Raw genomic sequence first — 72,089 nt, forward strand, 5'->3', positions numbered from 1 at the left:
CACAAAACAGGCCTCAACAGATATAAAAATATTGAAATTGTCCCATGCATCCTATCAGATCACCATGGACTAAGGCTGATCTTCAATAACAAAATAAATAATAGAAAGCCCACCTTCACGTGGAAACTGAACAACACTCTTCTCAATGATACCTTGGTCAAGGAAGGAATAAAGAAAGAAATTAAGGACTTTTTAGAGTTCAATGAAAATGAAGCCACAACATACCCAAACTTATGGGACGCAATGAAAGCATTTTTAAGAGGAAAACTCATAGCTCTGAGTGCCTCCAAAAGGAAACTAGAGAGAGCACACATTAGCAGCTTGACAACACACCTAAAAGCACTAGAACAAAAGGAAGCAAATTCACCCAAGAGGAGTAGACGGCAGGAAATAATCAAACTCAGGGGTGAAATCAACCAAGTGGAAACAAGAAAAACTATCCAAAGAATCAACCAATCAAGGAGCTGGTTCTTTGAGAAAATCAACAAGATAGATAAACCCTTAGCCAGACTCACTAGAGGGCACAGGGAAAGCATCCTAATTAACAAAATCAGAAATGAAAAAGGAGACATAACAACAGATCCTGAAGACATCCAAAACACCATCAGATCCTTCTACCAAAGGCTATACTCAACAAAACTGGAGAACCTGGATGAAATGGACAAGTTCCTAGACAGATACCAGGTACCAAAGTTGAATCAAGATCAGGTTAATGATCTAAACAGCCCTATATCCCCCAAAGAAATAGAAGCAGTCATTAATAGTCTCCCAACTAAAAAAAGCCCAGGACCAGATGGGTTTAGTGCAGAGTTCTATCAGACCTTCAAAGAAGATCTAATCCCAGTTCTTCACAAACTATTCCACAAAATAGAAACAGAAGGTACTCTACCCAACTCATTCTATGAAGCCACAATTACTCTGATACCTAAACCACAAAAAGACCCAACAAAGATAGAAAACTTCAGACCAATATCCCTTATGAATATTGATGCAAAAATCCTCAATAAAGTTCTTGCTAACCGAATCCAAGAACACATCAAAACAATCATCCATCCTGACCAAGTAGGTTTCATCCCAGGGATGCAGGGATGGTTCAATATACGGAAATCCATCAACGTAATCCAGTATATAAACAAACTCAAAGATAAAAACCACATGGTCATCTCCTTAGATGCGGAAAAAGCATTTGACAAGATCCAACACCCATTCATGATAAAAGTCTTGGAAAGATCAGGAATTCAAGGCCCATACCTAAACATGATAAAAGCAATCTACAGCAAACCAGTAGCCAACATCAAAGTAAATGGTGAGAAGCTTGAAGCAATCCCTCTAAAATCAGGGACTAGACAAGGCTGTCCACTTTCTCCATACCTATTCAACATTGTACTTGAAGTCCTAGCCAGAGCAATTCGACAACAAAAGGAGATCAAAGGGATACAAATTGGAAAAGAGGAAGTCAAAATATCACTTTTTGCAGACGATATGATAGTATATATAAGTGACCCTAAAAATTCCACCAGAGAACTCCTAAGCCTGATAAACAGCTTCGGTGAAGTAGCTGGATATAAAATTAACTCAAACAAATCAATGGCCTTTCTCTACACAAAGAATAAACAGGCTGAGAAAGAAATTAGGGAAACAACACCCTTCTCAATAGTCACAAATAATATAAAATATCTTGGCGTGACTCTAACTAAGGAAGTGAAAGATCTGTATAATAAAAACTTCAAGTCTCTGAAGAAAGAAATTATAGAAGATCTCAGAAGATGGAAAGATCTCCCATGCTCATGGATTGGCAGGATCAACATTGTAAAAATGGCTATCTTGCCAAAAGCAATCTACAGATTCAATGCAATCCCCATCAAAATTCCAAATCAATTCTTCAACGAATTAGAAAGTGCAATCTGCAAATTCATCTGGAATAACAAAAAACCTAGGATAGCAAAAACTCTTCTCAAGGATAAAAGAACCTCTGGTGGAATCACCATGCCGGACCTAAAGCTCTACTACAGAGCAATTGTGATAAAAACTGCATGGTACTGGTATAGTGACAGACAAATAGACCAATGGAATAGAATTGAAGACCCAGAAATGAACCCACACACCTATGGTCACTTGATCTTCGACAAGGGAGCTAAAAACATCCAGTGGAAGAAAGACAGCATTTTCAACAAATGGTGCTGGCACAACTGGTTGTTAACATGTAGAAGAATGCGAATCGATCCATTCCTATCTCCTTGTACTAAGGTCAAGTCTAAGTGGATCAAGGAACTTCACATAAAACCAGAGACACTGAAACTTATAGAGGAGAAAGTGGGGAAAAGCCTTGAAGATATGGGCACAGGGGAAAAATTCCTGAATAGAACAGTAATGGCTTGTGCTGTAAGATCGAGAATTGACAAGTGGGACCTCATGAAACTACAAAGCTTCTGCAAGGCTAAAGACACCATCAATAAGACAAAAAAACCACCAACAGATTGGGAAAGGATCTTCACCTATCCTAAATCAGATAAGGGACTAATATCCAATATATATAAAGAACTCAAGAAGGTGGACTCCAGAAAGTCAAATAACCCCATTAAAAAATGGGGCTCAGAACTGAACAAAGAATTCTCACCTGAGGAATACCGAATGGCAGAGAAGCACCTGAAAAAATGTTCAACATCCTTAATCATCAGGGAAATGCAAATCAAAACAACCCTGAGATTCCACCTCACACCAGTCAGAATGGCTAAGATCAAAAATTCAGGTGACAGCAGATGCTGGCGAGGATGTGGAGAAAGAGGAACACTCCTCCATTGTTGGTGGGATTGCAAGCTTGTACAACCACTCTGGAAATCAGTCTGGCGGTTCCTCAGAAAATTGGACATAGTACTACCGGAGGATCCAGCAATACCTCTCCTGGGCATATATCCAGAAGATGTCCCAACCGGTAAAAAGGACACATGCTCCACTATGTTCATAGCAGCCCTATTTATAATAGCCAGAAGCTGGAAAGAACCCAGATGTCCCTCAACAGAGGAATGGATACAGAAATTATGGTACATCTACACAATGGAGTACTACTCAGCTATTAAAAAGAATGAATTTATGAAATTCCTAGCCAAATGGATGGACCTGGAGGGCATCATCTTGAGTGAAGTAACACAATCACAAAAGAACTCACACAATATGTATTCATTGATAAGTGGATATTAGCCCAAAACTTAGGATACCCAAGATATAAGATACAATTTGCTAAACGCATGAAACTCAAGAAGAATGAAGACCAAAGTGTGGACACTGTGCACCTTCTTAGAATTGGGAACAAAACACCCAGGGAAGGAGCTACAGAGACAAAGTTCGTAGCTGTGATGAAAGGATGGACCATTTAGAGACTGCTGTATCCAGGGATCCGTCCCATAATCAGCTTCTAAACGCTGACACCATTGCATACACTAGCAAGATCTTGCTGAAAGGACCCAAATATAGCTGTCTCTTGTGAGACGATGCCGGGGCCTAGCAAACACAGGAGTGGATGTTCACAGTCAGCTATTGGATGTATCACAGGGCTCCCAATGGAGAAGCTAGAGAAAGTACCCAAGGAGCTAAAGGGATCTGCAACCCTATTGTTGGAACAACATGATGTACTAACCGGAACCCTGGAGCTCTTGTCTCTAGCTGCATATGTATCGAAAGATGGCCTAGTCGGCCATCAATGGAAAGAGAGGCCCATTGGACTTGCAAACTTTATATGCCCCAATATAGGGGAATGCCAGGGCCAAAAGAATGGGAATGGGTGGGTAGGGAAGTGGGGGGCGCTATGGGGGACTTTTGGGATAGTATTGGAAATGTAATTGAGGAAATTATGTAATAAAAATATTAAAAAAAAAAAAAAAGATATTGCATGGGTAGGCAAGAATTCTACTATTCAGCTTTATGTATAGCTGTTCTATCTTCTAAACTTCATGTTTTCCAAAGAAAATAATGCGTGATGACTAACTTTGGTTTATCCAATCCTAAAATGAGCATTAGCCACTGCAAGGTTTTTCATTGTCATCCAGCATTTGTGATGACAGAAAATAGAAAGTGTAAATTATCAGTGTTCTGAGTGTCAGTGTAAAGAAGGGAGAAGTAGGGAGGAAAATCACACACACACACACACACACACACACACACACACACACACACAGAGTGAGTGAGTGAGAGAGAGAGAGAGAGAGAGAGAGGAATGAGAAAAGGAGGAATGAATTTTATATCAATTGCTGACTCCTCTTCTGAGTCTGGTCTCCAATACATCCTCAGTTGTGCTGTGAAAATGATCCACTGCATATGCAGGAATCTCATTATTTACTGATCAACACCACAAGAATGAAAATAAAAAAAAAAAAGAGTGGACTGTGCCTATGAGCTACACAGTCTTTGCCACACATTGAAATGAGGAAGGCAGGAGCTGAAGTGAGTAATCAGCCTCTGATAAGGGTGTTCTGAAACTCACTGTGAATGGTAGGTAGGAAGCAGAGCTATACTGTCCGCAGAGGCTTCTTCAGTGGAAGAGATGCCCAATCCTGAAGGCAATACCTCACTCCCAGCTTTCCTGGGCACTTGACCCCTGAACTGAGCTACATGGTCATAGGATGCTGTGGAAAACTCTGCCATGTGAACCATTTGCATATTATGATGAAATATGCATCACCCAAACAAACATAAACACCCTGATGTTGACATACAGAAAGACATGCACAGCAGACAAATTACACAAAGACACACATAGAAGAATGGACACATACATGCATATTAATATCCTGTTATTCAGAACAGTTTTTTCAGTTTATGTTACATATGCTACTTAAAATGAGCAATATCATGATTATGTATAATATATTGTGATTATATAGGTTTGCCCCCAGTAACTTCTCTCTTCTTCCTCTCATTCCTAATAACCCACTGGCCTCTCCTTTTCTCATGCCTTTTCCCCTTCCTACCCTTTTTTTATTTCTATCTTTCCTCTGTTCTTTATCATATTGGGTTTAATATCTATTCTTTGGTAATTATGCAACCTATTCTGCCCATATGCATTGTCTAAGATGAAGAAGCCCAATTAGAGGTGAGAGGGCAGAAATATGTCTGCTCATGAGGACACCAACTCTCAACTCCTTCATCTATATGCTAAATTTTATCCTAGTGATTCAAATCCCAGAGAAGTTTTAGAAATGAAATGAATTATGAGACTTATCTCTTGTTTGAGACAATCATGGTTCTAACATTTGACATGAAGTACTGATGTTTCAAATACAATCTTTATAAATCAAGAGGAGGAATATGTTTTTGAAATGTTTTTATTTGAATCAAGATCTCATATATAGTAAATAAGAATTCTACCATTGGGCTAACTAGTTCAACCTATGGGCTAACTAGTAGCACTAAGGGTTAAAGTTTTAATTACTTTCTTTTAAATTAAGTGTATATGATTATATGTGGATAGGATGGAGTCAAAGGCAGGGCATGAAGTCCACTGGACTTATACTTCATTTTGAGCTGACCTCTATTTAGGGTTTACAATCTCAAGGTTCCTTTGCTTCTTCATGATCTGATGCTGGTAATGACAAAGAATCACTTGCCCTTTGTTTTGGTCTGCATATTGATAATGTAAGAGCTCACCTCAAACTGAAAAACAATGTGATGTATATTTAAAAATATCACTGTGGTTCAAGTCCTTGCCACAGAAGAACTCTTACATGGGATATAATCTCTGACCTTAGGTCTCCATGACTACAAAAGGAGCTGAGTGTGGCATGGAACCAGTATTCTCTCCATGGAGGAGTTCACTGGGAATATGATCACCGAGGCTCACTGGACAATTAGTTTAGCCAGTGGTGTGATATACAACTAATTTAACCTGTCTTAAAAATGTGTAGATTTTTAGAGAAAGTTATCACATGTCAAAATGTACACAAGTATGCCTACATACACACACAAAGTCAAAGAGTGGACAAAGAAAGAGTGAGACAGAGGTTGAGAAGGGGGGAAAAAAAGCAAAGCAGAGAAAATGGATAATGCATCAGTAGGACAGAGTATAATATGTTAATGAAAATATATATCAATGCAAAGTAGATTTTTCAAATAAAAACTTGGGTACTTCAAGGATTACTAAATATTATACCTATAGAGAGAATCTTTAAGTGTGATATGGGTAGGCAGCACAAACACAGAGGAGTACATCCCTCTATGCCTCTTTCAACAGGCTCTTGTGTGACTCAGAAGTCTCTGAGGTCTCAACACTCCCTTCTTGTCCTGATCATTCTTCAAGGATTGTTGTGTCTGAGCTCACACTAACATCCATTCACTGTATATCCTACACATTTATACATGGTTGTGTCCTCAGTCTGCAAATTTCCAGGTAGAGGTTGTTCTTGGCATTGTCTCTGGTGATGGTGAATTGGCTTTTCATGGCTTCAGCACAGTTGATGGAACTATCTCTATTAATGTATGCTGACCACTGAAGACCCTTCCCTAGAGCCTGGAGGACCCTGCTTATATAGTAATCACTGGATGTGAATCCAGAGGTTTAACATGAGAGTTTCAGGGACTTTTAGGCATCACTATGCCTTCCGTAGACTTGACCAGTTCTACCTCACCCGGACCACCTGAAAACACAGAGTATTCTGGGTAGAAATCTATCATAGAAGTCCAGCATCTTCCTATCCTGGTCATAGAAATATGAGGCAGCTCTTCCCAATGAAATCCTTTCTCAACAACAACAAGGAGAATCCAGATGAGCCCCAAGTCTATGGTGAATGGTCTGTGTTCACTGCTGATCAATGAATGTGAGGATCTGGGAATCCAGGACTTGGCTCCTCTGCCAGAGATTCAGGGGCCAGGGCAATATTATTTTCATGGGTACAAAAAATAAGTCTTATTTGCAACTCTTCCTGCTATAGCATACTCTGAAATTGGACCCTTGAGAGAAGGCAGTGCTCTGAGAAGATATAATATATCAAAGACAACGATGACAGTTACAAATATTAAAACAGTAAAGTACCTCTGTATATACTTTTTTATTGTTAAGAATTACCACACATCATCTAGTTCCTCTCTCTGCATATGCAAAGAACATGCTGTCTTTTTATAATGTTATGTCCCCTCAGTATAATATGAAAATAAAAGCAGGTCACATAGTTGTGTTTCCATACAGGAGCTCAGTCTTTCCCCATCTGTGGTCTGGACATGGCTTTTCCTTGATGTGGATTGGAAACATTAGCAACATCACTTTCCTGTGATAGGGAAACTTAGGACATTTCTGAACTTTATCCATTTCGGAGGGATGCTTTCCTCAGCTCATCAGGGTTTGTAAATGAGGCATACTTTGTTACCATCTGATTATTGAGCAGAGATTACTATGAAGGCATATTTACAGGAAACCCATTTGTGTGCATCCTCCAGTTCTTTCTGTGATTCCCCATTAACTCCACCATTTTCTTCTCTTTATTCACTATGCACCTCATGACTATTTTTTTTCTTTTACTCTTGTGTTTTTTTTTTTTCAAGTCTAGTTTCATTCCTCTAGTATTATATACTGAGAATAAGTTAGGCACTCAATTAATTTTTGTAAGAAGACACGATATCTTGCTATCAACATAGCATTTTCAGTAGACTTGGGATTCCCCCCCCCACCAGTTCTCATGCTTCCCTTCTTCTCATCACTTTCTCTCACCACACCACAATTTTCTTGTTAAAGCACCAGCATTTCCCTGGCCACACACATGGGTGCGTTTTTTCCTTCCCAATCTACATTATGTATTTGACACAGAGATTTTTTTTTTCAGTTTTGTTCATGTGTTATGTAGGCTCAGAGAACACTGAGAAAGAGGAGGTAGAGAGACCATGAGAGGTGGATCATGGGGAGGAGTGTAGTTAAATACTGACTTCTGTACATGACCTGCTATCACAGTGATGGATTTACAATCCAGGACAGAATCATCATGTTCTGCCTAGCAGCTGCAATGGTTCACGCATGCACAGCAGGCACTTTTGCATTTACTAACACAAAACCTGCATGAGACTCAGAGAAGAACAAAGGCAGAGTGTGTGACCTTGGTAGCCAATTAGATGGTGACAGCCATGTGGAGATGAGCATATATGGGGAGAGGTGTTATGAGCAGAAGTTATAAAGTTATTCTTTTCTATAACAAAAAATGAGTCTGCTTTGACTTCTTATTTGGCTCTCAGAATCTGTCATTGATTTTGTGTCTTCTTACCCACTACCCCTAAAGACCAACTCAGGGAGCCTAAGGCTAAAACAACATCTGGGACTTGAACAGGGGTAAGAGTGACCAGAATGTACTCTGATATGATTCCAATGCTTCTATTGTTCTATGAGCCCTGGTTTTTGTCATGTGCCGACCACCTTGGCCTTTCCTTTGTTCTTCTTTCCTTCATATCCTTCCAGCATTGCGGTGTGGTCTAAGTGACCCCCCCTCCTTTTGGCTGAATCTTGGTAAGTTGGCCCCTTTCTGTTCTATGTTATAAGACTCCCTTTGGTGAATGAGAGGGCTCCTTTGTTATTTTTTGTCTGTCTGTGTATGTCAGTTCTTGTAGGGGTCATGTTTTTGGATTTGGTTCATGTCTTCTCCACATAAGAACTGACACACCAGGAAACAGCAGAACCAAGAATTGGCACCCAATGTCCCTTTCCCATCTGAAGACATTTTGTGGGCATAGGGCCACAGCCTAAAGAATTGTAGAACTTCCCCTATAAGTACAAGACATTTGGATCCCACACATAGCCTGTCTTGTTTGTGATAGTTTTGCTTGTCTATCCAAATTCAACCTGTTTTGCTGGCAGAGATATGGGGAACCTACACTTTTAAAAATATATTTTATTGGGTATTTTCCACATTTACATTTCCAATACTATCCCAAAAGTCCCACATACCCTCCACGCCCCACTCCCCTACCCACCCTCTCCCACTTTTTGGCCCTGGTGTTCCCCTGTACTGGGGCATATACAGTTTGCAAGTCCGATGGGCATCTCTTTCCAGTGATGGCCAACTAGGCCATCTTTTGATACATATGCAGCTAGAGTCAAGAGCTCCGGGGTACTGGTTAGTTCATAATTTTGCTCCACCAATAGGGTTGCAGATCCATTTAGCTCCTTGGGTACTTTCTCTAGCTCCTCCATTGAGGGCCCTGTGATCCATCCAATAGCTGACTGTGAGCATCCACTTATGGGTTTGTTAGGCCCCGGTATAGTCTCACAAGAGACAGCTATATCTGGGTCCTTTCAGCAAAATCTTGCTAGTGTATGCAATGGTGTCAGTGTTTGGAGGCTGATTATGGGATGGATCCCTGGATATGGCAGTACACTTTTATGTGAAGGAACCCAAAATATGGTTTGGTTAGGATTCCTAAAGACTAAACTGTCAGACCTTGAAGGACTTTGGAAAGTGGCTCAAATTCTGATCCCCCTTGGATCTCACCCAAGAACATGTTGCACCCCAATTTGTGTATAATAGTGCTCTTCTTCAATAGCAAGTGAAAAGAGGAACTGAGGTGTTACTTCCTGTTTCTTGTTTGTCCAGATTCATCAGGCTATCATAGCAAGTCTTAAATCTTCCTCCCTTAGTAAATGGTCACAGCACACAGTAAACTTTGACAGGAACAGGCCAGTACTGTCCTCTCCATTGTGACAGCACTACTGTCCCAAAGGAGGGCAAGCACCTGCTACACCCTCCTGAGGAGGAGGAGGATTCATATCCACACCCCGTCACAATACCCACTTTGTGCCAACACTACTAAAGTCAGCTTTCTCATACTGCTTGCTCTCTCCCCCCGATTGTTACTCCCCCAATACTGGTGGTGCAAGATGCTGGAAACCAGAGATGGGGAACACCTGCCCACCCCTCCCCTGTCATACTCTTGACCTTTGACATGGTGGGAGACCCTTAATAATCTCCCAATCCTGGCATATCAAGTCTCTCCAGAATTGGACACATCTTCTCCCACTGAGGCCAGGCAAGGCAATTCTGTTGGGAAATGTATTCTACAGACATGCAATAACTTTAAGGACAACACCTGCTCCAGTTGTTCGGGAATCCACAGAGAGTCTATCCCCTTTAAGGCCTTCAATCCTTCAGCCAACTCTTCTATAAGAGACCCTGAGGTACACCCAATGTTTGACTTTGGGCCTCTCCATGTGTTTCAGATACCCAGGAGGGGAATCTCTTTTGTTCTCGGCAGATCTTGAACACAGGATCTCAACTTTCATAACATCATATAGTGATGCACTTCCTCCATCAAGGCTACACAGACTACAAAAAGACCATACTTCCAGAGAGTGTCACTTCCTATAGGCCAAACACATTCAAACCACCACAAACCTCAATAACCCATTTCAAATGTTCTTGGTCAAAGTGAAGTCCTTAAGAATTAGGAAATTAAACTGGGCGGTGGTGGTGAATGCCTTTAATCCCAGCACTGGGGAGGTAGAGGCTGGTGGATTTCTGAGTTTGAGGCCAGCCTGGTCTACAGAGTGAGTTCCAGGACAGCCAGGGCTACACAGAGAAACCCTGTCTCGAAAAAACCAAACTAAAAAAGAATTAGGAATTTATATGTTGGTTCATACACCCCCCCAGACATATATATATTCCACCGACTTCCTGTTCATTGTATTTCACCAAAGACTGATCCTCAGCTGGGTCCTGTGTAACATGATCCTGGACGCTCTTTCTTTAGCCTTGTGTGGAGCTGTTCATCTTACTATTGTGTGTTCAGATCCAGGATTCTAGTAATCTCATCAATCTGGCTTCCAAATCTTCCTCATGTGGCTTCTCTGAATAACACTTCTCTAGCTCAAATGTGAGACACTAGGTTCTTTCAGTCAGTATCAACATCTGGGCTCTGGTCACAGTTTTTTCAAATTAAGCATCACCCGTGCTACTGGTGTTTATTTGAACCATGGTAACAATGCCATTCTATGCACGTTTAGACTTCAGTCCACATATTCTATTCTGACACATTAAATAGAAAGAATTTTAAAGTTTACCTCATGACCTTTTAATTTCCAGCAACTGCTTAAGAAGTAAACTACTTGTAATCATAATCATGTTTTAATTTTGAGTTAGATTGTGATAGATTCACAAAGCATGAATCTTCTTGGAATTCAGCTTTTTTCTCTGCATGCAATTTAGGGGTCATACTTTAAGATCTAATATTTCAGACTATTAACCTTTGCCACCAAATTATCTTAAAGTGTCGATGTTAATTAACACCGTTTTTTGTTTATTTTTCGAGACAGGGTTTCTTTGGGTAGCCCTGGATGACCTGGAAATCACTCTGTAGATCAGGCTGGTCTCAAACTCAGAAATTCACCTTCCTCTGCCTCCCATGTGCGGGGATTAAAAGCATGTGCCAGGATGCCTGGCTTAATTAACACTTTTTAGAGAGCCAATAAATTCATAAAAGAAAACCATCTCCTCATGTTTATATACATATACTATATGTATATAAACATAATTTGATGTTTATTTGTTTATTATCTCTGAATTCAGGACCAACATCATTGTTAGTTTTTAGTACAGAAAATTCTACAGAAAAAAAGATTTTATGAGTAAGACACAGAGTAAAGAACTGTCTTGATAAATTGGGAAATAGTGAAGATGTGGAGAGTACTCTCTATATGGAAGCAACACTTGACAGAATTGTCCTGTCAGATGGAGAATGCCCTAATCATCTTGCCAGAGTTTTCATCCCAGCAATGCTCTGGGGACACTTTCTACAGTAATCATCAAATGAGGCCTTGATTAGGCCATGGTGGTTTCTTTGCACAGATGAATTAAAGTCCTATTGCACAGGCCTATTAATGGCACACGGGATTCTGACTCATTATATTGTTTCTATGAAGAGAGTCTGAAGACTGTGATAACTGTATCCTGAATGACTATCTTAAAGATTGTCATGCAGTAAACTGCGCTGAGCAGTGAGACTGGAGCAAAGCAAGAAACAGAGGCTGGGGTCCTTTGGGTCACCTGTGCATCACGGACTCCTGCCTCAACTTGAAGTACCTCACTGATGATGAAACAAAAATGCTTAGAGTCATTCAAATCTGTGACCTTCCTGCATTAGCCAGACTTCCATTACTCAACATCCTCCACCCTTTCCTCCATTTACCTCCAAGGACACATATTTTTTGTAAAGAATGCAGACATTTTATATAGTTTTCTTTTTTGGAAGATCCTATAAACTGTTAACTTCATATGATTATTGAAAATGAGAACAATATTCTATTGGTGGGCATGAAGTAACAAGGACAACAGTCAGATAAAGGCTCTAAGTCTGGAACATCATCAAAATGTCTACATAGAAGAGTTGCAGGGGAACCAGTGGCCTTACTGGGGGGTTACCACTGCTGTGATGAAGCTCTATGGCAAAGCAACTTGGGCTGAAAATGTTTATTTGGCCAACCTTCTGTATTGCTGTTCATTTGAAAAAAAATAAAGACAAGAACTTATTCAGGGTAGGCAATTACAGGCAAAGTCTGATGCACAGGATAAGCATACAAAGTGGAGAAGGTGTTCCAAACATGTGTGCTATTAATTGAAGCCACAGAAAAGATGTGAGATTAATGTGGGCTGGAACTACAGTGTTACATCCCAGTGATCCTGACCACTGTATTTCTGAATTGTTGCACACAGTTTTCATATCTGGATGACAACATATTTGACCTAGTGTTTTCAAGACTATGTAAAACACTCTGGTACAATTTGGCAAAAGGTGATCTCAGAGTGTGGCCACTGCAGGAGCATCCTTCCTTATCAGATACATGTTTCTATCCTTGGCTAGGCCTCCATGGGTGTATGCACAGAACATTATGAGACAATAAAAACATTCTGTATTTAGCTCCTCACAGAGCTGAAAGCACGTAAGTCAGACTCTTGGCGTACTCACTTAGGTTTAGTATATAATTTTAAAGGCTCTTATGAGATGAGACCATGTTGAGGCTTCCTATGTATGCTTATAGGAAATTTTGAAAAGTGATCCCTATTGGAGTGAGGTGACCACTGGAAAATAACAGTGAATCAAACATTTGTGAAGAACTAACATCCTAGCACTCCTTTGGGCAGTGAAAGGAATTAAAGGGGACATATTCAAGGAAGTGAGATGGGGCCTTGGTGATGTTTTATATATTGTAGACAGGTCAGCCTTATTGCTGTATCTCTTATGGAAATTCAGGGATTTAATTATGTGACTCCCCTCTTCATTTGCTTTAGTTCTACAGTCTTCCACCCTGTGCTCCATGGTTCCCAAGTCTCCTTTTTCTGTATAAGCACATCTATTTTACAAATGTACAGAAATTATGAGAACTTTGGTGTTTGGTTCTGAGAAGACATCAATTACCAAAAAAAAAATTCTTAGAAATTATTAATCAAGTTGTGTTGGAAATAGAGATGAAATAGAAAAATTGTCAGTCTCAGGGATCATCAGTCTCTCTGGACCACAGTTTCCAGTTATCCATTCATTCACTAGTGCAGTTGTGGCTGTGGAGTTCTAGTGGGTGTTAAAGACTCATCTTCCTTGCAGAAACAGTGTCCTCACATAGGTGGATGGACCTGATGATGGCAGATCAGGACAGAGAATGTAGAATAATTCTGTAGAACACCTGTGATGGTTCCCAGTAGTATCTTGTAGCTCTCGACCATCTTGGTGAACCCAGGAAAACAGAGACTATTCCTTTTATTTCTCCAGAACTCACAGGAAACCAATGTATTGCAGTTTCAGCTATGCCATTACCACAAGCAACACATCTCCAGGGTAATCTGACAAACTTAGACCTTTTCTCAGGACACATTGTGGTTTGATTGAATGGCCATTATCATCTGGCATCTAATACCTTCATACTCTTCTTGTTTTGTTTTGTTTTGTTTTGTTTTGTTTTTTGAGACAGGGTTTCTCTGTATAGCCCTGGGTGTCCTGGAGCTCACTTTGTAGTCCAGGCTGGCCTCAAACTCAGAAATCCTCCTGCCTCTGCCTCCCAATTGCTGGGATTAAAGGCTTGCGTCACCATGCCCGGCCCTCCTACTCTTTTATATAGTATCTGGTTCATCCAGGGTGGTATGGCCATAGATCCTCCTATTCTTTTGTAGCACCAACACCATCCATTTATTCCCAGAATGCCTTTGTGAAATATTGTTATATTTAGGTTCTAAGTGCCACAGCTGATTTCTTTTGATAAGGAACAACTCAGAATAAGCTAACTATCTGTTATGCCATATCTCTCAGACATCAGTGTTAAAGAAAAATTTTTAGAAACTTGGGGGAAGCAAAGGGGATTAATGTGTTAAAAGGAAAAATGATTTGTCCTATTAAATTATTGGGGAACTATATCTACCAAGTCATAACATGTACAGAGATAGAAAAAGCCGATGTTACCCTTTGAGTGGTTTTGGAGCAGTTTGCAGCAAAATGAAGCTCACTGAGTGTCAGTAGCTACATTGGCCTCATGTCTCAGTTCTGAGGCTTTACACACATTTTGTCAACAGCATCATAGGTGAGTCAGTGCTGAGCTGTTGTATATGATTTGTGTGAGGATGATGGAGAGACTGGAAGTCATTTGGTTCATGGGTCACAGGCCCTGCCTGATTTCTTCTTGAGTCCCACATCATGCTCTATGAAGGAAATCTTACTGAGTGTCAGCCCTGACTCTAGGGTTCCAGAGTCTCAAGGGTTCTTTGGTTCTTTGGGATGTGATCCTGGTCCTCAGAGAGATTCACTTCTGCCTCGTGTCATGGTCTGAGTTTTGTTCAAGCCAGAGTTTATCTTACATTTAAGTCATTTTTAGTGGGGCTGTATATATAGCTCTGTGCTTCAAGTTCTTATCACACCATGAGGATCTGTGTTTAATATCCATAACTAAAGATGGGGTAGTTTTGGTAGTCAATCAATAAGCCCACCTATTAGATGTAGAAACAGTGTGATGATTGGGACTCTTTGGCCAACCGCTCCAGCAAGATACTGATATCCAAGCCCAGTGATGGACTTTATCTCAAAGTCATTGTGTACACTGATAGAAGAAGATATCTTCTTTTAATACACACACACACACACACACACACACACACACACACACACACATACACACACACAATCGGAGACAAACTGACAGAGAGAGATACAATAGTAGATAGACAGAGAGAAAGAGACAGAAACAGAACAATAAAGAGACAAATAAACACATACAGGTCTACAGAAAGACACAGAAAGATGGGCTGGAGGATGGAGACAATTGTGAAGGCTGTAACTCTCTGTCATTCACAGCTCTGTGTGCTCTCCATGCCCCCTGCTGGTCTTGGGTGCTCTGCAGGAGATTTTAGTTTGAGCTCACAGTAACATTCACTCACTGTGTCTCTTGCACAGTAATACAAGGCCATATCCTCAGACTTCAGATTGCTCATTTGCAGGTACAGGGCGTTCTTGGCATTGTCTCTGGAGATGGTGAATCGCCCCTTTACAGTGTCTGGATAGTAGGTGCTATCACCACCATAACTAATGGATGCAACCCACTCCAGCCTCTTCTCCGGAGTCTGGCGAACCCAAGACATGTAATAGTCACTGAAAGTGAATCCAGAGGCTGCACAGGAGAGTTTCAGGGACTGTCCAGGCTTCACTAAGCCTCCCCCAGACTCCACCAGCTTCACTTCACACTGGACACCTGCAAACAGAGAATACTGGTTGAAAAACTGTCACTAACAAAACAAACAACAATTTTTCTCTGTCTCATGTGCATACAACAGATGTCATCTCTTCTCAATAAATTACCTTTTAAAATTAGGACAAGGAAAATCAAGCTGAGCCCAAAGTTCATGGTGAGGGGTCCGTGTTCAGTGCTCATCAGTGAATGTGACAAACTGGGAATCAAATCTAGGACTGGCCTCCTCTGTCAGAGCTGCAGGGTTAGGGCTGAGGTGTTTTTCATGGGCAGAGAGAAGACTTATTTGCATGTCTTCCTGCTATATCATGCTCTGGAGTTGGACCTAGTCTGAAGTCACTGATGATACCAGATATAAGGCATCAAAAAACAGATTTCAGTTACAGCATTTGAAACATACTGTAGTTTCATTTTCTTCCTTTTGGTTAGGGATTCACCAAACTTTTTTTTATAGTTTCACTCTGTGAATGTTCACAGAACAAGCTTTGTTTCCATACTGTCATGATTCCTTAGTGTAAATGTGTAATTAAATAGAACCACACAAAACTGTATTTCTAGATATGACCTCAGTGTTGCCAAAGGCTGTGCACAATATGGCTTTTCAGTAATATGGGTTTTGTAGAGGGTCACACCTATGAGCTCTTCGTAGCAGAACTCATTCTCTGTGATGGAGCACTCAGAATTTTCTGAATTTTACTTATTTGTGATAGAATGTCCTCGGGGTTTAGAGATTCTTTATATCTGAAGAATTTCAGGTCCCCTTCTGTCTGAGACTCAGGGTTTGCAGTGGAAACATATTTCTTTTTGTAGCAAACTTTCTTGTTTTGCATCCCAAAGTTCTCCCTTTTCTTCCTTTTTTAGTCCCCCTTCAACCTTTTTTTTGCCATTTTATACCAGGTAACAATCAAATATACTTCCAAAGAGGTTGTAAGAGTTTGCACTCCCACAAGCCATGGGGAGACTTTTCCTTCTCTGAATCTTTGCCAGCACAAGCCATCACTTGAGGTTTTGATCTTAACCATTGTGACAGATATTAGATATAATCTCAGGGTATTTTGATTTGCATTGTCCTAATTGCTATGAGTATTGACAATTTTGAAGGTAAGTTGGGGGACTCCATCCAACACCTTAGGGCCTTCTGCATCTATTGGAAGTGATCTCTTCAGGGTCTATCTACCACTTTTAGACATGAAGGCTAAGATTATCATCTGGGAAGCCTCTCACATCCCAGGTGTGTTGGACTTTCCAGAGGTTCCCCCTACCTCCCACCTCCATTCAGCTGAATACTTACATTCATTAACCTGGACCTCTGGGTTGCTTTCCAGTGTTCACCCATACCTGATCCTTTCTCCCTTCCTCTCCCATTTCCACCAAATGTCTCTCTCTCCCTCTGCCTCCCTGATTATTTTGTCCATCCTTATATATTGGATTGAAGAATTCAAACGTGGGCTTTCCATCTGATTAAAGTCCTTATGGTCTGTGGGTTTTATCATTAGTATTCTATACTTTTAGTCTAATATCCAACTACCAGTGAGTACATCCCATGCAGGTCATTTTGGGTGTGTTACCTCACTCAGGATTATACTTTTTCATTTGATCCGTTTGCCAGAAAACTTTATGATGTTCTCACTTTTTAATTGCTGAGTAGAATACCATTGTGTAAAGGAACCCACATTTTCTATATACAATTTTTGTTTGAGGCACATCAGGATTGTATCCATCTTTTGGCTATTAACAATAAGGCTGCTATGGACATAGTGGCACATATCTCCTAGTGGTATGGTGGAGCACATTTTATGTGTATTCCCAGGAGTGGTATGGCTGTATCTTCAGGTAGAACTATTTACAATTTTCAGATGAACTGCCAGATTGATTTCCAGAATGGCTGCACCATTTTGTAATCTCACCAGCAATGGAAAAGTGTCCACATCCTCACCAACATGTGCTGTCATTTGAAATTTTATCTTCACCATTCTGATTGGTATAAAGTAGAATCTCAGGGTAGTTTTGTTTTGCATTTCTCTGGTCACTACAAATATTGAATGTTTCTTTAAGTGATTCATAGTCATTGGTGAGTCCTCTGTTGAGAATTCTCTGGTTAGCTCTGTAGTCCATTTTTAATTGAGTTATTTGCTTTTATGGAGGATAACTTCTTGAGTTCTTTATATACTTTGGATATTAGCCTTCAATGGGATTTAGGGATAGTGAAGTTTTTTTCCAATCTGTAGGTTGCCATTTGTTTTATTGTCTATGCCCTTTGCCTTACAGAAGTTTTTCAGTTTCATGAGATCCTATCTACCAATTTATGATCCTAGAGCCTGAGCCTTTGTGGTTCTGTTAAGGAAATTGAATCCTGTATCAATGAGTTCAAAATTATTCTCCACTTTTTGTTCAGTTAGATGTAGTTAATCCAGTATTAGGTTGAAGTCTGCCATTCACTTTGATTTGAATTTCATGCAGGATGATAGATATGAATCTATTTGCATTTCGATCAGCACAATTTGTTAGGGCATGCATTCTTTTTATTATGATTATTATTATGATTATTGGGTTCTTTGTCAAAAATCAAGTGTCCATAAGTGTGTGGTATTATTTCAGTGTATTCAATTCAAATCCATTGATCATCATATCTGTTTCTATACAAATACCATGCAGTTTTAATAACTATTGCCCTACAGTACAGCTTGAGGTAGGGGATGGTGAACTCTCCTGAATTTTTTTCATTGTTCAGGATTGTTTTAGCTACCATCAGTTTCTTGTTTTTCTGTATGAAGTTGAGATTTGCTTTTTCCAGAATGTAATAAATTGGGTTGGATATTTAATGGGAATTGCACTGAATTTGTAGATTGATTTGTTAATTTTGGTATTTTCACTATGTTAATTCTACCTATCCATGAGCATTAGAGTTCTTTGCATCTTCTGAGTTCTTTGATTTTTTCCTTCAGGGACTTGAAGCTCTTGTCACACACATCTTTCACTTGCTAGCTTAGAGTCACACCAAGCTATTTCATTTTATTTTTGGATATTGTGAAGAATGTGATTTTCCTAATTTCTTTCTCGGCCACTTTATCTTTTCTATAAAGGACAGCTCCTGAATTCTATGAAGTAATTTTGTTTCTAGCCACTTTGCTGAAGGTACTTATCAGCTTTCAGAGTTCTCTGGAAGTATTTTGAGGTCACTCATGTATAGTATCCTATCATCTACCAATTACAATTCTTTGAATTTTTCTTTCTAATTTGTATCCTCCGATCTCCTCGAGTTGTCTTACAGCCCTAGCTAGACCTTTAAGTACATTTTTATTGAATAAATAGGATGAGATTGGGCAACTCTGTCTTTGACTTTAGTGGAATTGCTTTAAGTTTTTTTCTATTTAATTCAGTGTTAGCTATTGACTTGCTGCCATTATGTGCATTGTTTTACTATGCTTAGGCATGTCCCTTTGAATCCCTGATCTCTCCAAGGCTATTTTTACCCTCTTCTCTCTCTTCCTCTTGGTTTGTTTCTTTACTTCCTTCATCTCTCTCTTTATCTTTATCTCTCTTCCTTTCTTTCTGTCCCAAATATTGCCTCTATCCAGTTGTCCCCTTTCAGGGCCCTTCTGCCCATCTCCACCCCTTCACCTCTGAGATAGTGGGACGCACCTGGGTGTTGCTGCATGCTGATATATCATGTCTCTGAAATCTTAGGCTCATCTTCACCTACTGAAGGACAAGGCAGACCTCTGCTACTGTGTGCCAAGGGAATCAAACCAGGCCATCTGTGATTTTTGTTTGGTGATCAGTCTCTGAGATCTCCCATAGGTCCAGGTTTATTGACCCTGTTGGTCTTTCTATGGGGTTGCTATCCCTTTGAGGTCTCTCAATTATCCTCCCAACTCTTCTTTAAGGATCCCAATCTCCATCCAATGTTTGGTTCTGGGTGTCTGCATCTGTTTCCATAAGATGCTGTGTAAAGTCTCTCCAAGAATAGTAATGCTAGAGAAATGCCTGTAAGCAAAATTTAAAATTATTAATAATGTCAGTGACTGCTGTATGCCAATTGGATTGGTCTCAAGTATGATACGTTATTGTTTGACCATTCCCTCAGTCTCTGCTCCATTTGTGCCCCTGCATTGCTTTTAGACAAAACTGATTTACAGTCAAAAGTTTTGTGGGTGGATTGGTGTCCTTATCCCTCCACCGTCAGTCTTGCCTGGCTATAGGATGTGGCCTCATCAGATTCATATCTTCACTGTTAGGTAAAATAGTTGAAACCCTTTTCTATACTTCAGAGCTGGGACACCTCACCTTCAGTTCCTAGTATTCTTAGATTAGGTCTTTCATGGTATTTTGGATTTCTTGCATGTATTTGTTAAGGAATTTTTTTGACTTATTCATCAAGTTTCCTGTATGTAGGGATTTCCCCCTAATTAATTGATATGACAATAAAGACGACAAGAAGCCAATTGCTGGACAAAGAGGAGGAGGTGGAGCTTCTGAGTCTGAGGGAGAAAGAGGGGACATGGGAGGAAGAAATGGCCCTTTTATGGTTAGGCTGGGAATGAGAGGAAGCAACATGTAGATGAGTAACTCTTAGATCTGGTGTTAGCTTCTATGTTGGAAAATTTCCATCATAAAATAGTTGATGAGTGTACAGTGATTGATTCTGTGCCCAGCACTTGTGTCATCTGTTGATTTTAAATTAAAATTTTGTGTTGTTTTCCATTATAACTGACTTAGGTGGCCTGACAGAAAGAACAAAGGCTGGGAGGAATTTGTCCAGGCTTTGAAAAGGGAAGATTGAGAAAGGATCAAGCTTCAAGGTAGAAGTTAGCACAATAGTGTACAGACTGGAGAGAGTGCACCCTTAGGGTTCCTGGGGGACCCAGAGATCAATGATCTTGGGCCTCTGGAGAGGCAGAGCCAGCATTTGTGGGAGAGGTGTGGCCTAGGAGAAACATGTAGTCTTGGTCTCTGGCTATGCACCAGGTTATGTACAGACATAAACCAATGATGTAGGCACTTACCCAGTTTGGCATTGATTGGTTTGTTTTTTAAACTACATGATATACCTGTATATATGGATCAGTAATTATGAATTTTGGAAGAGAACTGTCTTCAAATTGGAGATTTTTTTTCAGCAGGAAGTTCAGGGATTCTGAGCATGTCCCCAAAATGTCTCAGCAAGTAAGGGGAATGAATGCAGAAAAGGAATATAATTTATATGGCTCCAGATTGTAGATTTGAAGAATGGGGTGGATTTTTGGCCATACAACTTGTCTGTAGCTTGTTCAATAATTTACATACAACACCAGGGACATTGAGATGGTCCTCTAGTACAGAGAGTTAGAAACCTGTCTATGTTTCTATCTTTCTGTTGTGAAAAGACACCATAGCCAAGTTCAGTCTTATTAAAGAATACAGTTATTAGAGGCAGGCTTAAAGTTTCAGAGGTTCAGTCTATTATTATGGTGGGAAGCATGGCAGCATGCTCGCTGTCTTAGTGTTAGAAGAGTCAATATTCTACAACTTGAATTGAAGGCAGCCAGGAAGAGAAAATCTTTTCACTTGCAGGCAGGAGAGGGCTCTATTCTGCACTGGGTAGAGCTTGAACACAGGACCACAGAGCCTACACCTACGGTGATGTCCTCCCTATAACAAGCCACAATTTTCTCCTAAAATCCCCTAATAGCTTCCCTTTTCATGGACCAAGCATACCCAAACCACCACAAACCTACATAACATGTTGCATATATACTTAGTCAAGGTATATATGTCTTTAAGGATTAGAATCTCTAAATATTGATTCTGAATATGTTAGGTCCTACCCACTTCTTTAAGGTGTCAGCATAGGAGGTGCTATACCACCATGAAAAATTATTCCCACTCCCCCCACCCACTCCAGCCCCTTCTTTGGAGCCTGCAAAACCCATGCCTACCAGTAGTCACTGACATTGAATCCAGAGGCTGCAAAGGACAGTATCATGGACCTTCCAGGCTGCACTAAACCTCCCCTAGACTCCACCAGCTTCACCTCACACTGGGCACCTTCAAACAGAGAATCCTGAGATGGAAACTGTCACTAACAAAACAAAACAAAATAGAGAAACAAAACAATTTTTCTGTTTCTCATGTCAATAGACAGAATCTTATCTTTATGAATTCCCTTTTAAAATAAGGACAATGAAAACCAAGCTAATTCCAAAGTCCATGGTGAGTGGTCTGTGTTCAGTGCTGATTACTCGATATCAGGACCTGGGAATCCAGGTTTGGGCTCCTCTGAGAGCTTCAGGGTCAGGACAGAGCTGGTTTTCATGGGTGCAGAGAAGTAATATTTGTATGGATTCCTGCTGTAGCATGCTCTGGAGTTGGACATGGGCAGAAGAAAGTCCTCATAGCAGATATAAGACATGAAAGACACCGTTTTAAGTTGCAGAGTTGGAAAAATATTTCATATTCACATTTTCTTTGGTTAAGATTTCACCACACTCCATTTAGTTTTCCTGAAAGCATGTGCATAGAACATGGTTTATTTCCATAATGTCATGTGTCCTGGTAAAAATGTGTAATTAAATATCACCACACAAAATTGTGTTTCTAGATAAAAGCTTAGCATTTCCCACCATCTGTGCTACTCATGGCAAATTTTTAACATTGATCAAGAAATGTATTCTTGAATTTTTAACATTTAAATCTGCTACACATACGGACATGGCAGAAGAACTCTCTTTTTGACTACTTCCTGGCATTAAGATTAGCAATTTTTCTAAAATATTTATCTTTAATTATGTGTATATGTGTTTGTGGGAGCAGTGTGGTGCTCACTGAGGACACATTTATAGTGAGTTTCCTGCATGTACATGTGGTTATGAGGTGCACATTGGGGATATCAGGAATTAAATTGGATCCCTCAAAGTTCAATATTCTCTCTTAACCACTGAGCTATTTCTGCAGCACCTGGAGTAACAATGATGACATTCCATCTCATATTTACTGTGGCTCTGTGCTCAAAGGACTGAAAATCACATTAATCAGTGTGAATCTGGAGGACACATTTTCAGGAACAAACAGGCACCATCTTATCAAGTGAAAGAGAAAGCAATGATCTGAGCAAAGGTAAAATTAGGGCAGGCTGATCGCAGCATAGATAGTGTAGAGTGAGAAAACTATTCAGTTAGAAGGAAAGAATTATTTACATAATAATATGTATGTTTATTGGCTATAGATAAAAACAGCATATTTTGTTTTTCATATGTGGAGAGAGATCTTATGAGTTATCATTCATAATGATGACTGTGTCATCATTAAATTGTGGACATGTGTTTGAAATCTTCATGTTAGGTCAGATAAATACAATTAACTTTAAACATAAATTAAATACAGTAAATGGCTGAAAGGTGACTAAAACTACAGTCAGAGAGAAATAATCTATTCCCAAATCCCCCTGGTTTTCCACACATACACAGTTGTCCACTTTGAGGGATTTTTTTTTTTTTGTAGTTATCCACTCAATTATTTGTTTTTATTTGACCCTATGAGATTATAGAATCATTTAACAAATCCTTTCACTGTGTGAAAAAATTTAGTAGAATGACACTGAAGAATGGTCTCTAAACAATCTCTGTGGCTGGAAGAAAAACTCACAACTCTAACATTGAAACATATGCTGATAGACACAGGCCAGAACTTCCTAGATTCCAGAAGAGATCCTGGGAAGTCCCTTTGGGTCCTCAGCGCCCCCTGCTGTTTATGAGCATCCCTTCAGAGAAGTATTTGTGCAGGCTCACACTGGGCTTCCCTCACTGTGTTTCTGGCACAATAGTACATGGCTGTGTCATCAGTTTGCAGACTGTTCATTTTTAAGAAAACTTGGCTCTTGGAGTTGTCCTTGCTGATGCTCAGTCTGGATTTGAGAGCTGAATTATAATTTGTGCTTCCATCAGGCCATATTACTCCCAGCCACTCCAGACCCTTTCCTGGTGGCTGGCGAACCCAGTTTATATCATAGCTGGTTAATGAGAACCCAGAGACAGTGCATGTGATGGACAGGCTCTGTGAGGGCGCCACCAGGCCAGGTTCTGACTCCTTCAGCTGCACCTGGGACAGAATACCTGGGGACAAGAAACATCACCATTAGTCACACATCTCCTAGCTGACATGTCTTAGTCCCTCTTCTGAAACCCTGAAACACTTACAGCTTGGGAATGTCACCAGGCAGAGGAGCAGCACCAGGACAGCCATGCTCTGATGGAGGGGATGAGAAGAGGATGGGGCTTCTCATCTTTGTGTGGGCTTTTATCCTCTGCCTGAGGGTTGCTTTGCATTGGGGAGGATCCTGAGAGGATAAAAGGAAGCAATGAGCAAGGTTTGCAGTTTGCCCTCCTGGTGACAGAAATTTGCCCTGTGCTTGCTGGAGCACCTGGAGAGGAACATAAGGAACGTTTTTCTGGTACTGTCTGGAGTTCACATTGTAGATAAGCAGGAAGTTGTAGGAATTACACTGTGGAGCACTAGGAAGAAACATGGGAACATTTAGTAAATGAGCCCCCATTCATGTAGTGCAGGGAGATCAGTGCCCCATGCCCTATGTGCAGTTTTTATTTGTGTATAATCCAGAAGAGTATTTAGGATGGAATTGGGCTCTTAGTGATCAGACATTCTACTTAAAGAACTATTTGAGACTATTCTCATGGTGTCTGTGGCCAGATCCATTGTTATCTTGTATAGAAAATGGATTGCAAGGAAGACCAACCAAGGCATTTAGTCCATTGATCTCACATGTTTATCTAAAAATACCTAAGAGTCAGATTTGTACCTCATCTCACTAGGCATAGAAGATACTCCTTGCCACTTAGGGACATGGGACTTGGGGACTAGCTTATGCAAGTCTTGATTTATGTCAGTCTATATCTCTATGTAGTTTGCTTTCTTTCTCTCCCCTGAGCCTATATCTCGTAAAACCTCAAATTCCTAAATATGATAATTATGTTGGTGAAGGTTGGTGAAGGATGGGTCACCTGTACATAATAATTCAGAATAAACAGTAACGTGCAGCTAGTCTTGAATCTCATTAGTGGAGTACAAAGTAGGCTGAAGTAGTCTACGTTTTGGCAAGAAGTGTAGCAGAAGGCAGGCATGAATGTGGGTAACCTGTGCTTTGAGGTGTTGACCATTATAGAGAACAGATATTGTAGATCTTTCCTCAGTTCCTTGGTAATAAAAATCCCAGGGAAGAGAAGTACAGGACTGGATCCAACTGTACAGTCAGTCTTCAGAGCCTGTGGGTCTGGGTCTATTACTTGTAATTGGAGTCCTCTGCTTTTGGGTTTCTTTTTTTGTTGTGCATAAACTTTGTTTTCTGATTGACAGTGATAGAGACAGCTCTTAACACTGGGGAATATCCTTCCCATGCAAGTTGTGATGGAATTAGTTTAAGTCCACTTACTCAACCTTAGGAGTATACATATACATACATATACATATACATACATATATATGTATATATATATATATATATATATATATATATATATATATATACCCATAGTGATATATACTCATATATATATATATATATATATATATATATATATATATATATATATGGCTGTGTACTCAGACCTCAGGTTGTTTATTTTCAGGTAAAGTGTTTTTTTGGCATCATCTCTAGAAATGGTGAATTGGCCCTTCATTGCGTCTGGATAGCAGGTGCTATCTCCACCATTAAATATTATTGTTGCAAAAGGATGCACCATCTAGATTTTTCCATATCTGGGGTCCATCCCATAATCATCCTCCAAATGCTGACACCATTGCATACACCAGCAAGATTTTGCTGAAAGTACCTAGATAGAGCTGTCTCTTGTGAGACTATGCCGGGGCCTAGGAAACACAAAAGTGGATGCTCACAGTCAGCTATTGGATGGATCACAGGGCCCCCAATGGAGGAGCTAGAGAAAGTACCCTAGGAGTTAAAGGGATCTGCAATCCTATAGGTGGAACAACATTATGAACTAACCAGTACCCTCTTGGAGCTCGTGTCTCTAGCTGCATATGAATCAGAAAATGGCCTAGTCGGCCATCAGTGGAAACAGAGGCCCATTGGTCATGCAAACTTTATATGCCTCAGTACAGGGGAACGCTAGGGCCAAGAAGTGGGAGTGTGTGGGTGGTGGAGTGGGTGGGGGAGCATGTGGGGGACTTTTGAGATAACATTGGAAATGTAAATGAAATAAATACCCAATTAAAAAAGAGAAAAAATGAAAAATATCATGATTATGTATAATATATTGTGATTATATAGGTTCATCCCCATTAACTTCCCTCTTCTTCCTTTCGTTCCTAATAATCCTTTTGGCCTCGCCTTGTCTCATGTCTCTTTGTTCCTTCTTTCTCTTTTTTCCTGATTTCTATCTTCCCTCTCTTCTTTATCATATTGGGTTTAATATCCATTCTTTGGTGATTATGCAACCTACTCTACCCACAAGCATTGACTAAAATGAAGAAGTCCAAGTAGAGGACGGTGGGCTGGAATATGTCTGCTCATGAGGACACCAACTCTCAACTCCTTCATCTATATGCTTAGTTTTAGTCTACTAATTCAAATCTCAGAAAAGTTTTAGAAATGAAAAGAATTATGAGACTTATGTCTTGTTTGAGACAAAACTTGTCCTAACATTTGACAGGAAGCAGTGATGTTTCAAATACAATCTTTAGAAATCAAGTGGAGGAATATATTTTTGAAATATTTCTATTTGAATTTAGATCTCATTTATAGTACACAAGAACTCAACCATTGGGATAATTAATAGCATTGAGGGAGAAATTTTTAAAAACATTGATTTTAATTATGTGTATAGGATTATATGTGGATAGTGTAGTGCTCATGGAGTCAAAGGCAGGGCACCAAGTCCACCGGACTTATACTTCATTTTGAGCTGACCTCCATTTAGGGTTTACAATCTCAAGGTTCCTTCCCTTCTTCATGATCTGATGCTGGTAATGAAAAAGAATCACATGCCCTTTGTGATGGTCTGCATTTTAATAAGGTAAGGGCTCACTTCAAACTGATAAACAATGTGATGTATATTTAAAAATATCACTGTGGTTCAAGTCCTTGCCACAGAAGAACTCTTACATGGGATATAATCTCTGACATTAGGTCTCCATGACTACAAAAGGAGCTGAGTGTGGCATGAAACCAGTATTCTCTACATGGAGGTGTTTACTGGGAACATGGAGGAGGCTCACTGGACAATTAGTTTAGCCAGTGGTGTGATACACAACTAATAATTAAATGTGTCTTTAAAAATTTGCAGATTTTTAGAGAAAGTTATCACATGTCAAAATGTACACAAGTACACCTCCATACACACACAAAGTGAAGGAGGGAGGAATGGGGACAAAGACAGAGGTAGTGAAGGGGGAGAAAGGGCAAAGCAGATAAAATGGATGATGCAGCAGTAGGACAGAGTATAATATGTTAATGAAAATATATATCACAATGCAAAGTTGATTTTTCAAATAAAAATTTGGATGCTTCAAGGATTACTACACACTATACGTGTCGACAGAATCTTTAAGTGTGATATGGGTAGGCAGCAGAAACAGAGGAGTACATCCCTCTATGCCTCTTTCAACAGGCTCTTGTGTGACTCAGAACTCTCTGAGGTCTCAACTCTCCGTTCTTGTCCTGATCAGTCTTCAGGGATGGTTGTGTCTCAGCTCACATCAACATCCATTCACTGTATATCCTACACATTCATACATGGCTGTGTCCTCAGTCTGCAAATTTCCAGGTAGAGGTTTTCTTGGCATTGTCTCTGGTGACAGTGAATTGGCTTTTCATGGCTTCAGCACAGTTGATGGAAATATCTCTATTAATGTATGCTGACCACTGAAGACCCTTCCCTAGAGCCTGGAGGACCCTGCTTATATAGTAATCACTGGATGTGAATCCAGAGGTTTAACATGAGAGTTTCAGGGACTTTTAGGCATCACTATGCCTTCCCTAGACTTCACCAGTTCTTCCTCACTCTGAACACCTGCAAACACAGAGTATTCTGGGTAGAAATCTATCATAGAAGTCCAGCATCTTCCTATCCTGGTCATAGAAATATGAGGCAGCTCTTCCCAATGAAATCCTTTCTCAACAACAACAAGGAGAATCCAGATGAGCCCCAAGTCCATGGTGAATGGTCTGTGTTCCCTGCTGATCAATGAATGGGAGAATCTGAAAATCCAGGACTTGGGTATGAAAATGCGTCTTATTTGCACCTCTTCTTGCTATATCGTACTCTGAAGTTGGACCCTTGAGAGAAGGCAGTGCTCTGAGAAGATATAATATATCAAAGACAATGAAGACTGTTATAAATATTTAAACAGTAAAATACCTCTGTATATACTTTTTTATTGTTAAGAATTACCACACATCATCTAGTTCCTCTCTCTGCATATGCAAAGAATATGCTGTGTTTCTAAGATGTCATGTGCCCTCAGTATAATGTGAAAACAAAAGCAAGACACATAGTTGTGTTTCCATATGGGAGCTCAGTCTTTCCCAGTCTGTGCTTTGGACATGGCTTCTCCTTGATGTGGATTTTGACAAAGTCTGTGCTTCCTGGAAACAATAGCAACACCACTTTCCTGTGATAGGGATACTTAGGACATTTCTAAACTTTATCCATTTCAGAAAGATGCTTTTCTCAGGTCACCAGGGCTTGTAAATGAGGCATACTTTGTTACTGTCTGATTATTGAGCAGAGATTACTATGAAGACATATTTACAGGAAACCCATTTGTGTGCATCCTCCAGTTCTTTCTGTGATTCCCCATTAACTCCACCATTTTCTTCATTTATTTCACTAGGCACCTCATGACTATTTCTTTTCTTCTATTCGTGTGAGTGTGTGTGTGTGTGTGTGTGTGTGTGTGTGTTTTAATCCTAGGTTCATTCCTCCACTTTTATATACTGAGAATAACGTAGGCACTCAATTAATTTTTGTAACAAGACACAATATCTTGCCATCAACATAGCATTTTCAGTAGAGTTTGGATTTTTTCTCTCAGTTCTCATTCTTCCATTCTTTTCATCACATTCTCTCACCACGCTATATTTTTCTTGTTAAATCGCCAGCATTTACCTGCCCACAGTAATGGGCAGTGTTTTTCCTTCCCAATCCACATTATTTATTTGACACAAGATTTCTTTCGGTTTTGTTCACGTTTCATGTAGGTTCAGAGAACACTAAGAAAGAGGAGGTAGAAAGACCATGAGGGGTGGAGCACAGGGAGGAGTGTAGTTAAATACTGTCTTCTGGACATGACCTGCTATCACAGTGATGGATTTATAATATGTAGGAGAAGCAAGTGAGCATGTTCTGCCTAGCAGCCTGTAATGATTCACGCATGCACAGCAGGCACTATTGCCATTTCTAACACAAAACCTGCCTGAGACTCAGAGAAGAACAGAGACAGTGTGTGACCTTGGCAGCCAATTAGATGGTGGCAGCCATGTGGAGATGAGCATATATGGGCAGAGGTGTTATGGGCAGAAGGTATAAAGGCATTCTTTTCTATAGCAATAAATGAGTCTCCTTTGACTTCTCATCTGGCTCAAAGATCTGTGTCATTGATTTTGTGTCTTCTTACCCACTACCCCTAAAGACCAACTCAGGGAGCCTAAGGCTAGAATAACATCTGGCAATTGAACAGGGGTAAAAGGGACCCCTTGTACCCTGATATGTTTCCAATGCTTCTACTGTTTTATGAGACCTGGTTTTGTCATGTGCCGATCACCTTGATTTGGCCTTTCCTTTGTTCTTCCTTCATTGATATCCTTCCTGCATTGTGGTGTGGTCTAAGTGACTCCCTTTTGGCAGATTCTTGGTAAGTTGGCCACTTTCTGTTCTATGTTATAAGACCCCTGTAGGTGAATGAGAGGGCTCATTTGCTATTCTCTGTCTGTCTGTGTAGGGTTCATGACTTTGAATTTGGTTCATGTCTTCTCCACATAAAAACTGACAGCCCATGAAACAGAAGAACCAAGAATTGGCACCCAATGTCCCTTTCCCATCTGAAGACATCTTGTGGGCATAGGGCCACAGCCTAATGAATTGTAGAACTCCTCTAAGCACAAGACATTTGGATCCCACACATAGTCTGTGTTGTTTGTGATAGTTTTGCCTGTCTGTCAAATTCAACCTGTTTTGTTGGCAGAGATATGGAGGATCTACTCTTTTATGTTAAGGAATCTTAAATATGATTTGGTTAGGAGAGGCCTTTAGGCTCTAAAGGCCTCCTAAAGACTAAAGTGACATTCCTTGAGGGACTTTGGAAGGTGGCTAAAATTCTGGCACCTTGGATCTCACCCAAGAACATGTTGGACTCCAATTTGTGTATAATAGTGCTTTTCTTCAATAGTAACTCAGGTGTTACCTCCTGTCTCTTGTTTGTCCAGATTCATCAGGCTATCATAGCAAGTCTTAAATCTTCCTCCCCTGAGTAAATGGTCACAGCACACAGTAAACCTTGTCAGGAACAGGCCAGTACTGACCTGTCCATTGCCACAGCACTACTGTCCCAAAGGAGGGCAAGCACCTGCTATACCCTCCTGAGGAGGAACAGGATTCACCTCCATGCCGTCACAATACACGCCCTGTGCCAACACTACTAAAGTCAGCTTTCTCATACTGCTTGCCCCCCAAATTGCTACACCTTCCCCTCAATCCTGGTGGTGCAAGATGCTGGAAACCAGAGACGGGGAACATCTGCTTGTCATACTATTGACCTTTCAGATGGTGGGAGACCCTTAATAATCTCCAAATCCTGGCATATTAAGTCTCTTCAGAATTAGACACATCCTCTCCCACTGAGGGCATACAAGGCAATTCTGTTGGGAAATATATTCTACAGACAAGCATCAGCTTTAGGGACAACACCTGCTCCAGTTGTTGGGGAATCCACATAGAGTCTAAACAGCACATCTGCCACATATGTACCAGGTGCCTAGGTCTAACCATTGTGTTCTTTTTGTATGGTGACTCAGCCTTTGGAAGACCCCTAGAGTCTAGGTTAGATGAATCTTTTGGCTTTCCTGTGAAGTTCCTTTCTCCTTTAAGGCCTTCAATCCTTCAGCCAACTCCTTCATAAGAGACCCTGAGATATACCCAATTTTTGGTTTTGGGTCTCTGCAACTGTTTCAGATATCTAGGAGGGGACTCTCTTTTGTTCTTGGCAGAACTTGAACATAGGATCTCAACTTTCACAACACTATATAGTGATGTACTTCCTCCATCAAGGCTATGCATACTACAAAAAGACCATAGTTCCAAAGAGTGCCATTTTCTATAGGCCAAGCATATTCAAACCACCACAAACCTCAATAAACCATTTCAAATGTTCTTGATCAAAAGTGAAGTCTTTAAAAACTAGGAATTTAAGCCGGGCAGTATTGGTGCATGACTTTAACCTCAGCACTTGGGAGGCAGAGCCAGGTGGATTTCTGAGTTCCAGGCCAGCCTGGTCTACAGAGTGAGTTCCAGGACAGCCAGGACTGCAAAGAGAAACCCTGTCTCGAAAAACCAACAAAAAAAGAAAGAAATTTAAATGTTGATTCCTGGATATTTTATCTTTAGCATTGTGTGGAGATGTTCATCTTACTATTGTGTGTTCAGATCCAGGATTCTAGTCATCTTATGAATCTGGCTTCCAAATCTTCCTCATGTTGCTGATCCATTAAGATGGATTCCATATCCAACACTACTTCTCAGAATAACACTTTTCTAACTCAGATGAGAGACACTAGATTCTTTCAGAGTATCAACATCTGGGCTCTAGTCACAGTTTTTTTTTCAAGTTAAGCATCAACTGTGCTACTGGTATTTATTTGAACCATCATGGTAACAATGTCATTCTATGCACATTTAGACTTCAGTCCACATATTCTATTCTGACACATTAAATAGAAAGTATTTTAAAGTTTAGCTTATGTCCTTTTAATTTCCAGCAACTGGTTAAGGTATAAATTACTTGTAATACTAATCATATTTTAATATTGAGATCAGAATGTGATGGATTCACAAGGCATGAATTTCCTTGGAATTCAGCTTATTCTTTGCATGCAATATAGTGGTCATCTTCTCAGATCTACTATTTCAGAGTATTAACCTTTTCCACCTACTTATCTTAAAGTGTAGATGTTAACACTTTTTAGAGAGCCAATATATTCACAACAGAAAACTATCTCCACATGTTTAGGGTATAATTTAATGCTTATTTATATATTATCTCTGAAATAAGGACCAACATCATGGTTAACTTTTAGGACTGAAAATTCTACAGAGAATAGATTTTATGCTTAAGACACAGAGTAAAGAACTGTCTTGATAAATTGGGAATACCGAATATGTGGAGAGTACTCTCTATGGAAGCAACACTTGATAAAATTGTCCTGTCAGATGGAGAATGCCCTAATCATCTTGCCAGAGTTTTCATCCCAGCAATGCTCTGGGGACCCTTTCTACAGTAGTCATCCAATGAGGCCTTGAATAGGCCATGATGGTTTCTTTCCACAGATGAAGTAAACTCCTATTGCACGGGCCTATTAATGGTACACTGGACTCTGACTGATTTACTGTTTCTATGAAGAGAGTCTGAAGACTGTGATAACTGTATCCTGAATGACTATCTTAAAGATTGTCACTCAGTAAACTGTGCTGAGAAGTGAGACTGGAGCAGAGTAAGAAACAGAGGCTGGGGTCCCTTGGGTCACCTGTGCATCAAGGACTCCTACCTCAACTTGAAATTCCGCATTGATGATGAAACAAAAATGCTTAGAGTCATTCAAATCTGTGACCTTCCTGTATTAGCTAGACTTCCATTACTCAATATCCTCCACCCTTTCCTCCATTTATCCCCAAGCACACATATTTTTCTTAAAGGAAGCAGACATTTTATATAGATTTCTGCTTTAAGAAGATCCTATAAACAGGTAACTTCATATGGTTATTGAAATTGAGAACTATATTCTATTGGTGGACATGAACTAACCAGGACAACAGTCAGATAAAAGCTCCAAGTCTGGAACATCATCAAAAGGTCTACATAGAAGAGTTCCAGGGGAACCAGTGGCCTTACTGGGGGTTACTACTGCTGTGTTGGAGCACTATGGCAAAGCAACTTGGGGTGAAAGTGTTTATTTGGTCAACACTTCTGTATTGCTGTTCATTAGAAAAAGAAATCAAGACAGGAACTTATGCAGGGTGGGAAATTACAGGCAAAGACTGATGCATAAGGATAAGCATACAAAGTGGAGATGGTGTTCCAAACATGTGTACAATTTCTTGAAACCACAGAAATGATGTGAGATTAATGATGGCTGGAACTACAGTGTTACATCCCAGTGGTCCTGACCACCATATTTCTGAATTGCTGCACACAGTTTCATATCTGGATCACAACATATTTGACCTAGTATTTTCAAGACCTTGTAGAAAACTTGGGTATAATTTGGCAGGAGGTGATCTCAGAGTGTGTCCACTGCAGGAACTTCCTTCCTTATCAGATACATATTTCTATCCTTGGCTAGGCATCCATGGGTGTGCACAGAACATTATGAGACAATAAAAACATTCTGTATTTAGCTCCTCACAGAACTGAAAGCAAGTAAGTCAGACTCTTGGCATACTCACTTAGGTTGAATATATAATTTTAAAGGCTCTCATGACATGAGACCATGTTGAGGTTTCCTATGTATGCTCATAGGAAATTATGAAATGTGACCTTGTTTGGAGTGAGGTGACCACTGAGAAATAACAGTGAATTAAACATTTGTGAAAAACCCACATCCTAGCACTCCTTTGGTCAGTGAATGAAATTAAAGGGGATATATTCAAGGAAGTGAGATGGGGCCTTGTTAATGTTCTATATGTTGTAGACAGGTCTGCCCTATTGCTGTAGCTCCTATGGAAATTCAGGGATTTAATTGCACATGACTTCTCTCTTCACTTGCTTTAGTTCTTCAAATAATTGAATATATAATTTTAAAGGCTCTCATGACATGAGACCATGTTGAGGTTTCCTATGTATGCTCATAGGAAATTATGAAATGTGACCTTTTTTGGAGTGAGGTGACCACTGAGAAATAACAGTGAATTAAACATTTGTGAAAAACCCACATCCTAGCACTCCTTTGGTCAGTGAATGAAATTAAAAGGGACATATTCAAGGAAGTGAGATGGGGCCTTGTTAATGTTCTATATGTTGTAGACAGGTCTGCCCTATTGCTGTAGCTCCTATGGAAATTCAGGGATTTAATTGCACATGACTTCTCTCTTCATTTGCTTTAGTTCTGCAGTCTTCCACCCTGTGCTCCATGGTTCCCAAGTCTCCTTTTTCTGCATTGCAATACACATAAGCACATCTATTTTACAAATGTACAGAAATTATGAGAACTTTGGTGTTAGGCTCTGAGAAGACATCAATGTTCAAAAAAATCTTAGAAATTATTAATCAAGTTGTGTTGTAAATTGAGATGAAATAAAAAAATTGTCAGTCTCAGGCATCATCAGTCTCTCCTGACCACAGTTTCCAGTTATCCATTCATTCACTAGTGCAGTTGTGGCTGAGGAGTTCTTGTGGGCTTTAAAGCCTTATCTTCCTTGCAGAAACAGTGTCCTCACAAAGGGGGATGGACCTGATGATGGCAGAGCAGGACAGACAATGTAAAATATCTCTGTAAAAGCACCTGTGCTGGTCTCTAGTAGCATCTTCTAGCTCACTGCCAACTTGGTGAACCTAGGAAAACAGAGACTATTCCTTTTCTTCTCCAGAACTATCAGTTAACCAATGTATTGCAGTTCCAGCTATGCCATTATCACAGGCAACACATCTCCAGGACAATCTGACAAACTTAGACCTTTTCTCAGGTTGCATTGTGGTCTGATTGATTGGCCATAACCACCTGGCATCTAATACCCTCCTACTCTTTTTGTTTTGTTTTGTTTTTCCAGACAGGGATTCTCTGTATAGCCCTGGCTGTCCTGGAACTCACTTTGTAGTCCAGCCTGGCCTGGAAGTTAGAAATCTGCCTGCCTCTTCTTCCAGAGTACTGGGACTAAAGGCATGCACCACCATGTCCCACCCTCCTACTCTTTTCGATAGTATCTGGCTCATTCAGGGTGGTATGGGCATAGATCCTCCTATTCTTTGTAGCAACCACATCCATATATTCCCAGAATGCCTTTGTGAAATATTGTTATATTTAGGTTCAAAGTGCCACAACTGATTTCTTTTGATGAGGAACAATTCAGAATAAGCCAAACATCTGTTATGCCACATCTCTCAGACATCAGTGTTAAAGACAAATTTTAGAAGCTTGGGGGAAGGAAAGGGGATTAATGTGTTAAAAGGAAAAATGATTTGTCCTATTAAATTATTGGGGAACTATATCTACCAAGGCATCACTAGTACACAGAGAGAAAATGGAGATGTTACCCTTTGAGTGGTTTTGGAGCAGTTTGCAGCAAAATGAAGCTCACTGAGTGTTGGTAGCTACATTGGCCTCATGTCTCAGTTCTGAGACTTTACACACATTTTGTCACCAGTATCACAGGTGAGTCAGTGCTGAGCTGTTGCATATGGTTTGTGTGAGGATGATGGAGAGACTGAAAGTCATCTGGTTCATAGGTCACAGGTCCTGACTGATTTCTACTGGAATCCCACATCATGCTCTATGAAGGAAATCTTACTGAGTGTCAGCCCTGACTCTAAGGGTTCCACAGTCTCAAGGGTTCTTTGGTTCTTTGGGATGTGATCCTGTTCCTCAGAGAGATTCACTTCTGCCTTGTGTGATACTCTGAGTTTTGTTCAACCCAGAGTTTATCTTATATTTATTTAGTGGGTCTGTATATATAGCTCTGTGCTTCAAGTTCTTAACACATGATGAGGATCTGTGTTTAATATCCATAACTAAAGATGGGGTAGTTTTGGTAGTAAATCAATAAGCCTAGCTATTAGATGTAGAAACAGTGTGATGGTTAGGACTCTTTGGGCAACCATTCTAGCAAGATAGTGATATCCAAGCCCAGTGATGGATTTTATTTCAAAGTCATTGTGTAGACTGATAGAAGAAGATATCTCATTTCAATATGCACACACACACACACACACACACACACACACACACACGCACGATCGGAGACAAAGAGACACAGAGAGATACAATAGTAGACAGAGAGAAAGAGACAGACAGAGCAATAAAGAGACAAATAAACACATACAGAGCTACAGAAAGACATAGTGAAATCATAAATAAATAAGTAATAAATAAATAAATAAACAAATGCAAAACAGATATAAATAAGGAAAATAGAAAGTGGTATAAGCATTCGTACAAGTCAAGGGTTGCTACAACCTATACTTTTTGATGCTATTAATAAAGTTTATTCATAAAGTTCTTACAGAAACATTTACCCCTGGATTAGTGTCACACACATATACATATACTCCGTACACTTTTAAAGAGGATCCCTGTAGAGTTACAAACTATGCACAGAGGAGTCCAGCCCTCTATTACTTCCAAGGGCTCTTTTTATCGATTAGATAATTATTTCATAAAATTAGGACCAATATGTTGTCCCAAACCAGTCCCACTTCCCAGATTTATTCCTACTCCCACCATCCTCTTCACTTTCCCAAGAAACTCAACTTTGTATTGCCCATCCCTGGGGCGTCAAGTCTTTAAAGCTTTAGGCTCATCTTCTCCCACTGAGGCAAGAAAAGGCAGTTCCTTGAGACATGGGTGCCAGGGGTCTCAGACTAGCCTGCATGATTTTTGGTTTGTGGCTTAGTCTCTGGGAGTTCCCAGGCATCCAGGTTAATTGGCACTGTTGGTCTTCCTCTGGGGTTGTTATCCCCTTCAGAGTTTTCATTCCTTCCTCTAACTCTTCTATAGCAGTCTTCAAACTTAATCCAGTTGTACACTGTATTTACAAATGTCTCAGTCAGGTGCTTGTAGAGCCTCTTAGAGGTCAGCCATGCTATGCTCCTGTCTGCAAGCACAATATAGAGTCAGTGACAAATGTCAAGGTTTGGTGCCTGCCTATGAGATAGATCCAATGTTGGATGGTCACAGTTCAGCCATTTCTTCAGTCTCTGGTCCATTTTGTCGTTGAATTACCTTTAGACAGGAACAATTTTGGATCGAATATTTTGACTGTGGGTTGAATGTTGGATCTAATTGTTCAGGCTGTAACTCTTCTGTGAATCAGAGCTCCATGTGCTCTCCACGCCCCCTGCTGGTCCTGGGTGCTCTGCAGGAGGTTTTAGTTTGAACTCACAGTAACATTCACTCACTGTGTCTCTTGCACAGTAATACATGGCCGTGTCCTCAGACTTCAGACTGCTCATTTGCAGGTACAGGGTGTTCTTGGCATTGTCTCTGGAGATGGTGAATCGCCCCTTTACACTGTCTGGATAGTAGGTGCTACCACCACTACTAATGGTTGCGACCCACTCCAGCCTCTTCTCCGGAGTCTGGCGAACCCAAGACATGTAATAGTTACTGAAAGTGAATCCAGAGGCTGCACAGGAGAGTTTCAGGGACCCTCCAGGCTTCACTAAGCCTCCCCCAGACTCCACCAGCTTCACTTCACACTGGACACCTGCAAACAGAGAATACTGGTTGGAAAACTGTCACTTACAAAACAAATAATTTTTCTGTTTCTCATGTGCATACAATAGATGTCATCTCTTCTCAATAATTTACCTTTTAAAGTTAGGACAAGGAAAATCAAGCTGAGCCCGAAGTTCATGGTGAGGGGTCTGTGTTCAGTGCTGATCACTGAATGTGAGGAACTGGGAATCAAATCCAGGACTGGCCTCCTCTGTCAGAGCTGCAGGGTCAGGGCGGAGGTGTTTTTCATGGGCACAGAGAAGACCTATTTGCATGTCTTCCTGCTATATCATGCTCTGGGGTTGGACCTAGGCTGATGCCACTGATGATACCAGATATAAGGCATCAAAAACACAGATTTCAGTTACAGCATTTGAAACATATTGCAGTTTCCTTTTTTTTTTTGTTAAAGATTCACCATACTCTGTTTAGTTTCCCTCTGTGCATGTGCACAGAACAGGTTTTGTTTCCATACTATCAGTTTTCCTTAGTGTAAATGTAATATTAAATAGTACCACACATAACTGTATTTCTAGATATGAGCTCAGGCTTTCCAATGTCTGGGCACAATATGGCTTTTCAATAATATGGGTTTTGTAGAGGATCACACCTATGAGCTGATGGTAGCAGACCTCATTCTCTGTGACAAGAGCACTCGGTATTTTCTGAATTTTACTTATTTGTGATAGAATGTCCTCAGGGTTTAGAGATTCTTTGTACCTAAAGAATTTCAGTTAATCCCAGCACTTGGGAGGCAGAGGCAGGCTAATTTCTGAGGTCCAGGCCAGCCTGGTCTACAGAGTGAGTTCTAGGACAGCCAGAGCTACACTGAGAAACCCTGTCCTAAAAAACAAACAAACAAACAAACAAACAAACAAACAAACAAACAAACAACAACAACAACAAAAGAATTTCATGTCCCCATCTGTCTAAGACTCAGGGTTTGTAATGGAAACATATTTCTATTTGCAGCAAACTTAAGTTTTGCATCCTAAAGTTCTCCTGTTTAGTCCTCCTTCTACCATTTTCTTTTCACCATTTTATACCAGGTAACACATGACTGTCTCTATATTGTGTTAGACTAGTTTTCATTTCCCATCATTATCATAATCTGTATCACCAGGGCTTCTAGTTAAGTTTTAAAATGACCATTTCCTATTTAACCAGGTCTCTTGTTTCCTTCTTCTTCATCTGCTTCCTCTCAGCACACCTCACTCTTGTTTTCACTTCACCAGTGCTCCTTGCTCCACACTTAAGATGTGTCTTCTGCCTAGGGTTCCTATTCTTGTTTCCAAAGCTGTACAACAGAAGCCAGAGCCCTGACTCACATGAATATTCTGCATATGACAGGAACTGGCATATTTTTTTGTCCCCTTTCAAGCCTTTTTTATATTGTCTGACATGACATTTTCCAGTCCCATTTAAATTCCTCCAAGGCTCAGAGAACATCAAACAAGAGGATGTGGAGAAGTACAGGGTGGTCACTGGCAGGTTTTCTATCCTGCAGTCCTTGTGTACACACACACACACACACACACACACACACACACACACACACACACACACCCCTCTGGGATGCATTGACTTGACTTAGAAATGCCATGAAGTTGAGAGAGGTTACTTTGGAGAAGATATGGGTGTGAATTGAAAATGAAAATAGCTTACAAATGTTATCATATTTAATTATATACATGTAGCATATACAATTCCTAAAAAGGAAGAAAAATAATACCTACTGAATGGCTGGGTAATTTAAGTAAATGAATCCTCAGAAAAAGTGCATAAGGATGATTCTGGTAAATATGATATAAATAGTTAGGCTTAGTGCTCCTCTGTAAAAGGAATGACTGATGAATTTCAAATCAGTTGGATACAAAGAGTCTCCCTACAATCTATTCTCAACCCTGTGATCACAAAGCCTGGAAACAATCAATCTTGAACTTAGAAAACAAGAAGCAAGGAGGGTCTGCTTCCATTGGAAAACTTTGGTCAAACTTTTAAAGGTCAGAAGAAAGGCCAGGTGAACTGATTCAGAAAACATAAAGATTGTCAGTATTTGTGCCCCATATAGACTCACATAATCACATGAGGGCATATTGACAAGAACTTTGGGAAGCAATAAATGTTTTCTGTTTTATAGTACAGCAGTTTAATGGGTGTTTGCTCACATGAAAAGTCAGTAGGACACATGCTAGCAAATAGACATTCTTGGATGCCCACAGTACCTCAGTCAATTTGTTTTAACAATCTGAGAGACATAACACCTGCCCCTACTTTAACTCAAGGACAAGTTCCACACTGTTCACACATAGGAGAAGGATCATAGATATGAGCAAGCTTCAAGCACCATTCAGTGAGGGTGCCTTTATGTGTCTTTATGCCCCAGTCTCTCTCACAGGGAACCCAGCAGTGATGTGCAGTGCAATTGTAGAATCAGGAAGTGTACATCGAAATGCAAATATCTATTTTCAAAGAAAATGTCACTTCCTGACATCACTATACATGCAGAGAAGAGATCGCTCACTCATGTGGTCACCATGTGAATTTCTCTGAGATCCTGCACATTATTTGCCAGTGTCATATAGTACCATGTTCATGTTGAAAGGGAACAGGGTCCTCTTTCTCCCCAACTGCATAACATTTCTTTTCATTCTTTTTTCATCAGTTGCTCTCATTTTTTTTTTTTTTTGGTTATGAGGCAACCTATCATGTAGAATTCAATTTCTATTTCTCTGGTTACTCAAGATATTGGCTTTATGCAACATCTTCTGTCCATATACACTGACCTAAAGAAAGGATACAGTCAGAGGATGGAGGCCAGAAAGATGTCTGCCTAAGAGAACATTATTTCTCTCTTTTCTTTTCCCTAATCTCTATGCTATTCTGCAGAATCACATCTCAGACACGTGATCAAAATGAGTGGTTGTTTAGAAGAAAAATGTGTCTGCTGTGTTGGAGCACTTAAGTTTTTCGTATGGAATATAAGCACAGGATATGTCTAAGAGGAGAGAATTTCAAAGGCATTTCAATACAATTTGTTCTGTTCTACTTCAGAGGAGCACCCTCATATGCACTATTTATTTATTTTTTTTGCTTTAAGTTTTATTCATTAATCTTTTTCACTTTACCTCCTGATCATAGCCCTCTCTCTTTACATTTCCAGTCTTACAAATCTCTTCACCAATTGCCCCTTCTTTTCTTCTTAGAGAAGGGGAGTTCCCTTGGGTATGACCACACCTTGGGATATATAATGTCAGAAGGACTAGGCACACCCTCTCTGACTGTGGCTCAACCTGTCAGGACAGGATCCAATGTCAGGGAGCAGAGATTTCGCCAGTCCTCACTCTACTTGTTAGGGGACCCACCAGAGCTCACGATACACATTTGCTACAAATATGTAGGGGTCCTTGTTCTAGCTCCTGCCTGTTCCCTGGTTGAAACTCAGGCTCTGTGAGTTCCCATGGTCCCAGGTTAGTTGACCCTTTGGGTCTTCTTGTGCTGTCTTTGACCCCTATGAACTAATCATCTGTATGCCCTATTTTCCATGAGACTCCCTGGGCTCTGCCTTTTGTTCGGCTGTGTGTCTCTGCATCTGTATATATCATTTTTGGATGAAGACCCTTGGCAGACAACTTTGCTAAGGTTCCTGACTTCCAGCATAGCAGAGTATCAATAATAGTGTCAGAACTGACTCTCACCCATGAGATGGATCTCAAGTTGGGACCTTAAATATTTGGCTGTGTTATCAGTCTCTACTCCATCTTTATCACTGCACATCTTGTAGACAAGAGTGAGTTATTTTTTCACCTCCCTCCTCTGGAAGTCTTGCCAGCCTATAGGAGGTGGCCACTCCACTTCGATATTCCCTCTGTTAGGAATTTCAGATACAGTTATGTCCTTTGACTTTGCATATAATTTTCCATCCCAGACTTCCAGTTAGTCACCAGAATTTCTTCCTGCCTATTTCTATTCTTACTCCTTTCCCACAGCTTACTACCAATTCTATTCAAATTGGAGGGTTTTTGTTTGTTTGTTTGTTTGTTTGTATTGTTTTTTTTTTGACAGCAGGAAGTTCAGGGAATCTGAGCATGTCCCCAAAATGTCTCAGCAAGTAAGGGAAATGAGTGCAGAAAAGGAATCTAATCTGTATGGCTACAGATCAGCAGATTTTAAGAAGTGGGTGGATTTTTGGCCATACAACTTGTCTATAGCATTTGTTCAATAATTACATACAACACCAAGGACATAGAGGTGGTCCTGTAGAGACTTAGAACCTTGTCTATGTTTCTATTTTACTGTTGTTAAAGGACACCATAGCCGAGTTCAGTCTTATTAAAGAATACATTTATTAGAGGCTAGCTTAAAGTTTGGGAGGTTCAGTCTATTGTTATGGTGGGAAGCATGGCAGCATGCTCTCAGTCATAGTGTTATAAGAGTTGATTTTCTACAACTTGAATTGAAGGCAGTCAGGAAGAGAAAGTCTTTCCTCTTGCAGGCAGGAGAGGGCTCTATTCTGCACTGGGTAGAGCTTGAACATAGGACCACAGAGCCTACCCCTACAGTGATGTCCTTCTACAACAAGCCACAGTTCCTCCTAAAATACTCTAATAGTTTTCCTATCCATGGACCAAGCATACTCAAACCACCTCAAACTTCCATAACATCTTTCATATATACTTGGTCAAAAGTGACGTCTTCAAGGATTAGAATCTCTAAATATTGATTCTGAATAAGTTAGGTCCAACCCATTTCTTCAAGGTGTCTGCCTAGGAGGTGCTACCACCACCATGAAAAACTAATGCCACACCCCCACTCCAGGCCCTTCTTTGGAGCCTGGCAAACCCAAGCCAACCAGTAGTCACTGACAGTGCATCTGGAGGCTGCTAAGGAGAGTATCAAGGACATTCCAGGCTACAGTAAGCCTCCCCTAGACTCTACCAGTTTCACCTCACATTGGGCACCTTCAGACAGAGAATTCTGAGGCAAAAACTGTCACCAACAAAACAAAACAAAGTAGAGAAACAAAAAAATTTTCTGTTTCTCATGTGCACACAACAGACAGAATCTTATCTTTATGAATTACCTTTTAAAATTAGGACAAGGAAAGCAAAGCTGAGCCCAGAGTCCATGAGGAGTGGTCGGTATTCAGTGCTGATTCCTGAATGTGAGGACCTGCACAGTCAGGCCTCAGGGACTGTGGGTCTATTAGTTATAGTTGCAGTCTTTACCTGTTGGGATTATTGTTTTTTTTGTTGTTGTTGTTTTGTGCATAATCTTTGTCTTCTGAATGACATTAATAGAAGTAGATCTTAAGGTTAGGGAGACAGCCACCCTGTGCAAGGTTTGATGGATTTAGTGCAAGTTCACTTGCTCCAATTTGGGTATTTATTTATTTATTTATTTATTATTTGTTTTGGAAATTTTATTTTCAATCCAGTGTTTCCCTGAGTAATCCTAGATATTTTGGATCTCTACCAGTCCTGGGATTCTGTAGACTGTCAAGGGCTGTAGGGCAATGGGCTATGCACAGATAGGCTGGTCTCCAGTTGAGTTGAGGTCTGAACCCAAGTAAAACCGGGTGGTGGACGTTCCCACCTACATAGGATGGAAGGTGTTCCCTCATGGCTCTTGGATGTCTGTCTCCTGTTGAAGTTACTGCTCCCACAGCCCCCATAGGAGAAGTTGTATCTAGTAGTCACATACACAATGTTCCAAGCTTGTGAACTTCAGGCCAAACTCTCCTCCACAGTTACCTAGCAACTTCAAGATAACAAGCTCACAATAAAAGGGGATGCTTGTCCCCACTTTGTTCTTCTCTCTCTCTCTCTCTCTCTCTCTCTCTCTCTCTCTCTCTCTCTCTCTCTCTCTCCTTACTCTGTAACCTTTTCTGTTTCTCTCTCTTTCCCCCGTCCCTCCTCTTGGCCATGGCTAGTCTCTCTTTCTCTTTCCACATTCTCTCCTTCTCCCTACCTTTCTACAATAAAGTTCTAAAACCATTGACTGTCTCTGTTCATCAAAGCCTATTGTGCTTGGATGATGGGATTGGCTTTCTCCTAACTGGCTGTGCCTAATCTCCCATCAGAAGACCTTCATATGCTCCAGCCACTGACCAGACTAAGGACTCTTGCCCGTATGGGAGCCTTTCTCCCTCTGCCTTATTCTGGTATATCCAGGGCCAATAGTCTGTCGCCCTGGGGCCCCTGGTACCAGGGGCTACCCCTTGGCCACCCCCCACTGTATGTGGTCAGTGGCTTCACACAGCCAGATGCCCACCCAGGGCCAAGTGGAAAGTGTCTTACACTCCTCCCGTGTCTGCAGCCCAGAGCACATGATTTCTGGCCAGACACAGGCTCTTTCCCTCCCCCCACTTCCCCTACACCCACAGCCCTACAAAGGGCCATGCATGAGGAATAACACACTGCTTCAGAACTCATGGGAGGTGTCCCAGTGGTTAGTACAAACATTTATCTAAGGGATCAATTAGAAGTTTTGGAAAAAAAAAACTTTTAATAGTTAAGCTAGGACTTTTTTTTAAGGTCAAGGAACAAGAACACTTGGGGCACCAACTGATATGACTCTTTTTTTGAAGATGGGCTGGTGAATAAGGTAATGGGTTTTCTAATACCCATTTTAGCACTCAGCTTTCTAATATGACTTAATAAAATGATTGATAAGTAGATGTGAGTTTTGTTTAAGTAGAAATGACTGATTGTTTTTATACAAAAGTATAAATTTGTTATTCTATTAATATTTTTGTTAGATTAATTTTAAGATAAACAATAAAATAATCAATTCGCTCATTGTAACTCTGAATTGCTGCCTGCCAGTAAAAAAAAACTGATTGAAAAAATTACCTTGCTTACCCACACTTTGTGAATCTAAAAAGTTGCTTATTTTGAATATACACCCGTTCTTGGGTTAATTTGTTTTCTTTACCGGCACTACATAATATATTTTCATGTAAATGAATTGGAGAATGTTGTATCTTTTTATAGTCATTCAGTAAAAGAAAAATACAATGTAATCACATTTTAATTTTGGAGATTTTTGGTGGTGTATATATATATGCCATGTGAGAAAAATAATGTTTTTGTCTCTTAGCTCCATCTATCAAATTTGTTTGAATGTATTGTGTGTGTAGGGTTGTTGGAACCAACTCATTAGAAATTGCAGCAACCATCAAATCCATATATTGTTGTTATAAACAATGTAAAGGAATTCCAGGCTGCAAGAGACCCATTGGATGAATTACTCTAATAACTGATCTTAAATCTTTCAACATTTTATATTTTCCAGATTTCCTCACCATAAAAAATACAGGGGAGTTCCATAGGCTTGTAGATTCTTCTGTATACTGAGCCTCCAGCTGTTCTCATATCAGCTGTTAAAGTGCCTGTAATTTCTCCTTAGTTATGGGCCACAGAGATCAGTGTAGGCTTGTTAAGCAATGAATTTAAGGATAAGTCCATTGGTATTTTGGAGTGCCCTCCTTAGGACATCAGAATTCTGCCCTTTAAATAGTAACTGTTGGTTTACTGTATTAGTTCCCCTTCCTCTATTTCACTCTTTGAGGCTTCTTCCCTCCACTATGTTAATGGCTGCCACAGCAGACCAGCCTCCAGTACAAATGTTATCAGTCTCTTCCCATCTTGGGGGTATGAGTCTATAGTTTGAGTAAACCCATGTATTTAAACGTTTTTTCACATAAATCCAGTACATCCCATATGAAATCATGACCTCTTTATGATGCCTTTTTTGCAGATAGCCCTGGGGCTAATCATATTTGATATTAATTCTGTTCTCTTGTGAGGGGTTATGAACAAGGAATGAGAGTCAGCACTCAGGTAATTTCCTATAACCCTCTTCCCACCTTAATTTATAAATAAAGGCCAGAGCCACTGATTGGGGGATGAAGAGGGGAAGGTGCAGCTGAAAGTGTTGGGAGAGAGAGAGAGAGAGAGAGAGGATGACATAGGAGGAGGAGGAAGGAAAGTAGAGCAGAAGCACCTGGCCTGGAGAAACCACAAGTTTAAGGGATCTCTTGTATGGTAGTGGAGTGGTAGATCTGCCCAGTCTAGGGGCAGAGCATGTATTCATATTAATTGAGTTGTATTTTCATTGCCTGGGCTTAATTGTGTTGGAGATTTACTGCAACATGCCTCTGATCTATATATCGCTATAGGATACGATCCTATCTTGTCAAAACTTTGCTTCATCTCATTATCAGGAATATTCTGTATGAACACTTGGAAGGCTAATCGTGATCTTGTAACTCCAGACTGCCCATTCTCTAACTCTGTCATGACTGATGGATTGAGTTTAACCCTTACTTTCATAAGTGTCTCTTTCATCACATTGACCTCCAGCATTTTCAGGTTTTCTCTGACCCAAATGACCCACAGCACTGTTTATTTTCTTCTTTTCTCCTGTACGTGACTCTCACTCTCTTGCTCATTATTTGGGGCTGAGCCATTTCGTTCTTTCTCTTCCTATCTTCCTTCCTTCACAAGGTCTTCCACATCCACCCATAACCTCTCCTGTTGCACATTCAACTCTGCAACCTTTTCAGAAAAGAGAAAATAGAATGAATCCTTTCTTTTACCATTTCAAAATTTTGATTTATTTGTTTCTCAGGCCCTTGGTTTCTCCTCACAAATTTTCCAACTGCTTAGCTATTCTTTCAACCATTGCTAAAAAATACAGAATATACAAAGAAGAAAAATTTAAAAACAAACAAAACAGAAAATCCTCTCTTGAACCAAAACCTGCATATCTCAGCAGTAGTAGGCACCATAAAGTTTTTGCAGGCATTGTGAACAGAAAAAGTCACTGCTTCATGCCATGATGTTTCTCTATGTCTATTTAAATTCTGCCCAGCTCCATGTTGGCTGCCACTTGTAGCCAGTCTCTACTCCTTTGTGTGTTTTTCATTGTCCCTTGCTTTATGTCTTTAATTTCAATTTCTATCACAAGATAGAGGACACAGAGGGTACAGGGAAGAGAGAGGTAGAGATCCCTGAATCTGTTTTGTTTTGCTTGTTTTGTTTTGAATTGTTTCCTGTTTTTGTTTGTTTTTTGATTTTTGTTTTTTGTTTTAGATTTAAAAAAATGCTCATCCAATAGGAAGAACAAAGGTGGAAAAATTTAAAATACAGTTGCATTGGTGATTGTTGAAAACTTATTGCTCCTTTGCAACTCAAAGGCAAAGTATTGTAAAGATGCAAAGGAGAGGACCATACAGTTTACTCGAGTGGTACTCGAGTCTCTAGCTACATATGCACCAGAGAATGGCCTAGTCAGTCATCAATGTGATGAGACACCCTTTGTCCTGTGAAGGTTCTATGCACCACTACAAGGGAATGCCATGGTCAAGAAGTGGAAGTGGGTGAGTTGGAGAGCAGCAGGGAGGGAGGAGGAGATAGGGGATTTTTAAAGGGAAAACTTGGAAAGGGGATAACATTTGAAATGTAAATAAAGAAAATATTCAATAAAAAATGTTTCCTGTTTAACCATGACTACTAACAAACCACAACCACTGTCCTGAATGACCAGCAACAACCAATCCAACCTCTTAGGGCCCTAACATTTCAGTTCCTGAATTCCAAATATCAGAAAATCACAAAATCTATCTGGAGCTGGCTAAATCAAAGCTCTGGTAGAACATGAGAAAATCCCCCATCAGCTGCTGTAGATGGTCTGCAGTAGCCTCTGGTCAACACACCTGGGATTAAAGTGAAGACAAATTCTTCTAACATTTCTGTGTTGTGTAAAGGAATCAATATTTCAAAATTGTTACTACATTGCCAAAACCCACAACTGGCAGAGTTTTACAGAGATTTAAGTGATTGGCCTCATGACATTCATTCATATAGACACAGAATGGCTTGAAAAGCTATACTTGTGCATTTCTTTTAAAATTATTATAACTCTACATATATGTTTCAAAGATTACAATTACAAAGATTTTCATTAGTATATACTCTGTGTAGTGATAAGATGTTGTGAGAAATATTATAAAAGAATGGCAGGCTTCCTAAGCTACTGCCAGTAAACTCTCTGCCCCAGTGCTGTCTCTGGGCCTCTGCCTCTAGATCAGCATAATCAGCAGCTGACTGTGGACATTGGCTGTGTTCCCCACATGATTCAGTTCGCTGTCCCAGTGCCTCCAGTAATCTCTCATGACAGGCCCAGTCCCTATGTCTCTGTCTCTAGCTAGTCCCGGCAGTCAGGCAGGCAGGCAGTGACTGATAGCTGTGTTCCCATTTCCGGTTCACTTCTTTCTGGAGCCGCCAGTTCCTTCTCAGCCATAAAACCACATAGTTGGTGGTTCCACACTCCAGTAACCCAGTAAATCAAAACTAAAAACTCTTAACCAGTCAGATTTATGTATCAATAAATTCTTACTTCACAAGATGCTCACATAATAATCTCTGTGCCGATTGATAACGATACAAGTGGCCCAGCTAGATTAGACTAGTCACCCCAATTGATTATCCCTATAATAACTTATCTAGCTGTGGCCATTCGAAGCTAAGCTGGGTCCAAATCATCCTGTGCATTGTTGATCTCTCTTCCCTTCCCTCTCTTGAGTTGCTTTCTCTCTCTCTGCAACCGTTACCTCCACCTCCCTTTTCCCTGTCCAATCATAGACCACCTGCTGCACTATTTTAAAGTAATTACACAGGGAAAATACTGCCACACTAAGATCCAGTGCTGAAGAGATATCCCAGGTGTATGGAGCCTTTCTCCCTGAGTAAGGATCTCATTTTGACCCTCAGCATTTATTTGCAAAACTGGGTGAGGTGGTTTTTTTAGGTACTCCAAGGAATGAGAAGTGGTGATCAGCGGCTCTCTGGTACTTTCCAACTAATAATTGTATCTGAATGTGTGAGACCCTGTTGCAAAAAGTCAGGTAGAAATCAATCTCATTCAATGTGCAGAATCATCTTGTGGCCTTCACCAGCATGTGCAAGAATACACATCTTCAGGTCTGGTCTCAGCATGTAGCATTTCCATTCATGCAAGCATTGCCCTTTCTCTACCTGGCACTCATGGTTTTTAGTTATTTAGAACTGTTTAATGGGTGCCACAGTCCTTGACTGAACTGGTTGTTATAGAACTCAAACGATGAGCTAATACGACTCCCTCTAGAGTTGTTCCTTCTGCACCACTTTCCATCTATGATTTATACTCTAGGGACTGCCATTTCCTCTGCAGCCATGCAACTGCTTCATTCAGTCTGAGAATGTGCGAAGTCATATTTTCCTGTGTAAAATACCTATAAATGTATTTAATTGTTTATTGGTTTTGGTCCTTGAACTCAAGATATTGTATGGATAGGCAAGGATTCTACTATTCAGCTTTATGTATAGCTCTTCTATCTTCTAAACTTCACCATTTCCAAAGATAATAATGCTTTGATGACTAACTTTGGTTTACCCAATCCTAAAATGTGCATTAGCCACTCCAAGATTTTTCCTTGACATCCAGCATTTGTGACTACAAAAAAAGGAAGTGTAATTATCAGTGTTCTGAGTGTCACTGTAAAGAAGGTAGAAGTAGGGAGGAAAATCAAACAAGAACACACACACACACACACACACAGAGGGTGGGGATAAGAAAAGGAGGAAGCAATTTCATATCAATTGCTGACTCCTCTTCTGAGTTTGGTCTGCACTACATCCTCAGTTGTGCTGTGAAAATGACCCACTGCATATGTAGGAATCTCATTTATAAACTGATCAACACCAGTTGAAAGAAAATAAAAAAAAATAAGAGTGGACTGTGCCCATGAGCAACACAGTCTTCGCCACACATTGAAATGAGGAAGGCAGGAGCTGAAGTGAGTTATCAGCCTCTGATAACAGTGTTCTGAATCTCACAGTGAATGTTAGGTAGGAATGGGAGCTATACTGTCTGCAGAGACTTCTTCAATGGAAGAGATGCCCAACCTTGAAGGCAATACCTCACTCCCAGCTTCCCTGGTCACTTGACCACTGAAATGAGCTATGTGGTCATAGGATGCTGTGGCAAACTCTGCCATATAAACCATTTACATATTATGAGAAAATATGCATCACCCAAACAAACATAAATACCCTGATGTAGACATACAGAAAGACATGCACAGCAGGCAAACTACACAAAGACACAATACAAGGACAGATACATACATGTATATTAATATCCTGTGTTATTCATAACAGTTTTTCAGTCCATGTTACCTATGCTACTTAAAATGAGCAATACATGATTATGTATAATATATTGTGATTATATAGGTTTCTTCCCATTAGCTGCTCTTCTCTCTTCTTCCTCTAATTCCTAATAACCCTTCTGGCCTCTCCTTGTCTCATGCCTCTTTTTCCTTCCTTCCTTTTTTATGATTTCTATCTTCTCTCTCTTCTTTATCATATTGGGTTTAATATACATTCTTTGGTAATTATGCAACCTAATCTTCCAACATGCATTGACTAAGATGAAGAAGCCCAATTAGAGGTGAGAGGGCAGAAATATGTCTGCTCAGGAGGATACCAACTCTCATCTCCTTGATCTATATGCTAAGTTTTATCCTACTGATTCAAATGGCAGGGAAGTTTTAGAAATGAAAAGAATTATGAGACTTATGTCTTGTTTGAGACAAACATTGTCCTAACGTTTTACAGGAAGCAATGATGTTTCAAATACAATCTTTATAAATTAAGAGGAGGAATATATTTTTGAAATATTTCTATTTGAATCAAGATCTCATATATAGTACACAAGAACTCAACCATTGGGCTAACTAGATCAACCATTGGGCTAACTAGTAGCATTGAGGGAGAAATTTTTGAAAACTTTGTTTTTATTAATGTGTATCTGATTATATGTGGATAGGATGGAGTCTAACAGAAGGCACCAAGTCCACTGGACTTATACTTAATTTTGAGCTGACCTCTATTTAGGGTTTACAATCTCAAGGTTCCTTTGCTTCTTCATGATCTGATGCTGGTAATGACAAAGAATCACTTGTCTTTTGTGATGGTCTGCATTTTGATAAGGGAAGAGCTCAAATGAAACTGAAAAACAATGTGATGTATATTTAAAATATCACTGTGGTTCAAGTCCTTGCACAGAAGAACTCTTACATTGGATATAATCTCTGACCTTAGGTCTTCATGACTACAAAAAGAGCTGAGTGAGTGTGGCATGAAATCAGTATTCTCTTCATGGAGGTGTTCAGTGGGAATATTATCACTGAGGCTCACTGGAAAATAGGTCTAGCCAGTGGTGCGGTACACGACTAATAAATGAAGCTGTCTTAAAAAATGTGTATATTTTTAGAGAAAGTTAACACATGTTAAACTGTACATAAGTACTCCTACATACACACACAAAGTGAAGGAGGGAGGAATGGGGACAAAGACAGAGGTAGTGAAGGAGGAGAAAGAGCAAAGCAGAGAAAATGGATAATGCATCAGTAGGACAGAGTATAATATGTTAATGAAATTATATCACAATGCAAAGTTGATTTTTCAATAAAAATTTGGATACTTCAAGGATTACTACACACTATACCTGTTGACAGAATCTTTAAGTTTGATATGGGTAGGCAGCACAAACACAGAGGAGTACATCCCTGTATGCCTCTTTCAAAAGGCTCTTGTGTGACTCAGAACCCTCTGAGGTCTCAACACTCTCTTCTTTTCCTGATCAGTCTGCAGGGATGGTTGTGTCTGAGCTCACACTAACATCCACTCACTTTATATCCTGCAAAATAATACATGGCTGTGTCCTCAGTTTGCAAATATCCAGGTAGATGTTGTTCTTGGCATTGTCTCTGCTGACGGTGAATTGGCTTTTCATGGCTTCAGCACAGTTGATGGAACTATCTCTATTAATGTATGGTCAGCACTGAAGACCCTTCCCTAGAGGCTGGAGGACCCTGCTTATGTAGTAATCATTGAATCTGAATCCAGAGGTTTATCATGAGAGTTTCAGGTACTTTTAGGCATAACTATGCCTTTCCTAGACTCCACCAGCTCTACCGCACCCTGGACACCTGCAACACAGAGTATTCTGGGTAAAAATCTATCATAGAAGTCCAGCTTCTTCCTATCCTGGTCATAGAAATATGATGCAGCTCTTCCCAATGAAATCCTTTCTCAACAACATGGAGAATCCAGATGAGAACCAAGTCCATGGTGAATGGTCTGTTTTCACTGCTGATCAATTAATGTGAGGATCTGGGAATCCAGGACTTGGCTCCTCTGCCAGAGATTCAAGGGTCAGGGCACATATTGTTTTCATGGTTACAAAAAATAAGTGTTATTTGCAACTCTTCCTGCTATAGGATACTCTGAATTTGGAACCTTGGGAGAGGGCAGTGCTCAGAGAAGATATAAATTATCAAAGACCACGATGGCAGTTACAATAATTGAAACAGTAAACTTCTTCTGTGTATACCTGTTTATTGTTAAGAATTACCACACTTCATCTAGTTCCTGGCTCTGCATATGCAAAGAACATGCTGTGTTTCTATAATGTCATGTCTCCTCAGTATAGTATTAAAAAAAAGCAGGACACATAGTTGTGTTTCCATACAGGAGCTCAGTATTTCCTACTTTGTGGTCTGGACATGGCTTCTCCTTGATTTTGTTCTTTGACATAGTCTCTGCTTCCTGGAAAATTTAGCAACACCCCTTTCCTATGAGAGGGACACTTAGGACACTTCTGAATTTTATTCATTTCAGAGAGATGCTTTCCTCAGCTCATCAGGGCTTGTAAATGAGGCGTATTTTGTCATTGTGTGATTATTGAACAGAGATTACTATGAAGACATATTTACAGGAAACTCATTTGTATCCTCCAGTTCATTCTATGATCCCCACTAACTGTACCATTTTCTTTTCTTTATTCACTGGGCACCTCCTGACTATTTCTTTTCATCTACTCTTGTGTGTGTGTGTGTTTAAGTCCAGTTTCAATCCTCCACTTTTATATACTGAGAATAACTTAGGCACTCAATTAATTATTGTAACAAGACACATTATCTTGCCATCAACATAGCATTTTCAGTAGAATGTGGATTTTCCCCCCAATTCTCATGCTTCCCTTCTTCTCATCACTTTCTCTCACCACACCACACTTTTCTTGTTAAAGCACCAGCATTTCCCTGCTCACAGACATGGGCAGGTATTTTCCTTCCCAATCCTTATTAGGTATTTGACACAGAGATTTTTTTTTCAGTTTTGTTCACATTTCATGTAGGTTCAGAGAACACTGAGAAAGAGGTGGCAGAAAGACCATGAGAGGTGGAACACAGGGAGGAGTGTTGTTAAATACTGTCTTCTGGACATGACCTGCTATCACAGTGATGGATTTATAATATGTAGGAGGAGCAAGTTAGCATGTCTTGCCTATTAGCCTGTAATGAATCATGCAGGCACTTTTGCATTTACTAACACAATACCTGCCTGAGACTCAGAGAAGAACAAAGAGTGTGTGACCTTGGCAGCAAGTAGATGGTGGCAGCCATGTGGAGATGAGCATATATGGGCAGAGGTGTTATGGGCAGAAGGTATAAAGGCATTCTTTACTATAGCAAAATATGAGTCTGCTTTTTCTTCACATCTGGCTCCCAGAATCTGTGTCATCGATTTTGTGTCTTCTTATCCACTACTTGTAAAGATAAACTCAGGGAGCCTAAGGCTAAAACAATATCTGGCACTTGAACAGGGGTAAGAAGGACCCCTATGTACCCCGTTATGATTCCAATGCTTCTTTTTGCTCACATCTATTGTTGTATGAGCCCTGGTTTTTGTCATGTGCCAACCACCTTGATTTGGCCTTTCATTGTTCTTCCTTCATTGATATTCTTCCTGTATTGTGGTGTGGTCAAAGTGACCCCCTTTTGGTCGATTCTTGATAAGTTGGCCCCTTTCTGTTCTAAGTTATAAGACCCCCGTAGGTGAATGAGAGGGCTCCTTTGTTATTCTCTGTCTGTCTGTGTATGTCAGTTCTTGTAGGGTACATGACTTTGGAATTGGTTCATGTCTTCTCCACATAAAAACTGACAGCCCAAGAAACAGAAGAACAAAGGATTGGCACCCAATGGCCCTTTCCTATCTGAAGACATCTTGTGGGCATAAGGCCACAGCCTAATAAACTGCAGAACTTCCCCTCTAAGCACAAGACATTTGGATCCCACACATAGTCTGCCTTGTTTTTGATAGTTTTGCTTGTCTGTCCAAATTCAACCTGTTTTGCTGGCAAAGATATGGAGAATCTACAATTTTATGTTAAGGAACCCCAAATACGATTTTGTTAGGAGAGGCCTAAAGACTAAACTCTCAGACCTTGAGGGACTTAGGAATTTGGCTGAAATTCTGGCACCTAGAATCTCACCCAAGAACATGTGTGACCCAAATTTGTGGATTATAGTGTTCTTCTTCACTAGCAAGCAAGAAAGTAACTCAGTAGTTACCTCCTGTCTCTTGTCTGTTTAGATTTGTCAGGCTATCATAGCAAGTCTTAAATCTTCCTTCCCTGAGTAAATGGTCACAATACACAATGAACATTGTCAGGAATATGCCAGTACTGACCTCTCCATTGCCACAGCACTACTGTCCCCAAGGAGGGCAAGCACCTGCTATACCCTCCTGAGGAGGAGGAGGATTCCATACCCCCTCACAATACCCACCCTGTGCCAACACCACTATAGGCAGCTTTCTCATACTGCTTTCCCCCCTATTGCTACACCTGTCCCTCAATACTGATGGTAGATGATGCTGGAAACTAGGCATGGGAAAAACCTGGCCCTGCCTTCTCCTTTCATACCAATGACGTTTAAGATGGTGAGAGACCCTTGATAATCTCCCAATCCTGGCATATCAAGTCTCTCCAGGTTGGGACACATCCTCTCCCATTAAGGCCAGACAAGGCAATTCTATTGGGAATATATTCTACAGACAAGCAATAACTTTAGGGACAACACCTGCTCCAGTTGGTTCAATCCACATAGAGTCTAAGCTGCACATCTGCTAAATATCTACCAGTGGCCTAGGTGTAGCCAATGTGTGCTCTTTGTAGGGTGATTCAACCTTTGAAAGACTTCTAGAGCCTAGGTTAGATGAATCTGTTGATTTTTCCAGCAAAGTTCATATCCATTTTAAGGCCTTCAATCCTTCAGCCAACTCATCCATAAGAGACCCTGCAGTTTACCCAATGTTTGTCTTTGGGCCTCTGCACATGATTCAGATATCCAGGAGCAGACTTTATTCTGTTCTCAGCAGAACTTGAACATAGGAACTCAACTCTCACAACACCATATAGTGATATAATTCCACTATCAAGACTACACATACTACAAAATGATCATACTTCTAAGGAGTGCCACTTTCTATACGCCAATCATATTCAAACCACCACAAACCTCAATAACCCATTTCAAATGTTCTTGGTCAAAAGTTTAAATGTTGTTATATATATATATATATATATATATATATATATATATATGTATGTATGTATATAGTCCAACCGACTTCCTGTTCATTGTATTTCACCAACAGACTGATCCTCAGCTTGGTCCTGTGTAACATGACACTGGATGCTTTATCTTTAGCATTGTGCGGAGCTGTTCATCTTACTATTGTGTGGTCAGATCCAGGATTCTAGTCATCTCATCAATCTGGCTTCCAAATCTTCCTCATGTGGCTTCTCTGAATATCACTTCTCTAGCTCAAATGTGAGACACTATGTTCTTTCAGTCAGAATCTACATCTGGGCTCTGGTCAGAGTTTTTTCAAATTAAGCATCACCCATGCTACTGGTGTTTATTTGAACCATGGTAACAATGCCATTCTATGCACATTTAGACTTCAGTCCACATATTCTATTCTGACACATTAGGTAGAAAGAATTTTAGTTTATGTCTTTTAATTTCCAGCAACTGCTTAAGATGTAAATTATGCACAAACATGTTTGAAGATTGAGATCAGATTGGGATGGATTCACAAGGCATGAATCTCCTTGGAATTCAGATTTACTCTCTGCATGCAATTTAGGGGTCATACTTTCAGATCTAGTATTTCAGAGTATTAACCTTTTCCACTGACTTATCTCAAAGGGTAGATGTTAATTAACACTTTTTAGAGAGCCAATAAGTTCATAACAGAAAACCATTTCCACATGTTTAGAGCATAATTTGATGTTTATTTATTTATTATCTCTGAAATCAGGATCAACATGTTTGTTAGTTCTTTTTTCAATTTATTATTAGATATTTTTTCATTTACATTTCAAATGCTACCCTGAAAGTCCCCTATACCCTTCCCTGCCCTGCTCCCCTACCTACCTTCTCCCAGTTCTTGGCCTGACATTCCCCTGTACTGGGGCATATACAGTTTGCAATATCAATGGGCCTCTCTTCCCAATGATGGTAGACTAGGTTATCTTCTGCTACATATGCAGATAGAGACATGAGTTCAGGGGTTACTGGTTAGTTTAAATTGCTGTTCCTCATATAGGGTTGCAGACACCTTCAGCTCCTTGGATACTTTCTCTAGCCTCTCCATTGGGGGCCCTGTGTTCCTTCCAATAGATGAATGTGAGCATCCACTTCTGTATTTGCCAGGCACTGGCATAGCCTCACAGGAGACAGATATATCAGGGTCCTTTTAGAAAAATCTTGCTAGCATATGCAATATTGTCTGCATTTGTTGGCTGATTATACGATGGATCCCGGGGCGGGGCAGTCTCTGGATTGTCCATCCTTTCATCTCAGCTTCAAACTTTGTCTTTGTAAACAAGCCTTGTGCACAAGTGCGAGAGTGAACTCACACCTAGTCACTGCCCATATCGGAGCATAGTAATTAGGTGATGGGCGAGCAACAAATCAGGAGCTGACATGCCACATCAGGTGCTGAAACACCATGCTGAGGGCTATATAAGCAGCACCATTTTCCGGGGTCTGGGTCTTCCCTCCTTAAGAAGCAATAAAGCTTGCTGCAGAAGAATCTGGTTGTATGAGTGTGTTCTTGCCGGAGAGAAAGATAGCTCGGGACAAATTTTCTGGGCTAATATCCACTTCTCAGTGAGTACATATCAATGAGTTTTTTTGTGACTGGGTTACCCCACTCAGGATGATATCCTCCAGATCCATCCATTCGCCTAAGAGTTTTATTTTGTTGTTTTAATTGCTGAGTAGTCCTCCAATGTGTAAATGTACCACATTTTCTGTATCCATTCTTCTCTTGAGGAACATCTGGGTTCTTTACAGCTTCTGGCTATTATAAATAAGACTGCTATGAAGCTATTTCAGAAAAATTTACCTCCAGATTAGTGTCACACACATATACTCTATGTGCACCATATACTCTTAAAGAGGATCCCTGTAGAGTTACAAACTAGGCACAGAGGAGTCCAGCCCTCCATTACCCCTAGGATTCTTTTTATTGATTAGATAGTTGTTTCATCAATTTAGAACCGATATGTTGTCCCCAACAAGTCCCACTTCCCAGATTTATTCCTCCAACCACCATTCTCTTCACTTTTCTGAGAAACTCAACATTGTACTTTCCATCCCTGGGGCATTAAGTCTCTACAGCTTTAGGCTCATCATCTCCCACTGAGGGCAGACAAGGAAGTTCTTTTAGACATAGGCGCCTGGGGTCTCAGAACAGCCTGAATATGATTTTTAGCTGGTGGCTTAGTCTCTGGGAGTTTCCAGGCATCCAGGTTAATTGGCACTGTTGGTCTTCCTCTGGGGTTGTTATCCCCTTCAGATCTTTCATTCCTTCCTCTAACTCTTCCATAGCAGTCTTCAAACTTAATCCACACTGTATTTGCGTCTGTCTCAGTGAGCCGCTTATAGGGCCTTTCAGAGGTCAGCCATGTGGTGCTCGTATCTGCATGCACAATCAGTGACAGTGTCAGGGTTTGGTGCCTGCCCATGAGATAGATCCAAATTTGGAATAGTCACAGGTCAAATATTCCTTCAGTCTCTGCTCCATTTTGTCCTTGAATTACCTTTAGACAGGATCAGGTTTGGGTCGAATATTTTGAAGATGGGATGGAGGATGGAGACAATTGCACAAGCAGTAACTCTCTGTAATTCACAGCTCTGTGTGCTCTCCGCGCCCCCTGGTGGTCCTGGATGCGCTGCAGGAGTTTTTAGTTTGAGCTCACAGTAATATTCACTCACTGTGCCTCTTGCACAGTAGTACATGGCCGTGTCCTCAGACCTCAGACTGCTCATTTGCAGGTACAGGGTGTTTTTGGCATTGTCTCTGGAGACGGTGAATCGCCCCTTCACACTGTCTGGATAGTAGGTGTAATCACCACCACTACTAATGGCTGCGACCCACTCCAGCCTCTTCTCTGGAGTCTGGCGAACCCAAGACATGCCATAGTCACTGAAAGTGAATCCAGAGGCTGCACAGGAGAGTTTCAGGGACTGTCCAGGCTTCACTAAGCCTCCCCCAGACTCCACCAGCTTCACTTCACACTGGACACCTTCAAACAGAGAATACTGGTTGGAAAACTGTCAATAACAAAATAACAGTTTTTCTGTTTCACATATGCATACAACAGATGTCATCTCTTCTCAATAAATTACCTTTTAAAATTAGGACAAGGAAAATCAAGCTGAACCCGAGGTTCATGGTGAGGGGTCCGTGTTCAGTGCTGATAACTGAATGTGAGGAACTGGGAATCAAATCCAGGGCTTCCTCTGTCAGAGCTGCACTGTCAGGGTGGAAGTGTTTTTCATGGGCACAGAGAAGACTTATTTGCATGTCTTCCTGCTATACCATGCTCTGGGGTGGGACCTAGGCTGAAGTTACTGATCACACCAGATATAAGGCATCAAAAACACAGATTTCAGTTACAGCATTCGAAACATATTGTAGTTTCATTTTTTCCATTTTGGTTAGGGATTCACCATACTCTGTTTAGTTTCCCTCTGTGCATGTGCACAGAACAAGCTTTGTTTCCATACTGTCATGATTCCTTAGTGTAAATGTGTCATTAAATAGAACCACACATAACTGTATTTTTAGATATGAGCTCAGTCTTTCCAAAGTCTGGGCATAATATGGTTTTTTCAATAATATGTGTTTTGTAGAGAGTCACACCTATGAGGTGTTGGTTGCAGAACTCATTCTCTGTGACAGGAGCACTAGGTATTTTCTGATTTTTACTTATTTGTGATAGAATGTACTCAAGGTTTAGAGATTCTTTGTATTTGAAGAATTTCAGGTCCTCTTCTATCTGGGATTCAGGGTTTGCAGTGGAAACATGTTTTTATTTGCAGCAAACTTATGAGTTTTACAACCTAAAGTTCTCCCTTTTCTTCCTTTTTTAGTCCCCCTTCAACCATTTTTTTGCCATTTTATACCAGCTAACAATCAAATATACTTCCAAAGAGGTTGTAAGAGTTTGCATTCCCACAAGCCATGGGGAGACTTTTCCTTCTCTGAGTCTTTGCCAGCACAAGCCATCACTTGAGGTTTTGATCTTAACCATTGTGTCAGATATAAGATATAATCTCAGGGCATTTTGATTTGCATTGTCCTAATTGCTATGACAATTTTTGTATTGACAATTTTGAAGGAAAGTTGGGGGACTACATCCAACCACTTAGGGCCTTCTGCATGTGTTGGAAGTAATCTCTTCAGGGTCTATCTACAACTGTTATGCATTAAGGCTAAGAATATCATCTGGGAAGCCTCTCACATCCCAGGTCTCTTGGACTTTGCAGAGCTTCCCCCTGCCTCCCACCTCCATTCACCTGAATACTTACATTCATTTTCCTGGACCTCTGGGCTGCTTTCCAGTGTTCACCCATACCTAATCCTTTCTGCCTTTCTCCCTTCCTCTCCCATGTCCTCCCAAATATCTCTCTCTCCCCCTCCCTCCCTGATTATTTTGTCCCTCCTTCTAATTTGTACTTGGGCTTTCCATCTTATTAAACTCATTATGGTCTGTGGGTTTTATCATTGGTATTCTATACTTTTTGTCTAATATCCACTTACCAGTGAGTACATCCCATGCAGTTCATTTTGGGTGTGTTACCTCACTATGGATTTTAATTTTTATTTATTTTTCTTTTTTTATTACATCTTTTCCTCAATTACATTTCCACTGCTATCCCAAAAGTCCCGCATACCCTCCCCCCTACTTCCCTACCCACCCTTTCCCATTTTTTTGGCCCTGGCGTTCCCCTGTACTGGGGCATATAAAGTTTGCATGCCCAATGGGCCTCTTTTTCCAGTGATGGCCAACTAGGCCATCTTTTGATACATATGCAGCTAGAGTCAAGAGCTCTGGGGTACTGGTTAGTTCATAATGTTATGATGTTCTCACTTTTTAATTGCTGCGCATAATACCATTGTGTAAAGGAACCCACATTTTCTGTATACAATCTTTGTTTGAGGCACATCTGGGTTGTTTCCAGCTTTTGGCTATAAACAAGGCTGGTATGAACATAGTGGCACATATCTCCTAGTGGTAATGTGGAGCACATTTTATGTATATGCCCAGGAGTGGTATGGCTGGATCTTCAGGTAGAACTATTTACAATTTTCAGATGAACTGCCAGATTGATTTCCAGAATGGTTGCACCATTTTGTAATCTCACCAGCAATGGAAAAGTGTCCACATCCTCACCAACATGCGCTGTCATTGGAATTTTTATCTTCACCATTCTGATTGGTATAATGTAGAATCTCAGGGTAGTTTTGATTTGCATTTTGCTGGTGACTACAAATATTGAATTTTTCTTTAAGTGATTCACAGTCATTTGTGATTCCTCTGTTGAGAATTCTCTGGTTAGCTCTGTAGTCCAGTTTTAATTGAGTTATTTGGTTTTGTGGAGGATACCTTCTTGAGTTCTTTATATACTTTGGATATTGTCCTTTAATGGTATTTGGGGCTGGTGAAGATCTTTTTCCAATTTGTAGCCTGCCATTGACTATGGCCTTTGCTTTATAGAAAATTTTCAGTTTCATGAGATCCTATCTACCAATTTATGATCCTAGAGCCTGAGCCATTGCAGTTCTGTTCAGGGAATTGTCTCCTGTATCAATGAGTTCAAACTATTCTCCAATTTTTATTCAATTAGATTTAGTTAAACCATTATTAGACTGAAGTCTGCCATTCACTTTGATTGGAATTTCCTGCAGGATATAGATATGGATCTATTTGCATTTAGATTGGCACCATTTGTTGGGGAATGCATTCTTTTTATTATAATTTTTATTATGATTATTAGATTCTCTGTCAAAAAATCCAGTGTCCATAAATGTGTGGTATTATTTCAGAGTATTTGATTCAATTCCATTGATCATAATATCTCTTTCTATGCAAATACCATGCAGTTTTTATTACTATTGCTCTAAAGTACCATTTGAGGTCAGGGATGGTGATCTCTCCTGAAGTTCTTTCATTCTTCAGGATTGTTTTAGCTATCCTCAGTTTTTTGTTTTTCTATATGAAGTTGAAATTTGCTTTTTTATAGCATGTAATAAATTGGGTTGGAATTTTAATGGAAAATGCACTGAATCTGTAGATTGATTTTTTTAAGTTTGGCATATTCATTATGTTATTTCTGATTATCCATGAGCATTAGAGTTCTTTCCATCTTCTGAGTTCTTTGATTTCTTTCTTCAGGGACTTGAAGTTCCTGTCACACACATCTTTCACTTGCTAGATTTTATATTATTTTTGGTTACTGCAAAGAATTTGATTTTCCTAATTTGTTTCTCAGCCACTTTATCTTTTCTATAAAGGAGGGCTCCTGAATTCTATGAAGCAATTTTGTTTCTAGCCACTTTGCTGAAGGTACTTATCAGTTGTCAGAGTTCTCTGGAAGAATTTTAAGGTCACTTATGTATATTATCCTATCATCCACCAATTACAGTACTTTGAATTTTTCTTTCTAATTTGTATCCTCCCAATTTCCTCTAGTTGTCTTACAGCCCTAGTTAGAACTTTAAGTACATTATTGAATAAATAGGGTGAGATTGGGGAACTTTGTCACTGACTTTAGTGGAATTGGTTCAAGGTTCTTTCTATTTAATTCAGTGTTAGCTATTGACTTGCTGCCATTATGTACATTGTTTTTACCATGCTTAGGCATGTCCCTTGAATCCCTGAACCTTCCAAGGCTATTTTCACCCTTTCCTCTCTATTCCTTTTTGTTTGTTTGTTTGTTTGTTTGATTGTTTACTTTCTTCATCTCTTTCCTTCTCTTTCTGTTTTTCTTTCTTTCTTTTTTTCCTTCCTTCCTTCCTTCCTTCCTTCCTTCCTTCCTTCCTTCCTTCCTTCCTTCCTTCCTTCCTTTCTTTCTTTCTTTCTTTCTTCCTTCCTTTCTTTCTGTCCCAAATGTTGCTTCTTCCAAGTTGTCTCATATCAGGTTCCTTCTGCACATCTCTGCCCCTTCACCTCTGAGATAGTGGGAAGTGCCTGGGTGTTGCTGCATGCTGATATATAAAGTCTCTGAAGCATTAGGCTCATCTTCACCTACTGAAGGACAAGGCAGACCTCTGCTACATGTGTGCCAGAGGAATCAATTCAGGCCATCTGTGATTTTTGTTTGGTGATCAGTCTCTGAGTTCTCCCATGGGTCCAGGTTTATTGATCCTGTTTGTCTTCCTGTGGGGTTGCTATCCCTTTGAGGTCTGTCAATCAGCCCCCCAACTCTTCTCTAAGGATCCCAATCTCCATCCAATGTTTGGTTCTGGGTATCTGCATTTGTTTCAATAAGATACTGTGTAAAGTCTCTCCAAGAATAGTAATGCTAGAGAAAAGCCTGTAAGCATAATGGAACATCATTAATAATGTCAGTGAGTGGTGTATGCCAATTGCATGCGTCTCAGGTATGACAGGTTATTTCTGTCCCTGCATTTCTTTTAGACAGAACTGATTTAGGGTCAAAAGTTTTGTGGGTGGATTGGTGTCCTTATCCTTCCACTGTCAGTTTTATCTGGCTATAGGAGGTGGCATCATCAGATCCATGTCTTCGCTGTTAGGTAAAATAGTTGAAAACATTTTCTAGTTTTACGAACTGAGCCAATTCAACTTCCATTTCTACTATTCTTAGATTAGGTCTTTTCATGGTATGTTGGATTTCTTGCATGTATTTTGTATGGAATTTTTTAGATTTACTATTTTCTTGGACTGATACAACATGTCCTGTAAGTAGGGGAATTTTCCCCTAATTAATTGATTAGATAATAAAGATGGCAAGAAGCCAGTTGGTGGGCAAAGAGGAGGATGTAGAGCTTTTGGGTCTCAGAGAGAAAGAGGGGACATGGGAGGAAGAAACAGCCCTTTTATGGTTAGGCTGGGAGTGAGAGGAAGCAACATGTAGATGAGTAACTCTTAGACCTGGTGGTAGCTTCTATGTTGGAAGATTTCCAGCATAAAATAGTTGAGGAGTATAGAGTGATTGATTCTGTGCCCAGTATATGTGTCATCTGTTGATTTTAAATTAAGATTTTGTGTTGTTTTCCACTCAGGATGACTTAGGTGGCCTGACGGAAAGAACAAAGGCTGGGAGGAATTGGGCGAGGCTTTGGAAAGGGAAGATTGAGCAAGGACCAAGCTCCAGGTGAGAAGTTAGCACAGTAGTGTACAGGCTGGCGAGAGTGCACCCTTAAGGTTCCTGGTGGACCCAGAGATCAACGATCTTGGAACTTCGGAGAGGCAGAGCGAGCATTTGTTGGGGATGTGTGTCCTAGGAGAAACATGCAGTCTTATTCTCTGGCTATGGACCTGGTTATGAACAGATATAAACCAATGGTGTAGGTAGTTGCCCAGTTTAGCATTGATTGGTTTGTTTTTTAAAACTACATGATATACCTGGATATATGGATCAGTACTTATGATGAATTTGGAAAGAGAACTGTCTTCAAATGGAGGTTTTTTGGCTTTTTGGTTTTTTTTTTTTTTTTTTGGCAACAGGAAGTTCAGGGATTCTGAGCATGTCCCCAAAATGTCTCAGCAAGTAAGGGAAATGCATGCAGAAAAGGAATCTAATCTGTATGGCTACAGATCAGCAGATTTTAAGAAGGGGGTGGAATTTGTTATACCACTTGTCAATAGCATTTGTTCAATAATTTATGTACAACACCAAGGACATAGAGATGGTCCTGTAGTTATAAAGTTAGAATCTTGTCCATGTTTCTATTTTACTCTTGTGAATGAATACCATAACCAAGTTCAGTCTTATTAAAGAATACATTTATTAGAGACTGGCTTAACGTTTCAGAGGTTCAGTCTATTACTATGGTGAAAAGCATGGCAACATGCTCACAGTCATAGTGTTAGAAGATTTGATATTCTACAACTTGAATTGAAGACAGCCAGGAAGAGAAACTCTTTCCACTTGCAGGCAGGAGAGGGCTCTATTCTGCTCTGGGTAGAGCTTGAACATAGGACCACAGAGCCTACCCCTACAGTGATATCCTCCTTACAACAAGCCACAGGTACTCCTAAAATCTTCTGATAGTTTCCCTTTCCATGGACCAAGCATACTCAAACCACAGTAACATGTTGCATATATACTTGGTCAAAAGTGACGTCTTCAAGGATTAGAATCTCTAAATATTGATTCTGAATATATTAGGTCCAACCCACTTTTTCAAGGTGTCTGCATAGGAGGTGCTACCACCACCATGAAAAATTAATGCAACCCCCCCCCCCATTCCAGCCCCTTCTTTGGAGCCTGGCAAACTCAGGCCAGCCAGTAGTCACTGACAGTGAATCTGAGGCTGTACAGGAGAGTATTGTGGACCTTCCAGGCTGCACTAAACCTCTCCTAGACTCCAGCAGCTTCACCTCCCACTGGGCACCTTCATAGAGAGAATTATGAGTCAGAAACTGTCACTAACAAAACAAATCAAAATAGAGAAACAAAAAAAAAATTCTGTTTCTCAGGTGTGCACAACAGACAGAATCTTATTTTTATGAATCACTTTTTAAAATAAGGACAAGGAAAGCCAAGCTGAGCCCAAAGTCCATGAGGAGTGGTCTGTATTCAGTGCTGATTACTGGATGTGAGGACCTGGGAATCCAGGTCTGGGCTCCTCTGAGAGCTTCAGGGTCAGGACAGAGATGGTTTTCATGGGTGCAGAGAAGTAATATTTGTATGGATTCCTGCTGTAGCATGCTCTGGAGGTGGACATGGGCAGAAGAAAGTCCTCATAGCAGATATAAGACATGAAAGACACCGTTTTAAGTTGCAGAGTTGGAAAAATATTTCATATTCACATTTTCTTTGGTTAAGATTTCACCACACTCCATTTAGTTTTCCTAAGAGCATGTGCATAGAACATGGTTTATTTCCATAATGTCATGTGTCCTGGTAAAAATGTGTAATTAAATATCACCACACAAAATTGTGTTTCTAGATAAAAGCTTAGAATTTGCCACTGTCTGGGCTACCCATGGGAAATTTTTAACGTGGATCTAGGAATGTATTCTTGATTTTTTTTAACATTTAAATCTGCTACACATACGGACATGGCAGAAGAACTCTCTTTTTGACTGCTTCCTAGCATTAGATTAGCAATTTTTCTAAAATATTTATCTTTAATTACGTGTATATGTGTTTGTGGGAGCAGTGTAGTGCTCATGGAGGCCACATTCATACTGAGTTTCCTGTAGGTACACATGGTTATGATGTGCACATTGTGGGTTATCAGGAATTTAATCTGGACCCCTCAAAGTTCAATATTCTCTATTAACCACTGAGCTATTTCTGCAGCACCTGGAGTAACAATGATGACATTCCATCTTATTATTGCTGCTGCTCTGTGCTCAAAGGACTTAAAATCACATTAATCAGTGTGAATCTGGAGGACTCATTTTCAGTGACAACCATACACCATCTTATCAAATGAAACAGAAAGCAATGATCTGAACAGAAGTAAAATTAGGGCAGGCTGATCTTAGCATAGAGAGTGTAGAATTAGAAGACTATTCAGTTAGATGAGTAGGATTATTTCAATAATGATATGTATGTTTTTTGGCTATAGCTAATAACAGCATATTATGTGTTTCATATATGGAGAGAGATCTTATGAGTTATCATTCATAATGATAACTGTGTCATCATTAAATTGTGGACATGTGTTTGAAAACTTCATGTTAGGGAAGATGAATACAATTAACTTTAAACATCAATTAAATACAGTAAATGCAATGGTGTCAGCGTTTGGAAGCTGATTATGGGATGGATCCCTACATATGGCAATCACTAGATGGTCCATCCTTTCGTCACAGCTCCAAATTTTGTCTCTGTAACTCCTTCCATGGGTGTTTTGTTCCCATTTCTAAGAAGGGGCAAAGTGTCCACACTTTGGTCTTCGTTCTTCTTGAATTTCATGCGTTTAGCAAATTGTATCTTATATCTTGGTTATCCTAAGTTTCTGGGCTAATATCCACTTATCAATGAGTACATATTGTGCGAGTTCCTTTGTGGTTGGGTTACCTCACTCAGGATGATGCCCTCCAGGTCCATCCATTTGCCTAGGAATTTCATAAATTAATTTTTTTAATAGCTGAGTAGTACTCCATTGTGTAAATGTACCACATTTTCTGTATCCATTCCTCTGTTGAGGGGCATCTGGGTTCTTTCCAGCTTCTGGCTATAACGCTGACACCATTGCATACACTAGCAAGATTTTGCTGAAAGGACCCAGATATAGCTGTCTCTTGTGAGACTATGCTGGGGCCTAGCAAACACAGAAGTGGATGATCACAGTCAGCTATTGGATGGGTCACACGGCCCCCAATGGAGGAGCTAGAGAAATTACCCAAGGAGCTAAAGGGAACTGCAACCCTATAGGTGGAACAACAATATGAACTAACCAGTACCCCGGAGCTCTTGTCTCTAGCTGCATATGTATCAAAAGATGGCCTAGTCGGCCTTCATGCAAAGAGAGGCCCATTGGACTTGCAAACTTTAAATGCCCCAGTACAGGGGAACCCCAGGGCCAAAAAGGGGGAGTGGGTGGGTAGGGAATTGGGTGGGTGGGTATGGGGGACTTTTGGGATAGCATTGAAAATGTAAATGAGGAAAATACCTAATAAAAAATAAATTAACAAAACAAACAAACAAACAAAAAATACAGTAAATGGCTGAAAGTTACTAAAACTACAGTCGGGAGAGAAATAATCTATTCCCAAATCCCCCTGGTTTTCAACACCTACACAGTTGTCCACTTCGAGGGATGTTTTTTGTAAATATCAACTCAATAATTTGTTTATGTTTAACCCTATTAGATTATAGAATCATTTTAAAACTTTTCCACTGTGTGAACAAATTTAGTAGAATGACACTGAAGAGTGGGTTCTTAAGAATCTCTGTGGCTGAAAGGAAAACTCAGAACTCTAACACTGAAACATGTGCTGATAGACAAATGCCAGAGCTCCCTAGATTCCAGGAGAGATCCTGGGAAGTCCCTTTGGGTCCTCAGCTCCCCCTGCTGGTTGTGAGCATCCGTGGAGAGAAGTATTTGTGCAGGCTCACACTGGGCTTCCCTCACTGTGTGTTTGGCACAGTAGTACATAGCTGTGTCATCAGATTGCAGACTGTTTATTTTTAAGAAAACTTGGCTCTTGGAGTTGTCTTTGCTGATGATCAGTCTGGATTTGAGAGCTGAATTATAATTTGTGCTTCCACTAGCCCATATTACTCCCAGCCACTCCAGACCCTTTCCTGGAGGTTGGCGAACCCAGTGTACACCATAGCTAGTTAATGAGAAACCAGAGACTGTGCAGGTGATGGACAGGCTCTGTGAGGGCTGCACCAGGCCAGGTCCTGACTCCTTCAGCTGCACCTCGGACAGGACACCTAGGGACGAGCAACATCACCATTAGTCACACATCTCCTAGCTGACATGTCTTAGTCTCTCATCTGAAACCCTGAAACACTTACAGCTTGGGAGTGTCACCAGGCAGAGGAGTAGCACCAGGATAGCCATGGTCTGATGGAGGCTCTATGAGAAGAGGATGGGGCTTCCCATCTTTGTGTGGTTTTTATCCTCTGCCTGAGGGCTGCTTTGCATTGGGGGAGGTACCTGAGAGGATAAAAGGAAGCAATGAGCAAGGTTTCCAGTTTTCCCTCCTGGTGACAGAAATTTGTATTCTGCTTGTTGGAGCACCTGGAGAGGAACATAAGGAACGTTTTTCTGGTACTGTCTGGAGTTCACATTGTAGATAAGCAGGAAGTTGTAGGATTTGCTCTGTGCAGAGCTAGGAAGGAACATGGGAACATTTAGTAAATGAGCCCCCACTCATGTAGTGCAGGGAGATCAGTGCCCCATGCCCTATGTGCAGTTTTTTCTGTGTATAATTCAGAAGAGTATTTAGGATGGAATTGGGCTCTTAGTGATCAGACATTCTACTTAAAGAACTATTTAAGACTATTCTTGTGGTGTCTGAGGAGCCAGATCTATTGTTATCTTGTTTGGAAACTGGATTGCAAGGAAGACCAGCCAAGGAATTTAATCCATTGATCTCACGTGTTTATCTAAAAAGACCCAGGAGTTCTGATTTCGATCTCATCTCACTAGGCTCAGAAGACACTCCCTGCCACTTAGGGGCATGGTACTTGGGGACTAGGTTATGCAAGTCTTGATTTATGTCAGTCTATATCTCTATGTAGTTTTCTTTCTTTCTCTCCCCTGAGCTTATATCTCATAAAACCTCAAATTCCTAAATATGATTATTGCGTTGGTGAAGGATGGGAGGTCACCTGTTCATAATACTTCAGAATAAGCAGTAACATGCAGCTAGTCTTGAGTTTTGTTAACTGGAGTACAAAAGAGGCTGAAGTAGTCTACATTATGGCAGGAAGTGTGGCAGAAGGCAGGCATGAATATGGGTAACCTGTGCTTGGAGGTGTTGACCACTATAGAGAACAGATATTGTACAGCTTTTCTCTCTTCCTTGGTAATATAAATCCCATGGAAGAGAAGTACAGGGTTGGGTCCAACTGTACAGTCCATCTTCTAAGACTGTGGGTCTGGGTCTATTGTAATTGGAGTCCTCTGCTTTTGGGTTTCTTGTTTTGTTGTGCATAAACTTTGTCTTCTGATGGAGACAGGTCTTAACACTGGGGAATATCCATCTCATGCAAGTTGTGATGGAATCAGTTTAAGTCCATTACTCAACCTTAGGAATATATGTATACATGGCTGTGTACTCAGACATCAGACTGTTTATTTTCAGGTAAAGTATGTTTTGGCATCATCTCTGTAGATGGAAATCAGCCCTTCATGGATAATAGGTGCTACCTCTACCATGAAAAATTATTGCCACCCTCTCCAGCCCCTTCTTTGGAGCAGGAAAGACACAGGTCATTCAGTAGTCACTGACAGTGAATCCAGAGGCTGCACAGGACAGTTTCAGGGACCCACCAGGCTGCACTAAGCCTCCCCCAGACTCCACCAGCTTCACCTCACACTGGACACCTCAAAGCAGAGAATGCTGATTTGGAAACTGTCACTAACAAAACAAATAAAATAAAGGAAAGAAAACCAATTTTTCTATTTCTCATGTACAAAAACAGGCAGGATCTTATTTCTGTGAATTACCTTTTAAAATAAGGACAAGGAAAACCAAGCAGAGCCCAGGGTCCATGAGGAGTGGTCTGTATTCTGTGTTGATTACCAAACGTGAGGACCTGCACAGTCAGGCCTCAGGGACTGTGGGTCTATTACTTACAATTGGAGTTCTCACCTTTTGGGTTTCTTGTTTTGTTTGTTTTGTGCAAAATCTTTTCTTCTTAATGACATTAATAGAAGTAGATCTTAACGTTATGGAGACAGCTATCCTGTGCAAGTATTGATGGATGTGGTACAAGTTCACTTGCTACAATTTGGGTATTTATTTATTTATTTATATTTGTTTTGGAAGTTTTATTTTCAAGCCACTGTTTCTCTGTGTAATCATAGCTATTTTGGATCCCTACCAGTCCTGGAACTCTGTAGACTGTCAAGGGCTATAGGGCAATGGGCTATGCACACATAGGCTGGTCTCCAGTGGAGTTGAGTTCTGAACCCCAGTAAAACCAGGTGGTGGACGTTCCCACCTACATGGGACAGAAAGTGTTCCCTCATGTCTCCTGGAACCCTGTCTCTTGTCGAAATTACCGCTCCCACAGCCCCCACAGGAGAAGCTGTGGCTAGTAGTCACATACACAATGTCCTAAGCTTCTGACCTTCAGGCTAAACTCCTCCCCAGTTACCTAGCAATTGTGAGATAACAAGCTCAATAGAAAAGGGGCTGTTTGGCTCCACTTCTCTCTCTCTCTCTCTCTCTCTCTCTCTCTCTCTCTCTCTCTCTCTCTCTCTCTCTCTCTCTCACCTCTTACTCTCTAGCCTTCCCCGTCTCTATCTCTTTACCCCTACCCTCCTCTTGGCCATGCCCAGTCTCTCTCTTTCCACATTCTCTCCTTTTCCCCTGCCTTTCTACCCTAAATCTATAAAACCATAGACTGTCTTTCTTCCTTAAAGCTCATTGTTCTTGGATGATAGGATAGTCTTTCCCTTAAGAGCTTTGCCTAATATCCAATCAGAAGGCCTTCCTGTACTCCAGCCACAGTCCAGACTAAGGACTCTCACCTGTGTGGGAGCCTCTCTCCCTCTGCCCACTTCTTGTATATCCAGGCCGAGATTGTAGCCCTGGGGCTCCTGGTACCAGGGGCTGCTGTCTCTTGTCCACCCCCTACCATGTGGGGTCAGTGGCTTCACACAGCCAGATGCCCACTCAGGGCCTAGTGGAAAGAATCCAGTAGTCCTGCTTTGTCTGCCTGGTCAGAGCACAGGAACTGTGGCTGGACTCAGGCTCTCTCCCTCCCCCCTTTTCCCCTACATCCACAGCCCTACAAAGGGCCATGCATGAAGAAAAACACACTGCTTCAGAACTCATGGGATGTGTCCCAGTGTTTAGCACAAACATTTATCTAAGAGGAAACAATTAGAAGTTTTGAAAAAAAACTTTTAATAGTTAAGCTAGGGATTTTTTTAAGGTCAAGGAACAAGAATACTTGAAGCACTAGCTGATTTGACTCTTTTTGAAACTGGGCTGGTGAATAAGCTAATGGCTTTCTTATGCCCATTTTAACTCTCAGCTTCCTAATATGACTTAAGAAAATGATTAATGAGTAGATGTGAGTTCTGTTTGTTAAAGTAGAAATGACTGATTGTTTTTATACAAAAGTATAAATTTGTTATTCTATTAATATTTTTTGTAAGATTAATTTTTTGATGAACAATAAAATAATTAATCCCCTCATTGTAACTCTGAATTGCTGTCTGCCAGCAAAACAATCTGATTGAAAAAATTACCTTGTTTACCCACACTTTGTGAACCTATAAAGTTGCTTAGTAATGAATATACAATGGTTCTTGGGTTAATTTGTTTTTTTTTTTACCTGCACTACATAATATATTTAAATGTATTTGAGAATGTTGTATCTTTTAATAGTCATTCAGTAAAAGAAAAATACAATGTAATCACATTTTAATTTTGGAGAATATTCTGGTGTATATATTAGCCATGGGAGAAAAATAAGGTTTTTAAAACTTAGCACCATCTATCAAATCTGTATGAATATATTATGTGTGTAGGGTTGTTGGAACCAATTCATTAGAATTTGCTGCAACCATTAAATCCATATATATATATATATATATATATATAATTTTTGGAGCCTGATTGTTGTTATAAACAAAATAAAGGAATTCCAGGCTGCAAGAGACCCATTGGATGAATTACTCTAATAACTGATCTTAAATCTTTCACATTTTCCATTTTCCAGATTTCCTCACCATAAAAAAATACAGGGGAGTTCCATAGGCTTGTGAACTCTTCTGTATACTGAGCCTCCAGCTGTTCTCATATCAGCTGTTAAAGTGCCTGTAATTTCTCCTTAGTTATGGGCCACAGAGATCAGTGTAGGCTTGTTAAGCAATAAATTTAAGGATAAGTCCATTGGTATTTTGGAGTGCCCTCCTTAGGACATCAGAATTCTGCCCTTTAAATAGTAACTGTTGGTTTACTGTATTGGTTCCCCTTCCTCTATTTCACTTTTTGAGGCTTCTTCCCTCCACTATGATAATGGCTGCCACAGCAGACCAGCCTCCAGTACAAATGTTATCAGTCTCTTCCTATCTTGGGGGGTATGAGTCTATAGTTTGAGTAAACCCATGTATTTAAACGTTTTTTCACATAAATCCTGTACATCCCATATGAAATCATGACCTCTTTATGATGCCTTTTTTGCAGATAGCCCTGGGGCTAATCATATTTGATATTAATTCTGTTCTCTTGTGAGGGGTTATGAACAAGGAATGAGTCAGCACTCAGGTAATTTCCTAGAACCCTCTTCCCACCTTAATTTATAAATAAAGGCTAGAGCCACTGATTGGGGGATGAAGAGGGGAAGGTGCAGCTGAAAGTGTTGGGAGAGAAAGAGTGAGTGAGAGGATGACATAGGAGGAGGAGGAAGGAAAGTAGGGCAGAAGCACCTGGCCTGGAGAAACCACAAGTTATAAGGGATCTCTTATATGGTAGTGGAGTGGTAGATCTGCCCAATCTAGGGGCAGAGCATGTATTCATATTAATTGAGTTGTATTTTCATTGCCCGGGCTTAATTGTGTTGGAGATTTACTGCAACATGACTCTGATATATATATTGCTATAGGATACAATGCTATCTTGTCAAAACTTTGCTTCATCTCATTATCAGGAATATGCTGT

At 40.3% G+C, this 72,089-nt stretch overlaps 2 gene segments (V, D, J or C); both read right to left on the reverse strand.

Moving 5' to 3' along the window:
- Positions 1-23,422: 23,422 nt before the first annotated feature.
- Positions 23,423-23,902, reverse strand: LOC147001335 (Ig heavy chain V region PJ14-like). The segment is given in 2 exon segments: positions 23,423-23,772; positions 23,857-23,902. Coding segments are annotated over 2 exon segments (396 nt in total).
- A 12,993-nt stretch (positions 23,903-36,895) lies between these two features.
- LOC147001336 (Ig heavy chain V region 914-like) lies at positions 36,896-37,574 on the reverse strand. The segment is given in 2 exon segments: positions 36,896-37,323; positions 37,428-37,574. Coding segments are annotated over 2 exon segments (474 nt in total).
- Positions 37,575-72,089: the final 34,515 nt, after the last annotated feature.

The sequence above is a fragment of the Mus caroli genome, unplaced genomic scaffold (assembly GCF_978045245.1).
Source record: "Mus caroli unplaced genomic scaffold, Mus_caroli_1 scaffold_14, whole genome shotgun sequence".
NCBI lineage: Eukaryota > Metazoa > Chordata > Mammalia > Rodentia > Muridae > Mus > Mus caroli.